This window comes from Lagopus leucura, unplaced genomic scaffold, assembly GCF_019238085.1.
Source record: "Lagopus leucura isolate 7727_CA_CO unplaced genomic scaffold, USGS_WTPT01 Super-Scaffold_100017, whole genome shotgun sequence".
NCBI lineage: Eukaryota > Metazoa > Chordata > Aves > Galliformes > Phasianidae > Lagopus > Lagopus leucura.
Window position 1 is genome coordinate 10,181,271 of NW_024962271.1, and position 58,745 is coordinate 10,240,015.

Sequence of the window (58,745 nt, forward strand, 5' to 3'; positions counted from 1 at the left end):
AAAACTCCCTAGCATTTACAGGATCCCAGGGTCTGTCCCGGCACGAAGGGAAAGCTGAGGCTGGAGCTGGCAGCACGTCCCGTGGACGCTGCTCGCCCGCCTTGGGCCGGCTCGGGGCGGGCTGCTGCCCCGGGGAGCGCAGCGCGGCACTGCACGTGCTCGCCTGCCATCTGCTGGTAGCGGCAGCCGCGGTACGGAGCTGTGCCCGCGCCGTCACCCACGGGATTTTAAAATCGGCCGTAGGGGCGGCTGTAGGCGCTGCGCCCGGCAGGGTCCCGCTGTGGGCGGGAATCCCCGCCCCGTGCCCGGCGGCGAGCGGCTCGCTGAGCCCAGCCCGAGCCCCAGCCCCAGCCCCAGCCTGAGCCTGCCGGGCGCCCGTAGCGGGGCGTGGCTCTGCGGAGCGGAGAGGCGGCCATGGCGGCGGGGAGCGCCATCCAGATCCCCAGCCGGCTGCCGCTGCTGCTCACCCATGAAGGCGTCCTGCTGCCCGGCTCGACCATGCGGACGAGCGTGGACTCGCCGCGCAACATGCAGCTGGTGCGCAGCCGGCTGCTGAAGGGCACCTCGCTGCGCAGCACCATCATTGGCGTCATCCCCAACACCAGCGACCCCACGTCCGACAGTGACGACCTGCCCTCGCTGCACAGGTGCCGCCGCCGCGCCCTGCCCTCGCGGCCCTCGGCCACGCTGCTCTCGCCTGGGCCGCGGTGGTGCCTCCGGGCCGGGGTCGCGCTGAGGGGAGCGGAGCTCTGCTCCCGGCCGGGGGAGTTCCTGTGCGTGGGACGGGGGCGGCGCCGTGCGGGTCTGCTGCTGGGCGAGTCCGAGAATGGGAGCCGGCTGGGACGGAGACGATCCGAGAAAGCGGTTCGGGGTCATTAGGGCTGTACCACTTATTAGTGATAGAAAGTCAGTTACTTTATTCAGTGAGAGTAGTGTGGAAGATACAGTTCATGTGAAGTGAAAGCCAGTTTCTGAGGGATCAACTGTGCATAAAATTAACGTGCTGTATTCCTTGTGAAACTTATATCCATCAGTAGATTTAGTAAGGTTTTGCAGTATGTTTCAATTCTGCTTAAACAGGCAGTTTGGCCAGATAAATGTGATCTAAAGCATTAGTTTTGCACGAGACAGGCAGTTTTGATAGAAAACTGTAAATTATAAAGGATCATTTTTCTATTGTGTACAGTTTGAGCAGAAATGTAGGTGTTCTGTTCCTGTTGCCTAGTAATTTATTTAGGAGAAAATCACGTTTCTCCACACATGTATGTGTTACATTACCATCATCCATTTTTCAGTTGTCTTGTTTTTTTAAAATTCAAGGTGTGGTTTCATTGATCTCTGTCACGAAGGAAGTTCTCTAAGGTTGCTGATGAGGAACAGTGATGGCCTATGAGGCTCTGTAGCTCAGTTGCTTTGTGTGAGGGGCACATGAAATGTTCTGTGGAAGGTGACAAATAATAGAAAGATTTGATCTGTTTCCAGGATTGGCACTGCTGCTTTGGCAGTTCAGGTGGTTGGTAGCAACTGGCCCAAGCCACATTATACACTGCTGGTTACGGGCCTCTGCCGGTTCCAGATCCTGCAGCTGCTGAAGGAGAAGCCGTACCCTATTGCAGAAGTTGAGCAATTGGATCGACTCGAGCAGTTTACAAATCAGCATAAGTCTGAGGAGGAACTTGGAGAGTTGTCAGAACAGTTCTACAAATATGCTGTGCAGGTAAATTGGTTTAATTCTATTCACTTTAAGTCAGTGCACTGACACATGCGCTTTGTTGCTCTTTTTTTCCTTTTTTTTTTTTTTTTCTTTTTCATTTGTTTGCTCTCCTCTCTTTGTACCTCTTACATTTTTTTTAGTGAAAGTAGGATTTCTGCTAGAAAGGTATTGTCTTTGGTATGGCTTGAGATTTCCATGTTGAGTTTGAGAATCTATGCAGTGCATTTCAGGATGAGTCTAACAGTACATGTAAATGTTACAATAACTTTATAGTAGTTCTGATGTACTGGTACCGTAAGTACATTATAGCAAAAAACAAAAGAAAGCATATTTATGTATATATACGTATATTGCTTTTGAAAAAGTATTTTTTCTGAAATTCCTGGTACATATAATGGATTTTTAAAGCTGTATACTATTAAATGGGAAAAAAGCACACCTGTATAGAATCCTTTTACAAACACATGTCCTCAGGTATAATAAATTAAGTGTTTAAAGAGGTACAGAGGAAAGAACTGGGGTGGTTTTTAATCAGGGTATTTGAAAAGTAATAGAAGATGTTGGCATTGAAAAAAGCGCTAGGAGCAGTGATGATAATTATGATCTTCTTGAGCTAGTATGAAGTCCAGAGTCTTGGTTGCCTATTCTTCTTCTATGTGCAAATATTTTTTTTTCAGAACATTTTTGGCAAAGCACGTTTAAAGATGCAGTGCTCTTAAAATCAGATACTTGATTAAATGAATTAAAAAAGAAACATCCAACAACTATGAATATTGTTCGTTGTGTGTTCCTTACAGTTGGTTGAGATGCTGGATATGTCTGTTCCTGCAGTTGCAAAGCTGAGACGTCTTCTGGACAATCTGCCTAGAGAAGCTTTGCCAGATATACTGACTTCAATCATTCGTACGTCCAACCAAGAGAAGCTTCAGGTATTATGTCCTTAAACTATTTTAAGGTGAAATGTTTGCTGCTTTTCTATAGTTATAATCACTTTTAGGGTAATTTTGACAGGTGGTGATAATATTATGCCAGAAAATATTTCTGTTACAACCAAGCAGAAATACTTAAATGTTTTCATGCTCTTGCTTCATATATCTTTCTATATGCCTTTACATGAGAATTCACTTAAAAGCTAAATGAATGTAGATGGTGTGGGGAACTGTTCATTTCATTGAGTGACAAGAGATACAGCCTGGATTTCATAGAATTGGAGAATGTTTTGGGTTGGAAGAGACCTTTAAGGTCATTTAGTTCCAGTGCCCCTACTTGTAGGAAGGTACATCTCCCACTGGACCATGTTGCTCAGAATCCTCTGCAGCCTGGCTTTGAACACCTCTAGGGTAAGGACAACCACAACTTCTCTGGGCAACCTGTTCCAGTGTCTCACACAACCCTCACAGTATAGAATTTCTTCTGGTATAAATTTAAATTAAAAAAAATATAAATTTTATGAAATATAAATTTTAATGTATAAAATATAAAATAAATACAAGTTTGGGTTGGATGTCAGGAAAAACTTCTTTACAGAAAGGGCTGTTGAACGCTGGAACAGGCTCCCCAGGGAAGTGGTTCAGTCACCATCCCTGGATGTGTTTAAAAACCGTATGGCTGTGGTGCTCAGGGACATGATTTAGCAAAGGGTTGTTAGAGTTAGGGTAGTATGGTTTGGTCATGGTTGGACTCGATGATCTTTATGGTCTTTTCCAACCTGAGTTGGGATTCTATGATTCTATGATCCTGTTGCTACCTCCCCTTACAAAAAGTCCCTCCCCAGCTTTTCTGTAGGTCTCCTTCAGGTACTAGAAGGCCATTAGAAGGTCCTCCAGGCGCCTTCTCTTCTTCAGCCTGATGAGCCCCAGCTTTCTCAGCCTGTCCTTGTAGGGAAGCTTCTCCAGCCCTCTGATCATCTTCATGGCCCTCCTCTGGGTCCACTCCATGTCCTTCTTGCACTGGGGTCTCCAGAGCTGGACATAATGCTCCAGATGGAGTCTCATGAGAACAGAGTGGAGGGCATTTCCCATTGCCATGGTAAAGATGATAAGTCTTTCTTCGAATTGTGTTGAAATCTTGCTTATTTAATGAAGCTGACAGATCATTATATTAATTTTGCTTGCTTTCGCACACTGACTTAAACAAACGTGAAAATGAAATAAAGTATAAAATACATGTTTTGTTTTCAAAAGGAAACAAGGAAAATAAGGAAAACATGCCTTATGGCATAAGGTGATGTTTTTCCGGGGGGTGTTTTCATGGAAGGAGCTCTTTTCTGAGGCTCAGTAATTGAGAAGTAAACTGCTGGTAGATGTTTTCTAGATAAAATGTAACCAAAATAATAAGACAATTGAAAGCAGAATAAAAAATTATATATTTTTTGGTACTTTTGAATTACTTTGTAGTTTTGCTGTCCAGACCTTGAAGCTAGGTTTTGTGTGCTGTATTCTTTTATTTTCTTGCTACCTCTTTTTTCCCAAACCATTTAATTTACAACTATGATCAAAAGACTGCAATGACATCCTATGTGTTCCCCTTCTCCTCAGTGATGACCTATTAATGTGAGTTTGTTGGCTTCTCATAACTCCTTGCTCTTAGATCCTAGATGCTGTTAGGCTGGAGGAAAGGTTCAAGATGACTATACCATTGCTTGTTAGACAAATTGAAGGACTGAAGCTTCTTCAGAAAACAAGAAAGCACAAACAGGATGATGATAAAAGGGTATGGACCTTTAAATCTGGGATTCTTAAGCATCATTCATAAATGTAACGATGCACTTTTAAGCAGGCTAGTGAAGGTGTGCAATTGTAATCTGTTCAAGGTTTTAACCTGTGGCCATAGGATTTAATGCTTAGGCTGTATCAGTGGAGAACCCCCAGCTTGCAACTTCAGCTGTTCAGACATCTGAAAAAGAAAACATTTTTTTTGAAGCAGCCTGGGCATCATTTATTTCATCTGAGCACTTTATGATTTCACATAAGGTTCCATTAAATAGTAATTTGATAGCCAGTTAACTTGCATGATATGTGCACACTGCAGTGAAAAGCGTGCAGTTTACTAATAACATTGAAGATGAATCATGGCTTTTGAAATACAGATAATTGATATGTGTTGTGAAATGTAGTTTGCTTAACTGTGGCAGGCTGCATCTAATTGTACATGTACAGTTTAGCAAACAAGAAATAACTGACAAATGAAAAAGAGTAAGAGAGATTACACCTCTCTGTATTTACCACCTGTAAATATTTTGCTTATCCTGCCTAATAAGATGGGCTGCAGTGCCAGCTTTTCAAAATATTGGAAGAACTTTTTCAATTTTGTTTTTGTCTTCTGTTATCTACTAGATTATGGTGGATGACAAATGTACTTAGTAAATACATACAGTAAAGTACAAATGGTAACTTTTTAAAGTAGTACCAATAACACTTTAACTATTTACTGGATTAAAATTTTCAGACTTATTCTGTTAAGTAGTTTCTCCCAAATCCTTGTATGTTTTTGTCACAGTTTCCATTAAAAGTCAAAGTATTCACTTTATTTAAAAAAAAAAAACAAACAACAAACTGGTGCTACTTACTCTCTGCCTGTTATCTGTTTCACAGGTTGTAGCTATTCGTCCGAATAGAAGAATCAATCATATTCCAAGCACTGCAGAAGATGAGGAGGAGGAGGAAGATCACGATGATGTTGTCATCCTTGAAAAAAAGATTAGAACTTCCAGTATGTCAGAACAAGCTCTTAAAGTTTGTCTTAAGGAAATAAAGAGGTAGGAGAAGTGGAAATGGTGGTTTCTTTCTTAATTTATTTTTCGGAACAAATGTTGTGTTAATGTTTTACATAATGATATATTTGTGTTGGTTGTGTTTGGAAATAATTTTTAGAATTTTATTTATGTGCTGCTATTTTGCTTTTTCTTACTTGTTGTTTTGGAACATCAGAGAGGATGACAATTTAGTCTTTTACATTTGGCTTATGAATTAATACAGCTTTAAACTGCAAGCTCTAGATCTCTATGTTATGAAGTGAATGCCTCAAAAGAAAAACAGAGGGGACAGATAACACCACAGTTGTTAATAATTAATGAGAAAAGTGGTCTGCATATTGATTCTTTTTTCCTTTCTCTGTCTTTGTGAGCGTATAACTGCTATTGGGGATGATATGATCATTAACAACCTCATCAGTGATACCATGTATTTGTGCATATGTACACGTCTATGTATTTTATATGTTTAGTGTGGTGCATGCATCTTGTATGCTGTGTGAGCTTAGAAGTGTGATGCTTGTTTTTTTTCTGCCAATGTCATACAAATAAGCTATCATTATGCAAAGACAAATCTTGTCATTGATGTAACAGTGACTTACTTTTTTAGTAATACAGATGTTGGAAAGTAAAAGGGTTTGCTAAGTATAGCTTTTTTTAGTGCAAGAGAGTGTCTTAGTTTGCTGTTAGTTCCCCACTAGCCTTATTACTTCTATGCATTTACTTCCAGATTAAAGAAGATGCCTCAGTCGATGCCAGAATATGCTTTAACACGAAATTACTTGGAGCTTATGGTAGAATTGCCATGGAACAAGAGTACGAAAGGTAGACCCTTCTATAATCGTTGTCTGTCTCTTGCGCAGGCATGTTAGGACGAGTAGCTGCGATGTAAAGACAGAAGAATGTACTTAGTTCTCTCTCCCAGTTTTTTTTGCATTGTCTCATAGTAAAATGCTATTAGTGGTATCAAGTAATGCAGTTTATCATGTTTAAATAAAGATCTGTGTACTGAATAGCCCATGTAGCTCGGTTGCACAGCCAGAAACACGAGTTAAACAAGCAATATCTACACAATAAAATGGTGGTGTTGTTACTTGCAATCCTGTGCTGTTGCATACTTTGTTATTCTAAAAACTGGAATATGGTTACATCACAGTGCAACAGGTATGTTTTTGAAGAGGTTATGTTGTATTTGCTAGTCTTTATGGCAGTCAAGACCTCTGTATATTTACAGCTTTTTTGTTTTTGCTAACTGCATTTCATGTATGATTAATTGCATCATGTCGTATTGCTATGGCAATACAGTGAAACCATGGTTAAAAAAAGATCCATACTGTGCTTCTCAAAATGTTTTTTTACTGTCCTGAAACACTGGAATTGTTTTCCCATAAATTTTTTTTTATTAGTCTCAAACACGACTATTTTATAATCACAGTCTGTTAAAACTGTGGATGCAATAGGAAAAAAGAAGTATCATCTCAAGTTTTTACCATTGTTTTCAAAAACTTTGAGCAGAAATTGATATAAATGTAGGAGTGAGATACAAAAATGGAGATCAGGAAATTATAGACCAACACGAATTGATTCAATGGGCAGAAATGCTTCCCAGGAGTGTTCTGAAGAATGAAGCTTTTGGATGGCATTTAAAACAATCTGCTTTATAAAGAATATGCACCAGCAGAAACATCTGTCTGTTTTTTGCTTTCTTAGTGTGCACGGTGACAAATGTTGACCTTTTTGAATTAGAGCCTAGCATGTTCACCAGTCTACTTACAGATATTTTCTTTAATGACTGAATGGTAAAAAGATCTGCCTACGTGTGTCAGTATTACTCAAAAAAACACAGAATGGGTAAAGTGTTTGTTGACTCTCGTGTCCTCTCACAGGAGTTTGCTCTTCAGTCTTGCAGAATTATGCAAAGTTGTGGTTTGAAGGTTTTTTCTGGAAACAAAGTTGGAAAAATTATATTCATATACAAGAGTGATGCTTTGGGCTCCATGGGAAGAGAGAATAAAAATGTACATGAATGGAAAAAGGAGAAATACAATTAAAAAGACCTGGAAAATTATTATCATTAATTAGTTTTTTATTCAGTGATTCATTGCAAAGAATGACATAGTTGATGATGGGAATTTCATAGCAGCTGTCCATAAATGAAATATGCACAGTTACTGGGATGAAGGGTTTGTATCTGCAGTGAAGCTGAAGGGTAGGTCTGTGCAGAGTTGATTGACTTCATTGTTTTCTGCTTTCTCTTCTATGTCATAGAGCAGAGACAGCTGCTTTGTGCCAGAAATTTGTGCTCTGTCTAATGCACTAGTTAAAGTCCTTTTATTATGCATGACAATTTATCTCCAATTATGGCAATTGTAAAAACCGAATTTTTCCAGTCCTAGTATCAACTGGGTATTTTGCACAGTGCAGTCACTTCAAGTGTATAGCTAGCAAAGCCCGCCATTCAAGCCTTGTGAGGTAGTAACACACTATAGCGTAAATAAGGGAGATGAAGACATAGGTTGAATTTATCTTCTGAAAAGACCTTATGGCTTCAGGTTCAGTTCTGTGAGATGACAAATGCTGGAAAATGTGCGTGTTGTTCAGCTGCTGTTCCAGGACAGATATTAAGTTCATTTGATCCAGATTTTAAATCTGTGACACAGTAAAAAGATGTTTCCATTTTTGTTGTTAATTCTCTTATCCATAGAGTGATCTCTCCAGTTTGTGTTTAGTTTTCTTCTTAAAAAAATAAGGCTTATAATTACCTTAGCAAAATGTTGTGTGGAATATAAATGTGAGCATTGGGTGAATTATGTTGATGAACACGTGAAAATGTATGAATTTCTGTTGCGCAGTAGGATTGTTTCCATTTCTGAAGATAAATGCGCTGATATTCTTTCTGTTGTTAATGATTGATAGATCGCCTTGAAATTCGTGCAGCTCGAATTCTTCTGGATAATGATCATTATGCTATGGAAAAGTTGAAGAAAAGAGTTTTGGAGTACTTAGCTGTCAGGCAGCTAAAAAACAACCTCAAGGGACCCATTCTTTGTTTTGTGGGACCCCCAGGAGTTGGCAAAACCAGTGTGGGAAGATCAATTGCAAAGACTTTGGGTCGAGAATTCCACAGAATTGCTTTAGGAGGTGTCTGTGATCAATCTGATATCCGAGGCCATAGGTATGTATTTCCCTTTTTATTACGTGTAATTTATTATTTTATTACAGAACACACTGATTATTTTTGTTGTTCACATGATGCGGAGGAGTTCTACTTATTTTGAATACTGTTATCACTCACTGTTTCTCTTTGGTATTCAGTGGTATTATTCAGGAGAGAATTTTAATAATGAGAGCGGGCATTCACTGTTGACACTTGTTCTTTGTTCTTTTCTGCTACTGCCTTTTTATTCTAAGTGGAGTATGGAATAATCATACCTGGATCTCGAACTGTGGCAAGATCCATGACCCGTGAACTTCATATGCTTGGGATAATTAAAGCTGCCTTTATATTTCTAAGTTATTTATAATCTTCAGGTTCCTTAGGCCCTTTTTTTTTTTTTTTTACTTGCATCTCTTTATACATCTACTTCTCAGTTTTCTAGATGATTTTCTTAAATCAACCAGTTTCCCATACTCTGCTGGAAGAATAATGAATAGATAATGTTGGTAAGTAACTGCTAAACATCAGTGCAGCATTTTTTGGTTCCATTAAGTACATCTAATGATCTGTAGAACCATGTGATTTCTCCTTACAACAGCTGGTAAATTACTGCAAATTAAAACTATTAGTTTTTTGATGCTATGTAAGCAGTTAATTTTGCCCAATGGCTGTGCTAGTGGCCTGAACTGTCAGAATGCACTACCAGTGTTGTTCCAGTTCCAAATTCACTCCTTTTTATTTTCATGACATAAAATACACCTTGGAATTTTTACCACTTCACTATTAATTTAAATGAAAAGTTAAATGTCTAACAAAAATTCATTTTGTGGTGTCAGATTTTCCAGTGTGTAAGCTAGTTTAGCATGTGAGTATATTAGAGTACTGCAAATTCACAGTCTCTACTAACAGGAATGCAGATGACTTAGTGGGAAATGTACTGAAATTCTTGTGTGTGAACTTGTAACAGTCTAGAGTTTAATATACTGTTGGTATACTATCGATCACTTTTTAGACCAGAATGGAGAGAAGAAACATTGGAACTGCAATGTTGTATTTGATACACCTAGCTACACCTGGTGTTTGTGGCATGAATGGTATTTGTGAGGTTTTCTTAGGGTAGGTTTGATCAGCATTCACAGAAGACACTGTGGGATTAAATATTGAGTATAGTTGTACATTTGTTTGATTAAATACATCAGTTTTTTGTGTATAGCAGCACTCTGTGTGGTTGATTAGACACTAATGGAAAAAGAAGCAGAACTGTCCTTCACAGGGTTTTATTCCTTGTATTTCATAAACTGGCACTGTTTACTAAGTAAGAATTCTGGTGTTTCAAATTATTTATTGTATGAATCCTAAAAAGCAAGCATAGTGCAGCTACTACAAGTTGCTGTTTGATATTGGAACCACTAGAGGTTGTTGAATATTAAGCATTTACAGACATTAAGGAACTTTTTCCAGGGCTGAGTAAAGCTTGAGCTTTTCTAGAAGACCAATGTGTACAAAGCAGATGTTATGGAAAGAAAGTAGGACTGTCAACAGCTGTTACTCAATTGCCAGTAATTTCTTATGGTTTTTTGTTTGTTTGTTTATTTTTGGCTTTGTATCTTGTGTTTGTTTCTGTTATGGAGAGCTGCAGTCATAGGATAATGGCTTCAAAAACAGAAATTCAGGTACTTGTGGCTGCCATTACAATATTTTCGCATGTTATAAATTAATCTTTAGTATTAAAATAAATACTTAAAATTAGAAAGTATTTGACAAGACAGGAAGAGAAAAATACTATCTAGAATTAACAGGAGTTCTGGATGGTTACTTTTCAGCCATGTAGCTGAAGACCAAAACTTAGTGGTGGTTAGTAAGGGTCCCTTGTAATCACCTGCTTTGCATGTTTCATGTTAAGTAAAATCTAGCAGTTGAATGCAGTTTTTTTTTCTGTGTTTCTGTTTCATTGTTTTGTTTCTTCTCAGCTTTTCTATAGTCTTCCCTCCATAATGTTGTTTTCATGAGTAGATCCTCAAGTTAATCCCAGTCAAGAGAATCCATATTATGCTTCCAGTGGCAATCATGGAAGAGAATTTCAGAAGCAATCTAAAAGTGAAGAAGACATAAGCTCTTCTTCTCCAAGTTTGACTTTCAAGTGGGCCTATTTTCTAATGCTGCGTGTTAGGAGCCCTCCTTTTTCTCCTTAAGGCTCCTTTTCAGGCTTTAAGGCTTAAGTTAAGCATTCCTATTAATGTTACAGAAAAATGATAGTAAATGCACCTACTAATGTACTAAACATTTACAAAATGTATCAAATGCACTAAAGCATTGAAGAAGAAACTGTGGATGATTTTCACTTGCAAGCAGGTTATTGCCTGAAATAGCACTCACTTTGGCAGCTTGTAACTGTTACAGGTGAAAGGAGCAAACCAGTAGATTTAGCAAGCAAAACAAAATATCTTGCATTGCAGTGTGGAGGGCAGTGATGTTTCAGTATGTGTGCTGCTCTGGTTGAGGTGTAGCCTGGGCAGTCTGCAGGCACTTTTGTGCACCACTTATGTGTGGGTTTGTGCACCACATCGTGTGGGATTCTGTAGGTCTTTTTTTGACTGGGTGAAGATACTACAGGGCCGCATTCTCAAAAATGAAGTCATCATCTTGGTACAAAAACAGAACTGCTTTATCAGACATGCCCCAGCTGTCGTTAGCATTTACCACTCATCTATTCCATATGTAAATGCTTGCTGTTCCATTTACTGGTAACTTGTATTTATAAAAGCAAAAGAAAACAGTCTGAAATACTTGTTTTTATCTAAAAATTTCCCCGAGTTTAAAATGTCCTCAGTACTGATACTTCGTTGTATTTAAGAACTGTATGATCTCTATTGCATGTGAGCAAGTTTCTATTTTCAAAAAGGAAAGATGTTGCACTATTTATAATGGTGCTAGTGAGATTTGTTTTTTCCTTCTCTCACCTCTGTGTGAGGCTCTCTGTTTTTTTATATCAGGCACTTTCCATTTTCTGCAAGTTTGGATAGCTTACTTCTGGTTTAGTCCTGTGCTGAATATTTGCTCAGGTGCATCTGTGCATGAAAAGGTGAGGTTGCACAGGCCTCCTTGCACTAGAAAAAAGCAAACTGGTAATAGGAATGGGAGGGTGGTTGGACCAGATGATCTTGCAGGTAGTTTCCAACCTTGTGATTCTGTGATTCTGAGTTTTCACCTGGACAAAGTAACTTTGTTGCACAACTGCAGAGTAAAGATAGGCATGTAAAGTAAGTGCAACCTCTGTCCTTGCAAAAAACAAAACAAGACAAAAAACCTCTGACCTAATGCAAGTAAGTTCATAAACAGCTTCTTCAGTAGTGTGAACTTTTTTCTTTTCCTAATTTTGTGATTTGAAAACCACTGTAGTTTAAAACAACTTAAAACTTTCAGTCTTTAGAAAAATATGAAGAAATTAGGTCTTGTTTTTACCAGTAATAGCAGTACTGCTTTAGGGGTTCTGATTCATAAACATTCCCAGTTTACACTGGGAGAGCTGTTAAGTTTCCCAGCTGCCTTTTTTGTGATACGTACCCCCCAATGACAACTTCAGTGTTTTTAAGGGGTGACTTTTCACTGATCTAAAAATAAGTAGAAAGTTTACTGAGGTGCAGACCTTATCTGGCATGATCTGTTGGGGTGTTTTTTGTTGCTGCGTAGGAGAGTGCCAGCAAGATTGTTCTCAACTTCCTGTTTCAGATGGGAAGCAGCTGATTTCTCTTGGTAGGCTGAATGGATGGAGAGAAACTGTGTGTCAAAATAATGAGCAAAGCCACATTTGTATCAAAATGCTAAGATTAGAATGCTGTTTTTCTGCCTTGTAGCTGTAGCTACGAGAATGGAAATAATGACTAAACATCCTTACAGACAGAGGCTGCTGTTCACAAACAACAGTATTCAGTTTCCCAAGTTACGAGGCAAAGGTTAATGTCCAGACAGATAAATAGCCATATCTGCTTGTAATTTTAATATGTCATAATGGTTTTATACATAAATTTCTGCAGAATCTATCTTGCAGAGGACTCTTGAGTTGTGTTCCCTAGTAATTCCTAAGATAGGAATAAAAAGGGTATATCTAGGTTTGTATTTTTAATGTAAAGTACTAGGTTATTGTCTGTTGTCACTCTATGTGTGACATTCTTTATTCAGCTTGGAGATCTTGAGTCTGATTAGTAGCATATAATAGATACCGGTCCATCTTTAATAAATGCAAATGTATCGAAAGCTTAGGTTGTTAGACATGGGAAGAGTAAATTGATACTTAAGCATTTTTAATTCTAAAATTCATAGCCCAAGTTTCTGTTACGCATTGTGTAGCATATAAAGTTATTTACTAGTGTAGTAAGCACCTTGTGTAAAAACAGAAAATTGCTGCAGTGATCAGTTTGGTTAAACTGCTGAAAGATTCATTTCTGTGAGCTTCAATTCTGCTTCGGTCTCATAATTTTTTGATTGCATTTTATAGGATCTTTTCATGCTTTTGGCAGTGTTGACTGTGTGCAGATGGAGAATTAAGTGACATGCTAAAATAATAGCTCCCCCGTGCAGGTTCTGGGTGGGTAATAAATGTTATGTAGCGTACTTCTCAGTGGATAGGAGTGTACTCACTCACTGCAGAATGAGGCTCTGCACAAATGCAGTGAGGTGACAAACTAGTGCATGCTGGCTGCTCCAGTCTCTAGCAGCTGTCTCGTGAAGGTGGTAATAGGCAAGTTGAAATTCTATTGCATTTCTGGCTGCTTAAAAGATGTCACTAACCTTTATCTTTGCTCAGATCCATAATTAAATACTGTATCTTCATTATTTTTTTTTCAGTCAATTGCTAAATATTACCTGGGTCTGACATTTTTTCCTCTGTTTTCTCTGTGTTTGGAGGCTGTGTTGTTTCTCTTTTAAATTTTTTTAAAAATATATTTAAGGGTTTTGTTTTGTTTTGAAATTACCCCCGTGGTATTTATTTCATCATTTTAAATTTCATCCTGTTTGTTTTGGACTGTACGAAAGCAGAACCTGTGATAAAGCCTGTTCTGCGTATGTGCTTTGGGAGGATCGTGAGATAGGCCTTCAGCACTTCACGTATCCCTTTCTTCTGAGTGACTAGCGTTTTATACTATTAATTACTGTATTTTGTTTAGTTGGGCTCAGGCAGAAGAAACTGTGATAAATGCAGCACAGAATGTCTCTATACGGATGTGAAATGGGATTGCTGTATGTGTTGCGAAGTTTTACCAGCATTGCTGAATAAATTCAGATGCCTTTTTGTACTCATCCAGTTCACATTTCATAATGTTTCAACATATTGGGACATATTACCTAAGTTGTAACATGCTTGTGTGAGCTCTGTTGTGGTGACAAAAACCCATTATTATTATTTATTATTAAGCTGTTAGTATTAATAAAATTCCCAAATCTGCTTCTGCTTGTTCATACAATACAAACATACTTGTACTGGTTCGTGTGAAATGCCTGTAAGCCATTAAATTTCCATATATTTAGATGCATATGTAGTTTGTCTTCCCAGACCAACTAATGCACCGTGGAACTTGAGTTTACACCTGCTGATACAATTGCTAGTCTTAGTTAGATGCATATTCCATATTTTTTGTCTGTTAGATGTAGAAAGTTGTTCAGAAGTGGAAGAATCGTTAGAAGATTTCCTATTCTTGTATTTTCCCTTGAGAGGTTGTCTTTTGAATGCTTCTACTGTTTTTTCATGCATCTGACCCATATTTTCCCATCATATATTTATTGCTCACAGGCGCACCTACGTTGGCAGCATGCCTGGCAGAATAATCAATGGACTGAAGACTGTTGGGGTTAATAATCCGGTGTTCCTTTTAGATGAGGTTGATAAGCTGGGGAAGAGCTTGCAGGGAGATCCTGCAGCAGCCTTACTAGAGGTAAGAGCTATCAAACTACTAACATTTTTTAATTTGTAACTAAAAAGAGTTAAAGTACTGTATATTATATACTGAAGATCATTCACATCTTACTGTCCTGTCACTGCTGAAGAGGAAAGGGAGGCACGAGAGAGGTAGTAGTGTAGCAATGGTCTGCTAAAGTGAAAAACTTAAGGCTTTCCAGAGGAGACATAGCACTAGTGCACTTAATGATTTTGGTATTGTGTACATTTAGAATTTCATTGTTCTGATTTATTGTCTAAAACTTTTGTGTGTTCTCTCTAACTATAGAGGCTACCATCCCACCACTGAAAAACTTGAGCTGCTTCTGTAGTTCTTTACCTGTTCCGGTCAAAATCAGTTGGATTAGTGAAATACATACCTAAATTTTTAGGGCTCATTTTGGCTGAAATGATTTTGGGAGTAGTCCTGGAAGGATCTCAGTTTTCAGTAGCTGGGAGGTTGTGGGAGGGGATGAAAGTAAGTAGTTCTAGTGATATTTGTGCACAGTGACATTTTAATGACTTTTTTACAGATAGTGCTTAATGTAGTGCTCTGAGGGTGAAAAACACTACTTGCAGTTATGTTTAGGTGTCATGTGCTCATCTGTGTGCTATATGGCTTTCTACGAATAAAACGTCATTCTATGGATGTCATTGTTCACTTCCTGCTAGATAGTATAAAATTACTATTTTGGCAAAGCCAATTTAAATTCAGTGTCTGAACGGGTTAGGTGTGAGAGCTCTGCTTTTATCTTGGCATGTTAACGTGATCTAGCACTGCTAGAAAATAATGTGGCTTTCCTTATTCAGCTTTAAAAATGACAGTTATGGTACTTTACCTGTCCGTTTCTCAGGTGTGTGGCATGCATTCCTAGAATGCAAAGAAAATAACCAAAGGAGTCTAACAAATATTTAAATTTTCTTTGTATTTTTCTCTTATGAGATTTTATTTAATCTTTGATGTTAATGATAATGAAATCTATTTCTTTATTTACTGTTTTTTTTTGTTTGTTTGTTTGTTTTTTGTTTTTGTCATTTCTTCTATGGTCATTAAACTAAACTGACCTTACTCTGGTCAACACACGGATAAAATTATACCTGAAAGTCAAATTCCTTTAGCTTGCTGAATGCGGTTTCCTAGGCAGTCAGTCACTAATAAAGCAATGATTTGTATTTCCTGGAAAAGAGAATAATTTTTTTTTGAAAGTGTTCTGCTTACAAATCTTGAACATTAACATTAATCTGTTAACATTGTTATTTCTATTCAAACTTTGTGTTGCTTTTCAAATTATATTTCTTTCTCTGTCCTGCAGCAGATAAATGATCATTTCTGTTCTTTTCTTGTCCTGTCAAACATGTGAAAGCAAATTAAATGAATTTGTTTTTGAATTATTTGTATTTGAATATTTTATTTTATTTTATTTTATTTTTTTCTTCAACTGCTGTGGGAATACAATGTTTTCAACCTTTAAAGCCTTAATCTTAGTGCAGGTACACAACCCACCTGCTGTGAATTATTCTAGCTGAGGCCCATCAGGTTAGCTTTCATCCGTCTGCTTGGGCTGCAGTCTTTATGTAGGTTATTGCTAATGGACCAAAGGTTGCATGTGGAGAAGTAATTGCTCTATTAACCATGTCTGGGTTGCTCCCATGTGAGTTCTGTATACTGTTCTCTACTGTTGTCTGAACATGCTGAGACAGGTGCTTACCTCCAAAAATGGAGAACATGCTTGAACATAACAGCTTAATTTTCATCTGCTTTTGGTCTTATATGTTGTTGGAAAGTGTGTCTGCAGTGCACAAAGATAACTGTTATGTAGGAAAGCTAACAATAGTAAGTGATCACCTAGATGACACTCTTGTTTTTCAGATTTCTGTTTCTTGCTTGATAAGTGCTGTCATTATGTATAAGTGGTAGTCCTTTTTTCTTTATTGTGCAGGTGTGTTTGACACTGTCTGCAGCACAGTGTAGAGTGGAGGGAGACTGTCATACTTTGTGAGCTTGGAAGCAAAGCTCAGTGTTCCATAATTGCTGAATATGTGTTAAGGTGCTGCTGCAGAGTTGGTGCTTGAGCAAAGCAAAATGTCGTCTTATCCCTGATTGCTGTTCATCAACAAGGGAATGCTTTGGTCTAAATTTAGGTGACCTCAGTTTAAAATAGAAGAAAATAGAAATGGATTCAAGTACTTGATAGTGAGTATTTGTATGCAGGAAATCAGACCAGGAACATAGCCAGGCAATTAAATGTTCATGGAACTTCTGGATTTTGGGGTAATAAAATGCTGATATAGAGAAGTCTTTGTATATATGTGAGCTGTCAACCATAAATTAATCAAGATGTTTTGTCCACTGAATGCTCTTTTTGTACTTAATATTTTTCAATTGGTTGAGTATCTGAAAACTTTTGAACTTGAACTTTGGCACAGATACCTAGCTAAAGAACAGCTCTGTTTGGTTTGGAAAATCTATGCTAAATATATGGGTATGGTCCTGTTTTATGTCTTACTCTAAGAAATGATTACTGTAGCAATTAATTATTAGTGTATAGAAACTAAAGCCCATATATGAAATACCAGATAATTCACATACATTCAGCTTGCTTTACCTTTATCGGCTAGCATTATTTGTGCATGAGTAGAATAGCATCACTATTCTATATATAGTATAATGTTCTAATGAGCAGTCTAACACTTAGGTAGAAGTTGTAAGAATTCCTAGTTACAGACTACCAGGAGAAAGAGAGAAATGTATTTATAACCATTAATGTAACAAAAAAGCACTCAAATGCTTGAGTTAATAGACTGGAATTTTGTGGAAATACTGTGTTGCCTGTGCAAGCTAGATTAGGATTTGCTGTTCAGATCAGTTTTGAAATTTTTTTAAGAGTACACTTTGAATGGAAGATTAATGTTTGATATAGATCAGCTTTAAAGAAAGTTGCAGATATTCTGCTTGGATGCACTGTATGTAATTGTGTCCCCCTGCCTTTTAGGACTAGATCTTAGGACCAGTGGAGGTAAAAGGCAACTTCCTAAGCTCTATTAACACTACCGGTGGAATCATCCATCTGTGCACTTGACTAGTCAGGAAACTTCATGCCTGTGCTTTTGTCAGTAAAGAAGGGAAAAAAGGATAGTAGCTGTCTGCGGGAGAGGGTAAGAAAAGAAGCTTTTCAGTGGCTTGTAGCCAGTGAACAATAATCCTCACAGAGTTACAGCCTTAGTGAGTTAGAATTTAGGTATATGCTTCTGTATGTTTAAATTTTTCAATATCAAGGAGGAAGTATGATTTGTATTTACTGTAGCCACAGTACATTTCCATATATTCATCTAAAATATTTGTAGTATTTCAAAATGAAAGCAGAAATTGTTCTACTTAAAAGAAGTTCTGCTTTGTTTTCAGTATGCTAGGAAAAAAAGATATTCAGAATTACTTTTATCTAACCTAGCTAAGAAGTGTTCAGATTCAGTTTTTTATAATTAACACTGTTCTTGGCTATGATTCAAATTACTAAGACATGTGCATTCATTTTGGTATAGGCAGATACATTATTTTGACAGCAGTGTGCTAATTCTCTAGAGATGCTAAGGTCCTATTATTTGTAAAGTGAGAATTATTCATGTCAGTGTAACACTGATAATTCAGTATGTGGGAAGAAAAAGCATGGTAATGCTTTAAGGGGGGAATAGAAAGAAGTTGGTACATAAATGGTAGTGAAGAACAATTTCTGGTTGCATGAGTGGGAGCGCAGTGAGTGAGAACAGTCAGTGTGGATTTATACCAGGGCAACTGATTCCTGACTGACCAGATTGCTGCTTACAATGGAGAGATTACTGAATTTGTGGACAGAGGGAGAACAGCGAATGTAACTTACCTTGATGTTAGCAGTACTTCCAGCAGTTTTGCCCCCAACGTCCTTCTGTGTAAATTGTAATGGTACAGAGTGTTTGGGTGACAACTGATGGCATGCATAATTAGGCTCAGACTGCAGTGGTTAATGGGTCCTACTCTGTCAGCATGCCTGTAATATATTGAGTGCCAGCGTACCACAGGCTGCACAGGAAGCTGTCCTGTTGCTGTTATTAACAGTAACCTCAAGGAGATGAGGGCATGCACTTGCATCACATTAGCAGATGATGCCAAATTAAGGAGGAGCAGTCAGTAGGCTTGAGGGTAGGGCTGCCATCCAGAGGGACCTAGACAGGCATGAAGCAGTGGCCAGCAGGAACCTGAAAAATTCAGCAAGGACAAGTGCAAAGCCCTGAGCTTGGAGAGGAGCAACTTTATGCAAGGATGCAAGCTGAGGACTAGCTGGCTCTGGGCAACTCTGTTGTAAAGCTGGAGTCCTTGTTAACACCACAGTGAACGTGAGCCAACAGTATACTCCAGCAGTTAAGATGGCAAACAGCTTCAGGAGTTGTGTTAACAGGAGCATAGCCCATAAATCAAGGGATGAGATTATCCTCTTTACTTGGCAGTTGCTAGGCTGCAGCTAGAATAGTGCAACACACTTTGGGTTTCCCAAAGCAAACAAGATATCAAGAGAATATGTGTAAGATTAGTTTGGAAGCCTTTTGTTAATACATTAAATTATATCAGTTGTGAACAATATTAGTATAAGATGGTCCTTTGGAAAAGAAATAAGAAGAAAACACTTTACATTGAGAATACTTACTCAGATATACTTGCACTCAAATTCCTCTTTACCTCTGTATAAATTGGCTAGAAATGTTTGTCTCTGACAACATGAACTGAACACGGTGCATATTAAGTTTCTCTTTTGTGACCTAGCTAAAATAGAAACTGATAATTTCATGTATGGAGGGAAACAGCTGAGAGAATTTTATTTTGTCCATTCAGTGAAGAAAAGCAAAGACTTCTTTTTTTTTAATAATTGTGCTAATCATGTAAGTACACTGATAATGAAAGGAAATGTTACCTTCCAGAAGTATAGAGAGTGAAGATAGGTTGAACCTCGGATGTAGAGTTAAGTTGCTCACAGTGACCTCAGTCTCCTAAAGAAGTCCTGCACGGGGCCTCTTCAGCCTTTGGAGTTAGCTCATCTAAAGTTAGGCTGTCTGCAGTGGCTGGAGATATTGCTGGCATTGTGTATTAGAAAACTTGGAAAGTTGTTAGGAAATTAAAAAAAAAAAAAAAAAAAAAGATGAAAATAATTAAAAAAAAAAACCAAACCTGTTTGGTATGTGATATGAAATCTAGTTCAAAGTAATCTGAGTTTGGCAGGATATAACGAAACTTCAGTAATATTCATAGTGTATTTTGTAAATGTAAAGTGAGGTTGACAGATGCAAGTAGAGTAGTGACAAAATGCTTAAACTTCATTTACTTCGAAGTGAACAACTGCATTGATTTTGTTAACTCTTTTTAAGGTCCTGGATCCCGAGCAAAACCACAGTTTCACTGATCACTACTTAAATGTAGCCTTTGATCTGTCCCAAGTCCTTTTCATAGCTACAGCCAATACTACAGCAACTATCCCACCTGCTCTGCTCGACAGGATGGAAGTCATTCAGGTTCCAGGTAATGCTGAAGTGTTGTCATTAAAGTGGCTATTGCAAGTCCTTAAACAATGTTTTACCTGGAATAAAAAGCATTTCCTCAGGCTTCCTAGGAAACTGGACTGATAGCTAAAATCATCAAAAGAGACTATTTGCAGTGCTTCCTTTACAGTCTCTGTCACTTAAGAAGTAATAGTATGAGAAGACAACTTACTGAACTAAACTGTTTTGTGGAATTATGATTTCTAATTGGTGTGAAGTAATGTAGTAAACTAAGGACAGCATCTTTAGAGGAATACAGGAGGTACAAGTTTGTGGCCTTACCTTTACAACCTGAACTGGGAGCCTGCCTTCTATACACAGTAGCTAGTTTTGTTTCTGTAGCGCTCACCAAGCCGTGGGAAAACTGTGTTCCACTTTTTGTGCTGAAGACTATTTGTCCTGGTATATAAAATAATGATTTGATAATATACTGCACCTATCCCTTCCCTTTTCTTTTAGACTGCCTAATGACTAAGATATAACTATCCAGGGTGGCTGCCACCACACGAGGCATCAAAACAACTTTTAGGATCACTGAAATAGTGACCAATGCTGTCTTTTCTTCATGTGCATGCATACATATGATGCCCAGTTTTCTAGACATGTGCAAAATATGTTTAATGATTACCCTATCAAATTAAGCTCTGTTTAGAGTTGTAGAAAACTTGTGCATCCTGATGCCATGTACCTGAACTGAGAATTTCTTTAACAGGAGGAGTTATTTCTTGGTATGTGTGCCCAGCAGCTTAGTAAGCTAGAACTACTGTGAAAGTAAATGAGAATGTTTTTCTGATTCTTCTGAAGTCTTTCTTTAGGGCCCCATGTCATTTTTGTTTTTAAGGTAATTTTAAGGTAACCTTTTAAATTCAGTCAGGTATGAAGTTGTAATAAGTTTGACATTACAGTGTATAAGCAAACAGATTAGTAAAAATATTCTTTTTTCTAGGATATACACAAGAAGAAAAAATTGAAATTGCTCATAGACACTTGATTCCTAAACAGCTTGAACAACATGGCCTTACTCCGCAGCAGATACAGATTCCACAAGTAACCACTTTAGACATAATTACAAGGTAAACCTGTTACTCATCACTTGAAGTTTTCAGTAACTTGTTTTTCTGGTAACTAGCAAATTTTGAAGTGATAATACAAAGCATTTTGTAGGATCTGTTGTCCTTAACAGGCTTGGAATTCCAAAAAATACTAATTTTTGGAATTGCTTTTTCTGTGCTCGTTTGGGTTCTGCTTTCTAAACTGAACCTTTCTTCCTCTCCCTTCCCTTGTTTTTGGTTCTCAATCAGTGGCTCCCAATCAGCTGTGTTGGCACCATTGATAAGGCTGTATAAATAAATAGAAACACTTGATGCTAATATTGCTGCAGTGTTCAGTATGTGCATCCATGGTTTTGGCAACAGGCAACTTTTTTTTCTTAAAGAATGAAGTTTTATTTCTGTCATCTTCATAAAAAAAAAAAAAAGGAATTATCATTTTGTTTCTTGTGAATGATGGACCACATTTGTCTAAAATTGGAATTAGTTAAAATTAAAAATGCATTTTTGAAATAGCTTGTATTAATTAGAACTACTGTGTTCGTTGAACACATTAATCAGAACATTTTTTTGAACTTGGAAGTGACTTGGTCACAATGAGATAAGTGTATTGGTAATGAATGAAGTATTTTATGACCAAGAACAGAATTCTGGGCATTTAGTAAGTGCTTCTGCCTGGCATTTCTTTTTAATTCATAGGTTAAAAGAAAATATTCTTTTTCAGTCAGTTCATGTAATTTCAGTGATCAATGTTTTGAATTTAAAAATGGGTCGGTTTCTCTGAAAGTAATGCCTCCTATTTATTTCCATGGAAACTACAACTGATACAAAGAGCACAATAGCACTGTTTGATAGGGCAAATTCTCATCTACAGAACACTATTTTTCAACATAATCACACTGTGCTTTTTTGACAGCAATTGGACAAGGGCCTGCATGCCATGCTCATAACAGTCTGTATCAGTGGACATGACACGCTGTCGCCACTGTTGAAACCTACCATTCACCACCGTGCTGTGCTCACATCCACTGTTTGGTCTCCATAAACGCTCAGCAAGTAGCTGTGAACATCAGTGGCTGCTATTTCTTCTGCATGGAGGAATTCAATGACACACCTTTGTTTCATCCACACCTCCATGTCAGATGCAGTTTTGTCAGGCTGCCATCTGTTGCACAGCAACCAAATATAATGGAATTGGTGGGAAGGTTCAACCTCTGCTGCTGTACCACCACCATCCACCTCTGACATCATGGGGCAACATAATAAAATAGAAGGCATTATTTTTGGAGCAGCCATTTTAATATCCCGTTGCAGTATTTTATGATTTGAGAAGAGCTCATTGTTTTTGGAGCATTGTATTGCATTTCATTAAGGCTTGACTCCAAGTGTTGCTTATGTTTCCTTCCAACTGAGTAGTTTGTCTTTCTCAATTTTATCAGCAAATTATTTGTGTTATTAATGTTATTTGTGTATGATAGCCCAAGATCTTACTGCCTTCTACATTTCATTTGGATGTGTTTTTAAAAAGAAAATGTGTTTAAATACAAACGAAATGTCGCTTACAACTGTGTCTACACCAGGTACACTAGAGAGGCAGGAGTCCGCTCTCTGGATCGAAAGCTGGGGGCTATTTGCAGAGCAGTGGCAGTGAAAGTGGCAGAAGGGCAGCACAAAGAAACGAAGCCTGATCGTTCTGAACTGGGTGAAGGAGAAGGTGTGTATCTTTTCTGTGTTTTACTAAAGAGGGCTCCTCCAACATTGCAGGCTCTAGTTCGCTGATTTATCAACATTTTAGCCTTTTCTATGCTTCTTCAAAGGCTTTATTTTCAAAAGCTTTGCAAATAGACTAACATTCTTAGTGTGCACATTCAAGTAGTACTGAATTATGGCTTGGGACAAAAATGGAATAATTTCAGCCTGCCAGAGAGTGGTAACTGAGAAGGATAGTGGATCTGTTTGTTATCTTAGGTAGGCAGTTCTGATTTGTGTATTTTGTTATGCTTTTTAATGCAAATCTTATACTTTAATTTTTCTTCAATAAAAGGCTTAGCAGTGTAAAGTAAGTGACTCTAAAGTAAGTGACTGCTTGGAGATCTTTTGGAATTAGAAAGGTTTGGAGGCGTTTTTAATGTGTCTTTGCAGTGTATCCATCACTTGAGGTCAATTCATTTAACTTACTAGTTAGAACAGAATCCTAAGAAATGATGCTTCAGGGATCTTCAGTGATTAGAGTTTTAGTGCTTTCTGTTTATTTGTTTATTCACTGTCTTGAAGAATAGGAAGCTTTGACTTTTCACTTAGCTTTAGAACAGTAGAATTGTTAATTTTGCATTTTAAAAGTAGTACAATTTGTATTTGATCCAAATGTGTAGTAACTCTTAGTCTCCCGGATTTTGTGATCTTCAGTAAATCTGTTGTTGTTCTCCAAATATACAGAAGACAGTGATGTATTATTCCCAGTGATCCAAAAATCTGTAAGCTTTGTTAGCAATTGAATTGCAGTTCAAGGAAGACGTTTGAATTGCAGTTCAAGGTAGATGAGAAGTGTGAAAGGACTGAATCTGTAACTGAACTTATAAAACGTGGCTATTTTTAAGAATTAGAATAGGCTGGGATGGAGAAGACCTTGAGGATCATCAAGGCCAACCATTAACCTGACCTGCTGAGTGCTGTTGGTAAACAATCTCCCTTAGTGCCACAGTAGTCACAATAAAACCTAGCAAGCAAGGTGTTGGGTGATTTGTTCATTTTCTAAATATTGCTGTGAATCTGGTTGACTCTTTTGGACTGGAAGTAACTGCAAGTCTTTGTGCCAGAAGATACTAGAAAGCAAAAACTGCTGAATGGCTGCTTACTTTTGCTTGAGACATGAAATACTAACAAGACCTATTGGCTTGATGTTGCAAAAGATTCTACAAGTAAGCCAATGTCAAAAAGCTTATGGTTTTTCCCGCAGCAAGAATAGTTCTCTGCTTGTTTACAGGAGAACAATTAAGGGGACTTGTAAGCTGCCTTATTTTATTGGAGAAGATAATAAGTCTGAATGGTTACCCCTTACGCTTCAGAGTAAAATCAAGGGCAGGAAATAGAACTGTACAACAGTATCGTTAATTACAAGAGCATTTGAAGAAGAGTCTGACTCTAGAACTAATCTATTTATTTACAGTCTTTCAGCTTTTTCTTGCCTTTTTCTCCTAACTTGGTATTTCATTTCTGAAAATCACGTCTTCTTTTATGTTGTTGAGTTTTCTGTGATGATCAGAATGTCTATGAAAAGTACCTGTAATAACACAAGTTTGCATTTGGTCCACAAATCAATGGTTGCTTAAGTAGATACAACTCAGTTTTCTCTGAAGGCTTCAGGAAGGTAATCTTTCACATTAACAGTGGCTATGCATGAGTGAATGACTGTGCAGTTTAAATTGTCCCATCTGTGTGCATATTTATCAATGCTTTCTGTTTCTATCTATATGCACTTCTTTTTGCTGAATTTTTCTGAAATCAGATTCTGAGTTTGTTGACACTTCCATGATGATTGTAGTGCCTCCTGAACCAGGCTGCTGAGGCTTTAGGCTGTGGTAGCAATGCTCATTGGCAGCAGGCAAAATCAGTTAACCGCTGCCACTGCTGTGATTTTGACCTGAGTTACATTTCTGAAGTATTTATTTGCACTGAAAGATAGCAAAATATGTTTAAAAGATCTAATATGATTGCTGAATAGAAGACCTATTATCATCCTGCTCTTCAAGTCTTTCAGTAAAATAGAGCAAAGTAGCTTCAGAGCACAACTGATCATGTAAGAGGAAGCGTTTTACTATTAAAGCACAGAATGAAAAGGAGCTGCAGTAGATATTTTGATCCAGTGAGAGAGGCATTTGCAGTGTTAAAATTAGCACTGTGCTTGCAACTTAGGAGAGGTATTTACACTGTTAAATTTAGTATGGGACTTGGAACTTAACAAAGTTAAGCAAAACCAGCAATCTCAGTGCTCCAAAAGAGGGCAAAATGTGAACACTTCTGGTTGACACATGATTTGGAACAATTTCAAAAGAAATGGTCTGTAGTTATCTTTGTGCTTCTGGAATTGAAATTGTCCATAAGAAAAAGCTGCATCAATAAAACAAAGTCCGAAGGAGAAGTGGACCTATAGTTAAACTGGAGTATTATGAAGACACGTAGAGAATGGTGTGGTCAACGAAATGCTTCTTATTTTCTGCTAATGATGTGCTCATACCCAATTGTAATTTTAGCAAAATATGTCACTTACTGAGAGTGTACGAGAATGGGACACTCATTTAAAAACAAAACAACAAGAGCAACAACAGAACTCTTGTTTGACTTTCATTCAGTCTGGAAACAGCCAAGTATTTAAAACAAAACTTGGGAATAATCCCCAAACTCTCTATACTTGCAAGTTGATGCAAACAATGGGATTTATAACCTAAATTTCTTAATTTCTTTCTTTGATTGTATTGGATCTTTTTTTTTTCCTGTTCTAGAGTGGACATTTTTGCTGTTGTGCACAGAGACGGTGAATTTTGATTTCATGTAGTTAAAGACTGGAAGAACCATTGGTCAGGTTGTTGTGTAAACATCATTGCGAAAATTAATAGTTTAATTTTAAACTATTTCCTCATTCATTCATTTATTTTTATTTATCTGTAGCAAACATCGTAATTCATTTTTGTTTTAAACATTTGTTAGTGGCTGATGTGGGACTGAGACTGCAGTTTATGCATTTGCATGTCATGGGTTTGAATATCAGCGAGTACCCTACAAGCTCACCTTTGCTAAAGCATATTTTGTGTGTGATTTGTAGGATATCAGAACAGTGATGTGCGTATGGAGTTTATTCAGTTGAGAGCCTTGTGGCTTGTGGTATTATAATAAAAGGTGAAAGTAACGAGATGCTAGAATCACAGAATTTCCATCATATTATATTGATTAAATCAGATCGTTAACTTAAGTGGAGCAAGTGTTTCCAAGTCTTTGTAGACACTGTTTAGTAATAGGTTCTAGGAGTGCAGGGTGCCTGCTGTGGCAGACTTAATGCAAGGAGGGACACTGTCCCTTTCACAAGCAGTGTGTCTGAGATACACTGGCAGCTTTGTATTGCCTTTCTCACTCCTTTGACTCCTGGTCTTCATGACGAAGTTGGCAAGTGGAAGGCTGTTAGTTTGCGTCAGTCATTGGATTTGTATGGTGAGCTTCAGCAAAAGCAAATGGAGTCATCTTTCTGACCTCTGCAGAGAGGTCTTGTGTACAGTAACATCATCCTTGTATGCAGTGACACACACTACCTGCTATTTTACTGAAACTCTATCTCAGGTTTATGAGATGCTGCTTTAGACTTTGACGCTAGAAGAAATTCTAAGAGTGACAAAAACATGTGAGACTTTCCTGTTTTAGAGCAGCGGCCTCGAGAGTACAATGCAGCAGCTGAGTCCTAAGGCGTCTTATTGTGGTACAGTGGTTGAAATGCAGGATGAAAATGTGTCTTTTAACTTCTACTGTGATACATGGTTGTTCCTCTGTGATCAGTGGGAACGTGTGTATGTCATCAGTAGTGAAAATCTTAATGCGTATGCATGCATAGAACTAAGTGGAAAAAAAACAAGCAGAAATAGGAAATGGTGTTGGTTAGATAGTAAAGCCTTCTAAGTTCACTTTTGTTTTATAACATGAATTGCAGTATCAAATGGCTTGGGTTTTGGAGTAGTACAGTTGAAATCTGAGTTGCAGGAATAGCAACTCAGTTGCAGGGTTATGTTTCCTAGACTTGCTAGTATTTATGTATTTAAATTTATTGTGTACAGAAATAGTAGCTCAACAAAAATACAGAGACAAGCTGGAACAACAGGAGGGCCTTCTGACTAAGGCAGTGTTTACAGTAAAGGAATAGGACTTATGCATTGAGAAATGAATTGTTGTACAGTGGAAGATACAGTTGTACTGTTGAATAATAACTACTAGATTTTAATGCTGCGTGAAAGCTGTTAATATTTTAGTAGTGATATTGATGTAGAATGTTTTCCTTGGTATTGTATGGATGCACTAGTGAGAATTGCACTGTAGCAAAATTAGCAGTAAGAAAGCTTTTCTTATACGTCAGGGTTAATGAAAGTGTGGTTTGTATCTCATGAAGTGAGACATTTTCTCTTATACTGAATGTGGCACAGAGCACCTCTTAATGTTATGTTAAATAGATCAGATCATCGATTGGTTTCCACAGCTGTTTGAAGTTCTGTAACTTCAGTTATTGTATGTGCATTAATATGCAAAGGAAGACAGTTTCTTCATTGAATGGGAAAAAAATTCTAAGAAAGGAAACAACTGTAGACAATTTTCCAAAATGTGCTGCAGAAGGCTTTGGAGCTCAGTGCCTGGTAATGAAGGCTGTTGCTTAAAATGTGCCTTGATTTTGTATGTTTGGGATGGGATGAAGCATCTTCAGTACATGTATTTGCACAATGCTTGAATGACAGCCTCAGGGAAGGGAGGCATTGCTGTAGAACTCTGCTACAAAACCTTAGAAACATCTGGACTGTTGAACTATTTTTCATTTCTCTGATAAATGTTTCACTAAAATATTGCTTGAGGCTCTCAAGAAAATAGCAGTGAGTCCCTTGCATTTGGCTCACATTCGATGGAAAGTCACTCCCTGCTTGCATTCTCCTTCTGTGTGCAGTAATTTAAGTATATGTCAGTGTAGGCCTAATACAAATGAAGTTTAAAACAATTTTGATGCTTTGATGCTTATGTGGTCTTCATTACAGTCCATTTTTGTGCAGAAAACAAACGCTATAGAAAGCCAAAATTTTACCAGTAAGGAAACAATTGTATAATCAAGAACACAATCATACTTAAAATGGAGGCAGAAAAGAATATGCTTTTGAATCTGTAACTGTTGCTGCAATTGTCTGGTCCTTTCTTGTTGACCCTTGAGTATGTTGTATTCAAAAGGGTCAGGCCAGTTGGGTTTTATAGCCCTGCCAGGAGCGTGCATCGCACCTACAGATATATCTGAAAACAATGAATAATCTGATATTTGGAGTTTGTTTTGCTGCTAGTGTCTTTTATTCAAAACACATTAGAAATACCTCCTTCAACAAAATAGCAGAGCCATGTTAAAGGATAATATTTCAAGATAAATGGAAGCCACAGATGAAGGTAATTATAGTGAAATTGTTTGCAGATTTTCACTGAACTGGGGCAGTACGTGCTGCGTGGTCAACTGGGTGTTGAAAACTGATTTTGCGAATTAAGATTTTACATAATGAAGCCATAGTAGTCACAGAGACAAAAATTGAAGTGGAAAGCATCATGTGAGAATATTGCTACCTATTGCTGCTATTTGACCTACTTAAAAACATACTTGAGCACGTGAGTCGTACATCTGTCAATGGTCTAGATTAAATATTATCCTCATAGAACTGTTAGGACAGGTTTAGCATAAGTAATTAAAATTTGATACTGTATTACCTTTAACTTGTCAAGAATTTTGTGAAAGATAACTTTAAGCTTTTTTTCATGAGCTTTTTAGGTAATACCTCTTGAGTGTTTTCCTGTCGTAATTTCTTTAATTCCTCTGTCAAAGACTGTTACAAATCCTAAATTAGATTTTCTTCTCTTAGACTGCAAAGAACATGTCACAGAAGACGCAAAATCAGAATCCATCAGTGACACGGCTGACCTGGCTCTGCCACCTGAAATGCCAATTTTAATTGATTTCCATGCTTTAAAAGACATCCTGGGGCCACCCATGTACGAAATGGAGGTAACATCTTCATTCGTTTCTGTTCAACTCTTGTTCTGTCTGTTTTCACTGGTTGTCTATCTTATTGCTGTTGGCTGAATTTATACATTGACTTACTAATATGTGCATCAGAAATAGGACTGTGTTTCTTTGTGTTCCACCAAGCATTTTTTCACCTCAAGAATATATGTATATTCAACTGAGCACATAAATAACAAAATGCCAGGACTTCCTGTTAACAAAGATGCCTCACTGCGGCACTGCTTAAGAATGTGGTGGCATTTTTTCAGTTCATAACAACTTTGCTTTTGTTTGAGGAACGTTTTGTGGTCTTGGGAAATAAGCCAAAATGTAACTCAGGATTCCTGTCTCTGTAACAGCTATGTTAAGGACTGTCCAACATACCTCCGTAATGCCTATCAGTGTTCTTGGTTATTAAAAGCACTTCACTTTAGGCTGGATATTTTCAAACATTCTTCTTGTTAATGAAACTCTTACCTATTACAAATAATTTTAGGATCAGTCAGTCACCTCCAGCTTGCTAGAGTCTGCATTGTTCCTCAGCTGGTGTATTACAGAATTCCTCCCCAGCCATAGTTTGCTGTATTTTATGGAAAAGGCCATTCACGAAATTATTTAGTTACTTAAGCATTCTCCTTTCACTATTTACATTTCAATTATTCTCTGCTTTACTTTAGGCCCACGTGAACTTACAGGTGTGAGTAGTATATATAATACTGATGGCAGGCAGTTGTCTGATGGAAAACCATTTTTTTTCCTTTTGTTCTCCTGGAGAAAAGATTGGTAAACCAGTAATTTATGGGGAAAATAGCAGTGAAAGAAAAACTTTAACAAACGTCCAACTTCTGAGGACTTGGGTGGTGATTCATCCCTCTCTCCTAAATGAGAGGACCAGATTCCAGCGGGATGCGGAGGACAAAGAGGGGGCAAGGTGGTAGCAGTAGTAGCAGAAGATGACTGATTGCTGAGGAATGCGCCAGTTTTTTAGTTCTGAAGTTTTCAGACATAAAGATTTTCTGTTCTTGTTGAAAAGATTCTTAATGAAGAGGCAGAGTTGAGGAAACAAGTTAGAAAGTTGCTACTGAGAGTGTTAGAGGATGATGATGGTAGAAGTGGAAGTTGGGAGGAATTGGGGGCTAGGAAGATCAGGTCCTCAAGAAACCATTGCTTTATGACTCCCTTGTTTGAGATTTTTCATGTTGGCTGTTTGTGTTCTGATTTTATTTTTTTTAAGAGATTGCTTTTGAGGCAGATGACCTCATAAGCAAATTTGTTTAATTCTTTTCAACTCACAGAAGCTGCTGTGCCCAATAAAATCACATAGGGCAGTGTGATTTTAGCTGAGATGATAGTGTGGATATACCTCAGCTTCATTTGGAATGGCTGTAACCATCAAATTCTTTGTAAGACTCCTATGGACATTTTTAATGCACTGCATTACCACCTGTCTTCTAGAAACTGTTACTGAAAAAAGCATGGGTTTTATTTTGTTCTGTTTTTTTGTTTGTTGTACAGAGAAGTAACTTTCTATCTGAATTTTCACTTTTGAAGGATGTTACATACTTCAGACACCTGGTCTTTAGAGCTAAAATAGTGCAGGATTACTTGCTTTTTTTAATGCTCAAAATACAGATGCACATAAAGCTGCTAGAATAAGTTGCTCTTAATATTCAAGTCCACATTATGCACTCCACTGATTCCAAAGTGCTTATTAGTTTTGTAAAGGTGCTAAAAACTAAATGTTGTTCATCTGTGCAAAAGTTCTGGTCACTCGCAATTCTATTCCCAGTCAAAAGTAGAATTAATTCAAATAAATACGAACTTAACACACTTCTTAAAAAATGAGTTGGTAGGCCCAGAAGTATGTGTGACTTTCTTTCAATGTGCTGACTGGTTTTGAACTTGCCCTGAGCCAATTACTTGTTTCTATGTGATAGTGAGCTGAGTTGGCAAACTTCTGCGTTTTGTTCTCTTTCTGCAGGAATAAGACGTGCAAGTAGCATTTCTAAAGCGTGCTTCTTACCTCTGAATACGCAAATGTGGGAGTGCTGGAGTTTCTTTTTGCATGCACAGTTGCCATGAACATGCTTATAAGCATTTCATGCCAGCCTGTTTAAGCTGAAGTAAGACCCGACTGAAGGTTTTGACTTTGATATCAGAAATTCTTTAAATGATTCCATATTTAGTAGGCAAATTAAGTAGTGCTTAAGTAGAATTGGGCGAATCCACACAGCATCAATTCCCTGAGCAGTTCAGGATTAATTTTCATGTACTGTTTACTGTATGCAATAATGAGGATGTCTTTTTCCATACACATGCCTTTGCTCAGTGTAAACTGTTTGGATAGCCACATAATTCCAGTGTTAATGGATTTTCCCAACTAATCCATAATTCCTTCGAATTTCACGTGGCCTTAGGATTCTTTCAGGTCAGTGTAGCTCCCATGTTGGTGGTGCATCTTAGATTGACTGCTGTTGTTTTTTCAGGTGCACTGTCTGCAGCCCACCTTCCTTTCTTCACAGAGCTTTTAAAGCTTCTTGTTTGACCCTGTTTTGCCATTTATGATTAGGTGAAATAAAGTGGAGGCAGTGCTCGTGTCAGTACTTGGATGAGACTGAGCAAACAGAACAGAAAACACGGTGTGACGTAATTGATCTGTGGTCCTTCAGGGGATACTGGAAAATGAATGACTTGTCTTTTACCTTTTCAGAATTTTGTGTATTTTCTGCAGAGGTCTCCCAGCAGAAAGGCATGAGAGATTACTTAGCTCATACTTGCAGAATTGGTTCATTTATCACAAATGAAGAATTGTATGTGTCACCCTACAGAACAAATGTCGAAGTAAATCACATGCTAAGGCTCTGGAAAAATAATTTTGACAACAAATGAAAGTGTAAGAGACTTAATGAAACATCTCAGCACAGCATGTGTTTGGACGAAGGGACTTGTGACATATTCAGCGTTTTTATAGTGCAGTTTCTCTTTTGCCTTGGAATTTAGGTTTTTTGGTTTTGGTTTTTGTTTTTTTTGTTCTGTCATCTTCTGAGCACAACTGTGAGCCTTTTTTTAACAATCATCTTTTTTTGGCTGACAACCAGAGGTACCAGCTATAGGGTGAAGTTGTTCACTCTTGCTGTGCAAAGGAAGCCACTTTCTAATTGTGAAAAAAGAAACTGATCATTAAGAATTTTGTAGCTATTGTGATTATATTTTGTGATTGTAATTTTACAATGGGACATGTTTCAGACGTACTGAAATGTTAATATCTGGCTTCTGTTAGAAGGAATGTTCTCATTCTGATAATCACATGGAAAGCTATATTGTTTGTTTAGGTAAGCTGGTGCTGTTGTTGGTCTTGAAACCAAACAAAATGCACAGCAACTTCAGGCCTGGGTACTACTTTGTGACTTTGTTTCTGCTGGGCCTGCAGGAAGATGTTTTAATAGGAGACTACAATGGTTAATACTGTCCTAGAAGCTCATAAATCCAAGTATTTCTCACACAGACATTTCAGAGCAGAGCCATATGACTTTCTGCCTCCAGATGGTTAAGGTGCATTAAGGTGCATTTCAGAACAGGTACCTTTCACTGAGAGAACTCCCATAGCCAGGCAGCCTTTCCACAGCCATCATTGTCCTAAAGAGGCTTCTGTACAGATTTCTGTGATCTTGCAGTAGAGCTAATGGTTAAGAGAAGTCAGCACTGTGCATAATGAGTTTTGCATTTTTGGTGTCTGTGCAATGTCTGATTGGTTTACCCTCTACTGACTCTTGGAAGGAAGCAAACAATGAAAGTATTTAAATTGTGGGAAGTTGTACAGTGCAGAATGAATTGATGCTAGAGGGGAAAAAAACATTCTGTTGCTCTGGAGTATTATAAAATGGAATGTTAAATGTTCTTAGAAGGAACAAAGGTAGTTTGAGAAGTTCTAATGTGGACTTCAGAGTTGTCGTACTTTTATTATGGTTCTGCTGTGATGCTCCATTCACTTCTTCTCTATCCAATAAATGAAACAATTCTTGAAATTTTCTCAACAGCTTAATGAAGAATTCATCCATTTCAGAAATGAATCAAATTAACTTTCAATTCTGCGTTTTAGTCACAGACTAAAATATTTTAAAATGGGCCTATTGCTTTACTTTACAAAAGCATACTTGTCTTTTGCTATGCTCACAGCCTGACGTTAGAAATGTATCTGGTTTCTTTTCTGGCTTGTAAAGTAGCTCAGAACATGCAGAAGAGCTGTATAGTCTTTCATAGGCGCTTCTTCAACTTATTGTAGCACAGGAGAAGAACTTCAAATATTCTAGAAGTCTTTCACATAATGGAAAAAAAAAAACACCCACAAAACTAGAACACTCATGGAAAACATCCTGCCTCTCTTTCTTCTACTCAACACAAGAGACCAGGATTCAGACCCTCCTTGCTCTCATCAGTATCTGAACAGTTTTAGATAAGTAGATTATAGCCCTGCATGGAGCAGAGAGTTTGCTGACTACTAGTAATAACTAATGGAGGCAGTCAGGTTTCCCATCCTTCACATCTAACCTGAACACTCAAGTATTTCAGATTGCATGAATCACTGTGCTGTCTGACAGTACTTCAGGCAACGATGTCACCTTTGAAATGGCCCAAATGATAGGTAGTGCTTGGGCTCAAAACTGGCTCTTTTCACATAAGTAACAAGAGTCTGGATAAATACAATTTAATCCATCTGCTGGAGGTGTGTAGTGGTCAGTATTGACTAAAGAGTCCTGTGAAGTGAAAAAGAAAGATTCTCGTTGAACCATTGGGGTTCAGTGGGGAAGGTTTTGAGAGCAGTTTGCCATTGCCTGAAGGTAAGGAGCACGTGGATACAATTGCTGTAATTAGCGTTCACGTGTAGGCAGTATTACTGCTGTATTTAAAAAAAAAAAAATTCAGCCCTAACCTTTCTGTTATACTCAGTACAGTCGTTTTGAAGGCAACTATGAGACTGGTTTTGCTATAGTTTTGTTGCAGCTGTTTCTTACACTGTTTCCTGTGATTCTTTCAGGTATCAGAACGCTTAAGTCAACCCGGAGTTGCCATAGGCCTGGCCTGGACTCCGCTGGGAGGCGAGATCATGTTTGTGGAAGCCAGCCGAATGGATGGGGAAGGGCAGCTCACTTTGACTGGTCAGCTGGGAGATGTCATGAAGGAGTCAGCACATCTTGCAATCAGCTGGTTGCGCAGCAATGCAAAGAGATACCAGCTCACTAATGGTAGGTTGGGGAAAATGACAAAGACAGCATGAATGTATTGCATCACAGGTATTGACCTCTCACTGCATCGATGCACATTTAGGAAGCATTAATATTGCATAGAAATTAAATGTCCTATTGCTTGGTGTGTTCCAGTAATTAAATAAAAGGAAGCATTGCTAAATAACAGTGGAAGTTACCCTAGTTGTTACAGAAGTACTTTGTACTGCCTTCACAGAGAAAGAGTTTTCCAGCAATCAGTGCCATACAGAAGTTGAAATCAGCCCTAGAGGTCCCTGTTGGCTCTCTTTCTGATTTCTGCTCAGTTGCAGTTTTAATGGCCTTATGAGCAGGTGCAGCCTAGGCAGAGAGTGAGTTGTCATTGCAGATTCTCCCAGCCAGGTCAATCCTTTCCTGCACCAGTATGGATGGCTGTGGACTCTGTGCCAGTATCCTTCTGTGGGTTGTGATGAGCACTGCCTTTTATTCATTTTTACGTGCAGCCTTTCCCGCAGTAGTTTTGTAATGTGGATACAGGTACTCAGGGCTGTAGTTTTCCTCTAAATCTAGGCTAAGGTTTCTGTCCAAAGCAGTTTTATGTTGTCTGCTTTTATATTTCAAGAATATTGAACTGAAGTGAAATAGGACTTCATCCAAATAACTTGTTTCAACCTCCAAAGAGCGCTGTGTAGTTTGATCATCAGCTGATTAGCCAAATAATAGCTAAATAATTTTCTGACATCTGTCAGCCATCTGTCCTTATTTACAGAAGCTTAAATAGCTTTAAAAAAAACTAAATAGAATGGGTGTGTGAAATGCTGCTGGTGTAAACTTGAGAGGTAAACATAACATACAGTTAGGTCTTGTAGGTAAAGTAAGGTGAAAAGATGTAATGAGAAATCTACGTTATTATATTGATTAATACTGCTTTTTTTAAGAGTGATACTTCTGTGGTATTTTTACTGAAATCTGACTTTATAATTTAGGATCTAAAACTAAAAATTGTATGTAGGAATTCCTCGGTCTTTTACAGTAATCTCTACTCTGAATTTCAAAACACATGCAAACGCTGAGCTGATAAGTTACCTTGTTATGATTTGTATTTTGATGTACGAAAGCTTGTGGGATTTCCTCCTCCCTGTACCAAACCTAAGCAATACAGTGGTTTTACAACATACTTGGAAAAAAGAAATGAAAAATAATAATGCTAAGACTTGTAGTTCTCCAGTGGCCTTTGAGAAGAAAGACTGGGAACAAAATGGGTTTAGATTTTTCACATTCAAACCATTCTTTTTTTTCTTTAAGCTTCTGGAAGTTTTGATCTCCTTGACAACACTGACATCCATCTGCACTTCCCAGCTGGAGCTGTCACAAAAGACGGACCATCTGCTGGTGTTACCATAGTAACCTGCCTTGCTTCCCTCTTCAGTGGGCGGCTGGTGTGCTCAGATGTAGCCATGACAGGAGAAATTACACTAAGAGGCCTTGTTCTTCCAGTAAGTATTGTTAGGAAAAGAGCTGCGTTGCATTAATTCTCCATATCCTAGGTATAAAGTCTGTTTTTAGCCTTTTTAAGAAGCACAGTCTTACTGGATCATCCCTTAGCAGCGGTCTGGTCCCTTCTGGTGCAGCTGTGAGAGGCTGGTGGAAGGCAGCCTAGGTTAGTGCTGTACACTTGTGTGCCTGCTTTGCATTCAGTGTTACAAATGGCCTCGATGCAGTTTTCAGGAAGCACGCATTATTGATATGTCTAGTTAGAAAAGAACCTTAGAAATCCTAAAACTCAGGGTTGTTCCAAGATACATATGTTGCTGTTTCTAAATATGCTTCCTCAATACTATTATTACATGATTATCTTCAGTTGCACTGAAAAGCTGTTTCTTGGAGTTCTTCTCACAGTATTTTCATATGAATTATTATTGAAGTTTTCTCTATACACGTAGATATTTGGACACTTGCTAAATGTTGCTCCTTATATAGAATTCAGCTGAATTATTTTCCTATAAGCCTTCCTCAAAGCATGAGGGCAGAAGAGAAATTTTCAAGGACATACAGTATTAGTTTTACATATCACTTGGAGACTGGTATAATTAATTAAAGGAGGTAAGAGTTTTCATCTCATACCATATGCTGGACAAAGGAAGGATGAGGTTAGAAACAGTATTTTGTTTCATGCAGTAGAGAGCAAAGCATAGATAACATCATTAAAGTACGTTTCAGAGTTCTTAGGAGAGGATCACTGACACAGCATTCTGGCAGCAGTTAGATTGACAAAATTGCTGCTGTTCAGAGCTCTGGTGATAATTAAGCAACTGCATTAACTCCGCTACAGTGCTCGTTTGCTTAGCATTTCAAATAAATTGTTTTTATCACACCAGTGACTATATTTTGCCTGTCGTTTGAGGTACGTGAGGGAATATCTGTACTTAATTTTTTTTCTAAATGCCTTATTGTCTAAGGATTGTTTAGAATCATTAGTAATTTTAATATTACTTCATCTGCTACACCTACTGCCTGAAAGAGAGCAATGTGGTAAGAAATAAGTACCATTGCCCTGCCTAAACTGATTGCCGTGAGTATTTCTGGTTCTCGATTACCTTCTTTTATAGAAGCCTGCTGTGTTACAGTACAAGGCGTTCCTTTCTTCTAAAGCAACACAAAGCTGTGAGTTTCTTCTGTAAGATGGTCTTAAAATAGGATTTGAAAAAAGTGCAAGAGGAAGAAGCTAAAGCTGTGACTGAAAGAGAAGCTAATTTTAAAACTGTGTGTCATCACATAGATACAGGTAGCTTGCTGAAGTGATGCCTACTTTTCTAGAACAAAAACATCCTTGTAATTTTGGGGCATTTTCTTTTGTTCAAATGAATTTTGTGCAGGATTGGAAGACTTTCCTCCCTAAACCTAATGGTTTGAAATTCTTCTGTTGTAAGAAAAAATTGTTACGGGCAACTTTCTTTAGAAAAAGTACATCCATTCCTGGATTTGTTCATCTAGGGGTCTTTTCCTTCTGTTATTATCTGTAACAAAGCATGCTGTAGCATATTATATTTGGAACTAGGTCCCTTTCAACCTAAACCATCCCTTGGTAGGCATATAGCAAGCTAAAAATACTGTTGCATTCTTAATTACTTTACTAAATTACTGGGGGAGGGAGATGCTCATAAAAATTTAACTCCTGGTGTGATTTCCAGATTTGGCACAATTATTACTTTATGAGATCAGTGTCATAGTTTTTTCTTACAAATACATTTCTTTTCCTTATTAGGTTGGAGGAATTAAAGACAAAGTGCTGGCAGCGCACCGAGCTGGACTGAAGAGAATTATCATTCCTCAAAGAAACGAAAAAGATCTTGAAGAAATTGCACTGAATGTACGGCAAGATCTGACTTTTGTTATGGCAAGCTGTCTGGATGAAGTTCTTAATGCAGCTTTTGACGGAGGATTTTCAGTTAAGCCCAGAGTTGAGCGTTTGAATAGTAAACTTTAAGTTGACAGGCTGAGATTACTTCTATATCAAATTTTAATAGAGAATAGTAACTATCAACTAGATATGTATATCTAATATAAATATGAGCTAAGACTGATAGTTTAAAACTGAGTGTAAATGCAATCAAAATAAAAATAGTGCTTTAGCAGTTAACAACCCAGACCCATATTTGCTGGGTATGCTGCCTTTTACTACTGCCAGCAAAGAGTCTTAAAAAAAATACTTTTTTCCTGATAGTGAGATTCAAGCATGAGTAACCTAATGCTATTGAGAAACAATTCCTTACCTTATCTGGTATGTAGTTATATCAGTGTCAACAGCTGATGACATCCGCAAAGACTTCAGGCCCACAGACAGAGAATGGTACACAATTTGTGTGTTCAGAGAACACAAACTGCAGCAAACACAGCACAGAACAGCAAGAGGGGTAATTAATAATGGGGACGTTAATCAAAAGCAAACTGATTTGGTGCACAGGTGTTTTCTTTTTAGTAAGTAACATTGAGGCAATCTGTTAAGGAGGGGTGGCATCAGAAAAATCAAGATTTTGGAATTAGTAAGGAAATGCATAGAAGATTTAAGGATAACAGAAGCAATAGTTCTAGTTTGTAGCAGTGTTGATGTAGGCATCATTTTTTCAAACCTGAATTAATTACAGGAATACACTCATTTTTGCCTAGGAAGGGTAATAATGCATTAATGTTGATGTGTGCAAAGTTGTACTTACAGCCCTGGAAGTAGGTGGCACATACTCTGAAGACTCATAGAAAAGACTGAGCCTGGTAACACGTGGGAGGGGCAAAGTACTCCTTAATTCCTACGTGATACAAAAGTAGGAACACTGCTGATTCTAGGATACTTATGTTTAGTGTTTAGACTCCAAACGCTACATCCATTTAAACAATACCAATAAAACTACTGGATAATTAAATTTTATTAGGTAGTGCACACTAATAATGTAAGATTTGAGAAAGTGTTTATATCCCCTCTGAGTCAGTAGCTTTGTCTCTTCAGTGTTTAACACAGGAATTTAACTTTATGGAATCTGCAGTTCTGAGTTTTTCATTGTTTTGTATGAGGGTAAGCCACAAGAGAAAACCTACTCTCTAGTATTCTGTTCTTGTCTCTTGCTTCTGTTCTTGTTAATTCTGAAATGACTGAAGTATCCTTATGAAAACGCAAATTGTATCAGTGACAGAAGAATCCTTTGTTTGGCTTTAATTTCAATTGGTAAAAAGAAAGCTGATTTACGTGGAATATAACGGTAATTATATTAATAAATTCAATGGGTATTTTTTCACTAGGTTATAAAAACTTTCACAGAAGACTTAATCTAATAAAATGATTTTTAAAAAAAGCAACACTTTTTGCTTTACTATCTTAAGAATTACACACTTCAGTTATTCAGTACCTAAGTTCCACAGTTAAGAGACAACAGGCCCTATTTTTCTGCCTTAAAAATTACTTGAATGTAACAAGTGTGAAATAACTGGACAATCAGTAAAACAGCAGAAAGGAACGATAACTAATATGCTGCTTTGCCTCTAATGAGGACTAGTAAGGGGAAAATAATATTTTCTTTACTCAACTTGATGCAGATCAAATGAGTCCTGTACTACTTAGCACTAGTAAGAGAACAGACATGCATGGAAAGCAAATACTGTTGTTCTTTTTTTTTTTTAATAATAAGCTTCTACAGCAATTTCAGAAGAACAAGGAGTTGCTCTGAAGAAAGATAAGCAATAAGTTTCTGCCACATTGCTCCAACTCATGTCTTGTCCACATGGACTTTATCTGAAAGGTGAGAGCTTTAATGCCATTCTAGAATATCTTTAGTCTGAGTAGCTTTTCAATTTCCCACTTCAGAGCTGATGTGTATTACTTAAAAGATTTTTTTTTTTAATTCAAACAGAAGTATTATCCATTATAACAGATATTATAGTTTAAATGTTCTTGGCTTTTGCTGAGCGCTCTTGAGCATAGCCGTCTGTGCAGCAGCAAGCCAAAGTAATAAAGATCTTTAAAAGTAAAGTAATTTCAGTACACTAGAGGTTATCCTGCATTGCAACTGACAGTTAAACAGACGTGATAAAGATGAGGGTGTCTTGAGACTATACTGTAAAATAACTAGCTTTATCCAGAGCTAAAAAGCAGCACTGGTAGCTCCTTTCCTCTGTCCACAGTCCACACTGTAAACTGCTACAGATAAAACTGTCTCACTAATGCAATTCATGCTTTTAATCACAGTAGCTTTGAAAACATACTAGATAATACAATGGCATAGGTAGCAATACAAAACAGTCTGCTTAATCCATTTCAGTTTTAAAGCAATACTGCAAATGCGAACTAATGAGAAATACCAAATATTAACATCCATATTTGTCAGACATTTTACTTTTAAGGCTTTCTTTTTTTCCCCCCTGAAGGCAATGAAAAACAACAGAGGTAGTACTAGGGAAGAATGCAAGATCTACTGCATTTCATTTAATCAAGACAAATGTGAGTACTATTTCTCCATACAGAAAGTACTTTCTAAAATAAACAGCTAATGCTAAAACACTGCCAGGCTTTAATACACCATTTATTTTAGATTAGGTAGTAAACTGTACAGATTGTTACGATGTTTTCATTTTTCATATATGGACCATGGTTTTATTTACCAGATCCTCAAACTACTAAGAGGAGAGATCCACTGACTTACGCTTCCACTACTTTTGAACATCTAGGCCTAAGTGTAATTCGTTTAATCATTCCATCAGATGATGGACATCAAATTTTTATACAGGTTGTTTTTTGTGTTTTAAACCAAATGAACACTAGTTTAAAGGAAGTCAGTACACATTATTTATGCTAGAGCATTTGTCATTTGTAAAGCATGACTAAAAAAGTCTGTTACAAGCACAATTTTTAGTCCCCTTCAGAAGTATATTCTTGATTTCCAGCCTAATAAAAGTCACCATAGAACAGTGCAAGAAGGCTCAAAGTTCTTTTGGGCAACACAACACGAGTACAAGCAGCAGCAATCTCGCTAACTCATGCACTTACACAGCCCTGTGATGCTCAAGTTGCAAGTACCAGACTGCTCAGGGTGACCCGAGCAGGCTCTTAGCTAGATTTCCTTTCAAAACCTGAGCTCAAAAGCAGATAACATGAGCACATGACCTTCACTCCAAGCCAGCCAATGGGGGGAAGTGGGTCTATGCCTATAAAAATAATTTGCATATTTAGCCAAGTTTCTGTCAGTAGACCAAAAGACAAAACTCAGGTAAATGTAGGCACACTTAATCAGGTGAGTACTGAATTCTGAAGACTGCACTCAGTTTGTTGTGTACTTGTAAGGAAATGCTAGACTGAAGGATTAGCTCCTTCTGAAACATTTATGTATTGCCACAGGATACCCATACATCTCATACATTAAATCTGTGCACAGTTCCAACATATAAGTAATACTAATAAGTAAAACTTTCCTTCGTATTACGACACCGACTGCTTCTGTATTATTTGATGAATCCAACTTCCAACTTGGTAGGCTTTATGTTCCTTACCTGTAGAATTACTTACCTCATCATGCATCAAAATAATATGAACAAGAGTTGTCTTAATAGATCTATTTCTGATAAGAAAGTTAAAGACAGTGCACAGTAAATAAACCGTATTTTAATGTGTTACAAAAGGAATTAATAGTCAGGCTACCTCTCCCAACAGATGTCCAGTACTACTAGGTTTGACAAAGACTTCCTTTAAATAGCTTGAGATCAAACAGCTTTTCACGTTATCCTTTTTTCTTTCTTTGCATCTGTTTTGTAACACAAATACCATATACATTCATGGTTAATTTTTTTCACATAGAGGCAGTCTGCACAAAGCCCATATCTTACAAAAGCTGTTACGGCTGGTGAATCATATCTGTAAGAGATTACTTGCATTTGACTGTGTATCATATCGCCAAAATAATATACAAAAATCAGTTCAAGAAAATTACTTCAGTAACAACCGAGAGACAGGACAAGAAAGTGAGCAAGAGTAGTAGTGTGTCAAACTTTGAGCTAAAGCACAAAGCAAAAAAATTGTTTTTAAATTTGTCAGGTATTCTCTTAATGAGAAATGTAAAAAGACTGAAAACATCTCATTCTGTCTGCCCTTTCTTTGTTTTTTTGGTGTTTTTTGTTTGTTGTTAAACAAATGGCCTGTTGTATAGTTACAAACACTGTGAAAGACAACACCTTCTTTGTACCAACAAACCAACAAACAGAAGGATGCAAGGGATGCAAGAGAGTTTCTAAGCATCTCTAAATTTGAAACGTAGTTTTTTTTAAATGCGGAAAAATCCTTGTAATTCATTTTTGTTAGATCATAACTCAAAGTACAACAACATCTAGAGCTGTTTTTAAAGGAGCTTTCTTTCCTGATGCATCTTTGAACATAATTACTCCTTTCAAGTTCAGTACATTCACAAAATAGCTCAATTAAGAACAGTACCACCAATTAATTGACTACTGGAAAGAGACAAAATTTACCAAACATACAGAAATATTAATTTTACCATAGCAATTATGCATATCAAAAGATGACACCTGTATTTAACTTTTTAAAGATACAAAAAAAAAAAAAAAAAAAGAGAAAAACCTGAATTACAGAAAAGAAAGTCATATTTATTTAATGAAAAACTAGAAGTTAATAAAAATTAGCAAATACACAAAAAATATACACAAACAGCAGCAATACTATGTAGTGACTTACAAAGGAGGGGGGGAGGAGGGGCACGGGAAGCAGCGGCCAAAGCCCAAACCGCTCAACATGGCTTGTCAGTCAAAGGGGGAGGAAAAGAACACAAACAAAAACACGAAACAGTATCCTTTTCAACAGTACAATCAATCTACAAACAAGTTTTTAGAATTATTTTACAACATTTCCTGTAGAATCAATTCTTAATACAAAAGATGCCCATTTTGGGTGTATATATATTTTCAGTGGTTTACTGTTGACTTATTTTAAATATATTAGTGTTACTACATGCAACTGCTTCCTGTAATTTAACAGCCTTTCCTTTTATTTACCTTCATATATGTCTATCCTCCATCTACCAAATAATTTGTCTGACAGTCAACGATGGTTACCCTAGTTTCTGCTAAATTAAATGCAATGGTTTTAAACACTGGCCTGAAGAGGTTTGATTGCCATTTCAACACATCGATATAGTTACGTTGATGCCTAAATTGCCATTTTCTGCAAAGAGCTGTGCAATGCTGGTGTCAAAGACTAGACAGTCACTATTCATAATGGCTGTTGCAATTCCCTCATGGATAGATCGAGGAGTTGCTTCCCAAGTCAGTCGCCGCCTATGACCGTTTAACTCAAGTCGATAAGCAAAGTTTTCTGCTTGCTTGCGTGTTCCTATCAGCTGTACAATCGCAAAGAACTGCTGGTGACCATCATATTTTTCCTGTTTCTCCAATACTAACATGAAATGAAAGCCAAAACAAGACTGCATCATAACCCAGTCAACAGCACCAGGAAGATTAATGTCTGTAGCAAGAAACACTATATCTTCTCCCTGAAGTGTTGTAATTGACTTATGTTGATGCATCAGATGTGGCATTACAGCATCCAGAGAACCTTGCCATTTACATGAAGCACCAGGACATGGACAGGAATAAGGCCTAAACTCACATAGCTCCTCATGGTCTGCTTTTTCTGTGTGTGGCAGAGTTATCTCACATCCAGAAGAGGCATATTTACACGGGAATAGTACAGAATTGGCAACTTTCTCCATAGCCAGGTTACGAATGGAGCCCAGTGGGCCTCGGCAAGTTGGACAGCACGTAAGTTTGGGGCGACAGTTGCTACAAACAAGGTGGCCACTCTGACACTGAAGAATTGGTGGCAGCACATAGTCAAAACAGACAGGACACTCAAAGAGACTAGCCAAGTCATTATTGGAAGCTGTAGTGCCAGTCAGCGCAGGCACTCTCTGTGAAGGCGTACACTTTGAAGTACCTGTAGGTAGTGCTGTAGCAGTCTGACGGCTCATTTCTATAAGAGAAGAGAAAAAGAATGAGGATACTGCAGGGATTATATCTAAACACATTTTATTTTATTCTGCTTACTGTATTTCTTGATTATGAAAACAAATCAAAATAAATCAGACAAAAAGAAGTGAAACTCAAACATGCAATGCAGCTGTGCGTACTTTGCACGTAGATTTTCAGCTGTGTTGCAGAGAACAGACACTGGTATGACACCGATCTAAAAAGAAAAGATGTTCTGCTAACTGTTCTGAACTGGAATTTACCTATCGGAAGCTGCAGGGTAAATGTGTAAAGAAGTACTAAGCGTAGCTGAAATCTTCAAAGATTTTTGTTGTTGTCTGGTTGATGCTGTTGTTTTTGTCTTTGTTTTTTGCTGTTGTTTCTTTTAATATTGCACTTACAAAACATTCCATCTGGTCAGGTAGGTGTAACAACTGAGCATACTACATAATACAAATCTAAAGCTGAATTTTAAGCTTTACATAGAAGAAACCAGCCATATGAAATGAAAAAAAAAAAAAAAAAAAAATTAAAAAAAAAAAAAAAATTAATTTTAAAGTTTAAATAAAAAAAAAAAACAATATCAAATAAAAAAAAAAAAAAAAAAAAGCTTGAATATCATAATCCTATTTACTGTATCAGGATAATTAAAAAACAACAGCCACCAGTTACAAGGAAAAACATAGCTAAGATTATCCTACCCTGGGAAAGAGCCATGTAATACTGACTCTTCACTTCTATAGCTTTTGAAACATATCCATTGCTTTCACTTGCTGAACTAAACCATGTGTGAAGACATCAGGAAATAAACAGAAAACAGAAATTATTTTACTTAGCTTTCTAAGCAAGACAAGAAATGCAGAAGATGAAATTTGAGAATTAAGAATTAAGCACTGCTTATGAAGTTTTACATTCGGTAGTTTTCAGTTCTTTCCAATGTCTCTGAACCAGAGTGGCTGTCTGACTGCACAATGCTTTCAAGCATTCAACGAGCAATGGTAAAAGGCCTGTATGTCTTTTAACACGTACAGATGCCACGCTTTGTCCTGGCTCCCCTGACTCCCCTCCTACTTGCACAAAAGGAACCACTAGTATTGCCAGGAAAAATAAAAACTTAATATTGAGCAGATAACCCTTACCTCCATAGGTTAAAGTAAAATGCTATTCAAAACTGGAATCCATTATACAGAAACATTCTTAACCACCTTAAGTGTTTCTGTGCATCAGCCCTGTACCTCTTGTGTATGAAACCGAAAATAAACTTCATCTTTAATCTCCTTTATATTTGACATGGGAATATTAAGCAATAGGCAAGCTTCCCATATTTAGAATTATTTCAACCACAAACAAGCTTACTCATACTTGGACTAGATACCTCAAAGCAGCATACTGTGCGTGCTTTAGCAAGGCATGCGCTATTCAGGGCACGTGATGAACAAACTATGAGATTCCAAGAAGCAAAACAACTTTTCCCTTGACGTTCACAAAACAGCCACAGTGGTCAACATCACTCTTTTCAGCAAAAGCCCCTTTTCTCCAATCCAGAGCTCAAACACAGGTTTTTGGGAGCTGGCATTCAGTCTGAGTCTTCACTCTCACGTGCCCCATACCAGCATCATCTCACCCCTCCAAAGTCTTTTCTTCCACCTTGAGTGCCTTGCTCTCAAAATATCCAGATCTTATCTTTGGACATAAAACCACGCAGTAGTTTTCACTACTGGACCCTACATGGTCCAGATCCAAAAGGAATGGTAGTTTTTTGGCCTTGTTTTCCTACTTCAAGCATTTCCTCTAGATGGAAAGTTTAAGTGATCTATGACAAATCAAATCTATGCTCTGGGGAAGTGATGCCCCACCAGTTTGTTGCAGAGAGTTCAGACAGACAGCCCCAGTGATAACTGAGCACTACTGCTAGTTTTCTCCAAAATCTGCAGATGGGAGACTCGTGGTGTCATACTGTGGTCCAGGAAAACAAACTGCACACACAGAGTAATTGCACAGTACCACACTGCTTGGAACGAGCATAGAAATCACATACACATTCTTGTGTAAAATTCTGAAAACATCACCTTGCAGAAATTGTAAACACGTTTTGGAATAGTTTTTGTGTGCTTCATCTTACCTGCATCCACACCTCCTGATCCCCAGAACCCACAAACAACACTGGGAAAACCACTGTTCCCCAGGCAGTCTGACTGGCCGGGTGAGCTTTGCTCTGGCTGATAACACCTCCAGGAGCTGGTACCACAGGTAACCAACCTCCAAGCTTTGCACAAGACCTCGCACACAGATGCACTTCCACATCAGCTTTCAGTGCTTCAGAAGCACTGAAGAAGATACTGCACAGCCCTGGTTTGGCACCACTCCTGCCTGGCCTTCAAACACAACTGAGCACCATCCCACAAAGCATGGAGCCAAAATGCACAGGAATCTGTGAACTGAGCCACTGAAATGAACAAGCAAAGAAGAAGCTGGATAATGCAAGAAACTGCAGTTTACCAAGCCCAAAGCTGTCCAAAGCATAAGTTCCCGTTTTTCATAGATGTCTTAAAACCTACAAGGTAATGGCAAATCAAAGTGTTCATAGCATAATACAGTTAATCTGTATTTGCCTTTGTCAAACTTTCTCAGCAAATTACCAACCAAAACCAAACATCTAACTGGAAATAAGAGTTTAATGTTATTTTTAGTTACAAAACATTTTCTACAGGTCAAAAAAAACCCTCAAAAGAACCCAAGACAACACAACCCTATGTGCAAAGCTTGCCATTAGCTTTGTTCCACACACTGGGAGCAAGCGCATAAGCAATACCAACAAACCACAGGATGCTGGTTGTCATCTGCAGAAAGTAATTCCTACAACCCCTACTATTTGAAACATCAAACAAATCTGCCTAAGTTTAACCAGCAGAGTGAAAGAAGAGACGCACTTTAACACTCCCAACTCCAGCCCGAGAACAGCTCTGCTCTGGGTGAAACCAGCCCAGCCCGCTGATGGCCAGCAGTGCAGGAAGCGCATGGTAGCGTCACCTCCTGCGAGCCATGGGGCTGCACCAATGACAGATCCGACAGATCACACGAGGCACATTTCAGCGGAGGCAGCAGGGGAACACACTGCCAAGAGCTGTTCTGCTCAGAGACAAAGCAAGGCTGCAGCACCTGAGTCTTAAAAATGCTTTCCTACTACTTGAAATTCAGGTTCTGAAATTCAGGTAGACTGTGGAAGCTTTTACTGGATCCATAACACATGCAAGTTAGCACCACTGCCAAGGATTTGGTGCTCTTAACAGAAGACACTGACTAAATACACAGTATGTTTACAATTCATCACTGTATGTCCCACCAGGTGAGAGTCAAGGAAGTTTCCTAGGGACCGAGACGAAGAAAAGCAGCAGGAGCAACCTGTGGACTACGTGCCAAGAGCTCAGCAGTCAGTAAGCCATGCCCAATGCCCGGGGCTCCACTCCTGCCATGCATGGCTGTCCCAGCAGCCGCCAGCCCTGTACGGAGCCGTGCTGCAGCAAGCAACACCTGAACAGGCTGTGAAACCCCTGAGCTAAAGTCACTGTGAGAGCAGGAAGGTACAGCAAACTGAACAGCCCAGCTGACGTGCAGACACATGGAAAACACCTTCAAGAAAAGTTCAGAAAGGTAACATATCTCATGTGCCATGGAAGTAACACAGTACGTACGAATAAATTTGTGCCATCTCAGCTTCTCACCTCTCCAAGGCACTAGCTTCAGGCACCATCCTGGAATCCAAACTTAACCTATTTCACTGAAATAGAGGGTACTTTTAACACCCTCAGGCTAACACCATCAACTTTTCCGACACCTTTACTTGCTCTCAATAGATTACACTTGGGACTAATGCCTTAAATGCCTTTTGAGAAGGTAACAGAATTAGTGTTGGGGGGAAAAAAGAAACAAAACAAACCACCACCAAATATCTGCATAGTTACCTTAGTGTTTGAAACAAGAAAAAAAAATCTGTGTAGTGCCTAAGAATGGTGAAAGGACAGAAAAATGCCTTAGCAAAGGCTTCTATACGTGACGCAGTTATGTCAATCACATTTTAGAACTAAGTGAATTCAGAGAGTTGCATTCAAGAATCAGTAACTCTTAACACCTAACAGTTATGACCAAGGTAACACAAAATCTTTCATTTTTTCAGCTGCACAATTATATTTGAGAATGATACCTATATAAAGAAAAGCCCAGTTGTGGAGCACTGAGAATTGGATCCCTTCGTTACATAGCACTCAAATTTGTGGAGAACACTGACAGCTGGCTACTTTAAGATGCTGTAGAGTCCAAAGAATGCCAAAACCCCCAAACTAAGTCAACTGTTGAAAATACCAATTGCTTTGCAGGTCTAAATGATAACTAACAGTAAATACAGTTAGCCACTGCCATCAGAAATGCATGCAATTCAATATTCGTAACATTTATAACATAAAATAAACTGAAAGATTCGTGTCACCAGTACTTCATTGGCAGCAGAAGAAAGGTTTAGTGAATGCCTATGAATTATACAATCGTGGGACTGTTCATCCTCTGCGATTATCTGCAGTGAACCACCAGACCCCAACACTCAACACGTGTCTGATACTACCATGTATGTTCCCTTGTACAAATGCTATCACCAGCTGAGTCATTACTAGCGGGCAATCCAGATCTTTTCCAAACTCAGCATCTGTAGCAGATGCAAACAGCACTGTAAACACTAGCACTATGTTATTACACCCGTTTAACTGCAGTGACAAGTATCTCATCCAGTACAAAAACCTGAGTTGTGGCTAGTGTTATTTCATTTCAACCACTGTCATTAGCTCTTTCTCCTATCTCTGCCAGGACGTTGAACACCCACCCACATGCTGCCTGTTTCTAGCTGCCAAAGGTTTTCTTCCCAATAATTTTATGATGTAAAATTAGGAAGAGCAACCTAGACAAGGTATACAACAACCACATAAAACATAGCTTTTTTTTTTTTTTTTAAGAAACAAAGAACTTCATCAATTTCAGGTGAATAACCCATACTGTACCAATCCAGAACTTTGCAATTCAGTGCATAAATTCCAGAGAATCAAGATCAAAGTTAGCACTGAGTATCAGAGACTATATTGCTAGGAGACTAGTCCTGCAGAGAGATGAACTCTGAAACAAAGTACATAGGAGAAAAAATTCTAACCAATAAAGCCCCAGATTTCATTCTAGAATGACAACCAGAAATGTCTGATCAAAAGCAGTAATCCTGTGTCTGGCCCACTCAGTCTGCACTATATAATTAGAGAACATTCCATGTCTCACTCATATTTATGCTTAGAACTAAATAAGAAAACAGATTGATTTGTACACTCAGGCCATCAACAAAGTGTTATATAGCACTATATGACATCTCTCCCTTTTTTTTGAGCTTGAAAGGAGAGGAAGCAGAACAGAAATAAAAGAGAAACTATAAATGAAATTTCTGAAAATTCAAGCTGTACTAAAATCAACGCCACCGCTAGAAAAAGAAAATGCAGAGATACACTGTGTAAACTGGTATAAGCAAAAATCACTGATATTTGGTTGTCTCTTGTGATGAAAGACAGGCTAGTAAAACAATCTTTTCCATTACATATAGTTATAAATAGATAGAAAAAGAGCCACTCTTTAAATACAAATCAAAACCAAATGCTGGCATTAAAAGGTTGTGGATCATTTCCAAACAGGAGTTTAGTGTATTTTTTCCTTTTCAAAACCAAGTAAATAACTCAGCTTGCTGACACTGCAGGACCCCACCCACCACAGACGAGAATCACTGTTCAGAGATGCGCATTCTTGCACTGTACCTTTAGCGGTGCTCTGTGACCAAGGCCTCCTCTTTTCTCTGTTCACCAGCTCTGTCTTCAGTGTAACTATCAGCAGTCAGTCAGTACTCAGAGCATTCCCTGACAGAGGACGCCTGAACCTCCAGCATGCCCGCACCTGGAACCTACAGCATAACAAAGTGGTTTGAATGCAGAACAACAGCCGCCCGTCCCGTACCGCAGCCTCCTCTGGCTACCAAAGGAGTGCACCTTCCTGCAGTCTGCCACAGTTTGAGCGCAGCAAGGCTAAATGAGGTAAAGCAGAAGCACGGATTTCAAAATAAAGATCGTGGCAGAAACCAAAGAATCTGACAAAATAAAGACATGGTTCATGTGAAAACACACAGAACTCCACATGAACAATTAGCAACAGGGAAAACAGTTTTAATTCACTTATTTATATTTTAGCAGTATCTCATTTCCTTTCACCATGACTAGAGCAAACTAAACTGCACTACATCAGGATCATCCTGAAACAGTAATTCTGTCTATAAAAAACAAGTAAACAGACACCTTTTCAAAAGTTCCAGGCTTAGCAGGTTGCATTAAAAAGTAAGCAAGGCATACAAAGTGACCAGCTACTACGTAGATCAGTAAGTTGCAGGGGAAAACAAAAAGTTATTTTCCATGCTGTACCATCATAAGAATCTGATGCAGAAAGCACTGAATTCTGCTCTATGAAACATCATATCCATAGATGGACTCTAGACACAAGTTGAGGAAAAACACACAAGCACAGAACAACTCAGTGTTAACAGCAAATCCTACCAAGTGCGACAAATTGAGGGCTGCCTTTCTTTCCTCAGAGTGATTTTGCAAAAACTATATTCTTCACTGTATACTGTAATTGCCATGCAATATTGCATCACCACTGCTGTGTCTGTGGCAGACACAGGGAAGAGGGTGTGGCATAGAAGTGCCTACCTTAACTCAGTAAAGCTAAACTGAAAGAAATATCTATGCTTTGTTGTGCTTTCACATACAAAATCTTCCTGCAGTAACTATTCCAATTCCAGATCTATTTTGTACTCAGAAACTTTCCTGCATAACTAAATAGTACTAGAGAACAGACCATCAAAACAACGTGACCTGATTCCAGAAAGACGTGGCTCACAGGAGACCAATCACAACACAGAGCTGCTTTGTAGAAGGAAGAGTCAGAAAAGGATTAGGTATATAGACTACTTTAATACAGACCTCTCCATTTTGTGCATTGCTTAGGTTCATGTGTACTTCTGTCTTAAATATTAATTGGTTCTTGTGTTCTTTAATCCGTTCTGTATTTCTGTACACAGGGCTGAACAATGGAACCCAGTGGAGACGTGAAGAATGGCTCACCTGCCTGTGGAGGTGACCGCATACAGGAGGGCACGGAGACCTTTCTGCCATGAGGTACGTCACACACAGATGTACCACCATGTGTGGTTTCAAGTACAACCCCACAGCAGTAGCACTGAAAGCCTAACAGTGCAATTCACAGATCTGATTCCTCCCTATAAAATAGATATCCAGCTGTCCCTTTTCCAGTTCAGGTATTTAATCTTCTGATGTGAGCTGGAATGAGAATGTTTAGAAGAATAACAGAAAGACAATGTCCTCATTTTCTCTCTCACACCACTCACAAATGGGATAAAGTACACAGAACTTTAAATGTAAGGAAACAAGTCCATATTCTTAAAATGGGTATTCCTATATTTTTGAAACAAAATGTTCACACTATAGATGATTGTTTAAAGCTTTTCAGTACTTCGTTTCCTTAACTTCCCATTTTCTACATGCCCTGTGTTACTAGCATCCATTCTTTGAAGTACTTGTCTCCACTAAACCCAAAACTGTTTAGGTGACTCATTTGTTCTCTGCTCATTAGTTCTGAATCAACTGCTCCTGTTGTATTGTAGCATAAGGATTCAACTTTCACCATTTAAAATCTTGTTTTTAATTGTTATTACAATGCTACTTGCATTCTTAAACTCGGTTATTGGTAAGTTTACATGGTCCTACTTCTGCACAGAGCACCGACTCTACATTCCTTATTTCTTCAGAACACACTTTCCAGGAAACACTCATTTGAGAACATGGCTTTATCTCACAAACAAAAGCACTTTTCAGTCTTTCTTATCAACCTCAAGCACAGCACCCAGAAATGCTGTGCATTGCTGACTCCACAGACCACCACGTTCCACAAGAAGTTTCAGCATTCCTTGAGATGTGAAAAATAGAATTAGTGGTACAGGGCAGTCTGTGGCGTGGGATATTCGTGGCAGACCTGGGGTTACTTCCTGCTCCATCACAAGTGTCTGAGTCACCGCAGGCAACTACTTCCCTGCCTTTAGAGCACTGTGTGTAGCTGCAAGCCTCAGACAAAAATGCAAAAAGCGATGAATTAGCATGAGAAGGATACTAAATTAACTCTGTAGACCCTCTTCAAATTTACTTCCAGTCAGCAGCAACAAAATGTCACGACATGCTAAATGACATTATGTTAAACTATTTCAAGATCTCACTCCTTAATCCAGCAGTAGTCAGACTGCAATCACTGATTACTTTCCAAGGATGATCCAAGTCCTGCTCACATATGGATAACTGCCTTCTTCCAAGCCCAGCATGTTCTACATCAGAGACAAATTAGGGAGATGAGGCATTTGCAACATCCTTCTCACTGATTTTAAGTAATCTGAAGACCCTCTTCTTCCACCAACTCCACAATGACATTTTATGGAAAGCCAGTAATAGAAATCTCTCTTTGGAGGAATCCTTGGATTACCAAAAAAAGTTCTCCCAGCATTCCCTCTGAAGATCCAAGGTGAATAACCCAGGTTTTGAAGCTAGTGGTTCATATTCAGCAGAACAATAGCTCTCAGACCAGAGAACTGTATTTTCTTTTACCACTATTAATTTCTGTTCAGGTTTATCGAAAATATGAATGAAATGCGCAATTTCACTCACTTGTATCGCCTGGGAAATGCTTCATGGCATACAAAATTAAAATCCAGCCATAATCACTCTGAAGTTGGGCTGAGACTGTGCCAGAAAATAAAACACAGGCCATTACAAATGCTTGGGAAACGACAGGTGCAGGTACACCTTTCTGCCACTTTGTGCTCCCTCAGTACTTTCTAGATTCAAACATTACTACACCCTTTGCTGCAAAGTACTGTCCCCCCCTTCTGTCACATGGTTAGATCAAAACTTTACGTTGCAATGCTGAATCTGGAACATCAAACCCTAACAATGACTCACTACCTGAAATTTAACTGCAAATGTCAGTATTTTCAAACCTTTTTCTTTTATTGGAGTGTTACAAAGAAAAAAAAAAAAGGCTTTAGGTTGGATGATCAAGCACTCAAAATTAGAAAACAACGAAAGTTTGACACACAACTCTATTTCCTCCTATGCATATTAAGGAACAGCTCTCATGAAATACTCCCACTCACTCCTTTAGCAGAGCAGAATCTGTATGTACCTGGAAGAATTATATTTGCACAAAGAACAATACTCGTTCTTTAAACTGATCAGCTGGTTTAAAATAAAGCTGTTTAGGACAGCAGATATTTTAACACACACAGAAATGCTCTTAAAATTACTGCTTTACAGGTGCCGTTTAAATGAACATCCATCTCAACTTCTGTTATGAAGTGCCTGCTTTTATTTGTAAACTATCTATTTTACATGATTGCACTTGACCTAACACAAAGCCAAGCTAAAATTTTACAGTACACCATCAACATCTGCCAGCCAAATCTTCCCTCGTCACACCTGTGCAACCAGTCTTCAATTACACCCTGGGCACACTTGCATAATCACAGATATCAGCCATGTGGGGACGAGGCATACGCAGACGTCTCAGCTGTGTTAACTCCTCCGTGCTCCAAAAAGAGGGGAAAGAAAATTCTGCACATGGAACTCATAACCCTTATGATTTATACACATGTATGTGGGTTTATATATACTTCAAAATAAACAATTCAGTAATCAAGGGATCAGTTGAGAAGATTTTCATTGCTTTTACCAGAAGACAACTGCACATGCACAGAAGCAGAGGGCAAAGACCACGACTTCAGGCTTATCTCTATGCAAAACTGAACTACTTCACATCGATTTAAAAACTCCTTCAACTAGGAGTTTATCCTTAAAATGGGGTTATATATGCATCAATACACAAACGTATATAGAAATGTGTTTCAAATGTGATTTCCAGACCAACGCTAAGTAAATAAAGAAAAATCAAGATAATTAAGATATCTGATTCTAAGACAGAAATCTGAGGGGAGAAGAGCAGAGCAGAGTCCATTTTCACAGACTGGAGGAGAGTAAGTCCTGGTGCTAAACTGATACAATGAGCTATAGGTACTATTTTTCAAATAGAAAGTAGCAATATTACATGTTTTAAGGGCTCTTAAATATTTTAATAGCACTTCTAAGAACTGCTCACTTGCATATTCCTGAAGAGCCTTCAGATACCATTACAAACAACTAAAGAAAATGATTTATCTACAGTACAAAGAACAATCTGTCAGATCTGCGCTGCAGGACCCCAGGCACACAGTGTACATAGTGTGCCAGAGTGCAGTCCCACCATTCCTACAACAAACAAAAGCAAGCTGCCACCAAAAGGGATGGCTCTGCTGCCTTGTACCCATTCAGTTTCTCTCTGTTTAAAGTAATGCATTCAGCAAGATCAGCCTCACACAACTACACGAGTGCTTAGAGTGGCACAAGGAAGACATCAAAAACGAGCTGGCAGTGGGAGGGCAAGACTCTCAGCTGTAAGTCTGCACTTTCATTGATCCCAAGCTCTCCTACAAGGGGGGATGACTTCTCTTGCAGCAGCACTTGTTCTTATGTTACCAAGCAGGAGGCTATTCTGGGAAGTGAACCAGATAATAGTTGCCCGTTCCTCACAGGTGATTAGTTCTCTCCTGAACCTGGAACTGAAACAGCCCCACTGCATGTTCACACTGGTGCCAGCTTCACTGCAAGTGTCACATTGGTGTCACCACTGGTAGCCTGAGTAAAAGTTGTCTTCGGTAGCCCAGAATCCTATCCTCAGCATGCTACAACTTGCTCAAGCCTACATCTTCTGGTACTTCTTTTCTAAAACTGAGGTGTTAACAGCAACAAATCATGCGGTTTAGAAATAAAGCTCTCTATTAGAAAAATCACTTTTAAAATCCACTTCAGTGTATACAGCACATTTTGGCATAAAGAAACAGACTAAGATTTACAACATTTATAATCCTAGTATTTCAGTTATCAACCCCTTAGCAGGTATAGAAAACACAGAACTTTTTTTTCCTCTCATGGAAGTTCTGTAACAAACAAGAAATGACTCTATATACACCTACATTTCTAGGTTAAACATCAGCTCTAGCAATCTTTACATAAATGAATTTATTTTGAAGCTTTCTCTTCCCTAATTTAACACTAAGTTGTTTTGAAATACTCCTTCTCCACTTAAACCTTTTCAATCTTTTGACAATTTATGCATTAGTAAAATGTAACATACAATTTTCCTCCAACATTTCATCTGAACATGTGTTTGAGAACAACTCTTAAAGCTGTGGCACTCTACATTCTCCGCCTTGACAGCATTCAAACTACAAACACAAACACTGAAAAGCCACTGCTGTCTTTCATCAAAGACTAAATGAAATTTTGCTCTGTTTTGTACTACATGTGAGAAACGTAGGAATGAACATCAAAACATGAACTTAAAGGCTTCATAACACAGACACCAAAGTTCAAGAATTGCCGCTCCACTTTAAAGGAGCTGATGGCTACTTCGAACAACAGACATTATTACGCTCTGCTTTTCTTAGCATCTCAGCAAGGTCATCAACTGTTACAAGAAGAGATACACAACTGCTTCTACATAAGGCAAACAAAAAAGGAAGCAGTCAACAACTGTCTGCAGGTGGATTTCCTGTTCTTTTCTAAATCCATTTCCCTACAGGAAAATATTCATAGTAATTTTATAAACACATTTCCGGATGCAGAAGGACAAAGACAATTGTCACCATTCAAATGTTTTACTTCCTACTGAAAACAGACAATCTCAGCTTCCATACTCAATTCTCAGTGCTATGCTTCTACAAAGAAACAAGTCACAATCAGAAATGCACCATTTGGTTAATGGTAATCATCTAGCTCTTTATCTGATTAAAGCACTGGGGCATTAGTAACCAAATCTCTCATTATTCCTGTAATAACACAAAAAAATCACCATTTTGTAGATTAACTCAAGCAGGAATATATTTAAAATAGTTGTCCAGAACATTACAGAAGCATAGCATGTACTGTGGATTAGAACTAGAGTGTGGATGTGCTTATATTTTTCTCTTTTTTAGATGAAGCATGGCATAAAACTTAAGAGTATTAATGGAGCATTACTGCCAGGTTTTGTTTTCCTTTCCTAGCATAGCTAACATCTGAACACTCAATAGCATGGTAAAAAAAACCCAAACCAACAACTTCAAGTGAGCAACTTGGGAAGATTTGTTAAAAACAACTGAGAACTAACAGGAAAAACTCCATAAAACCTGCAACATGCAGTGAGCATGCAGTATTTATACGCATCTCTCCATTTGCTCTTATTTTACTGTTCACAATGCAATACCATAACAGAAAGCACAGACCAAAACTGCTTTTCTCCCGTGATGCTGTGCTGATGCTGCTTAAGATATTAACAGCACATACATTCTGAAACAGTGCAAACTGCCTCCAAGGATTCTTATTAATAAAACAAACAACAGAAAACATTTCACTGAGGAAAAGATGCCTCTACTTTCAGTGTATTTCTCCCCAAAAGGGAGATCTCCTACTATTCTTTTTTCCCCACATACCTAGTTTTCACTTTTCTTAAGGATAATTTTCCTTTAAAAAAAAAAAAAAACAAAAAAAGAAACCAGAAAAGCAATTAAAAAAGCACGATTAAATCAATTAAAAGCCATCTCTTAAACGTTCACCTCAGAGAAAAAAAGCTAAGCTTTGAGCCTTAAGCAATAGCTGAGATGGACTAGAGCTTGACAGCGTCTTTCCAGTGTACTTCACTGCAACTGGCTTCCTGTGCTTCCTGTTTCTATGAAGCACTACCTGTGCTGAGGTACAGCAGTGAGGGATTCGGGTAACTCTACAGACAACTGTGGGAAACACCCTGAGCACCCACAGACTGCAAAGGTGCAACACAGCTCAGTAAATGAGTTAGCTTCTTATGTGTGCCCAGAATTTCTTCCATAGATTCACCTTCATTACTTGGTTCAGCTTGCTTCCAAAAAATGAGACAACCGCTAAAGCAACATACACAGTGATATTCTACTTGGCAAAACTTTGCCCAACTTTTAAAGCTAACAGTTAAAAACTAGAAATGCTACTGCAAGCAGAAAAATCAAATAAAGCTCTTTTAACTTAAGAACATCATGTTTCTCATAAGAACTGAATATCCAGTTTTCCAGAATATTTTGTGTGAAGACCAGAGCTCTTAAAACTATTCTGCCTGATTTCTTCGAGCATTCAGACCAGCAGGATTTGCTCTGACATAAACTCCCTCATGCTCCCCCCCTCCCTTGCCTGGGAGCAAGTGTCCTTGACATCCAAGTAGACTCCTTTCTCAGTTCGCACTGAGCAGACAGCAGCAACAATACTCATGCCTAAGCACAGAAGATACTTCTGGTATTTAAAATATTTACTTTCCTTAGTTCACACCTACTTAGCTGGAGCCACTGGATTTCAGAGCTAACTAACTCACAGTATAGTCTAATAAGACTACAGCATTAGAACCTTACCAACGTAAATATGGATTACTTAACAAGATACTCTGTCATGACTGCTTTCAGGATAAAAATGCTCATTATTTCATCTTTTAGAATTTGTGGGTCACAACAGACTCCTAAAAGTATACAAGAGATTGTTCTTAACCTTGTGCTTTCCTGCATAACTTTTCCCTACCGTAAAAATGCTGGAGGTAATTAAGAACATCCGTTTCCATTGAACTTCATGCAATTATCATCTCTAGCACTCAATTTCAACATCAATATTACAGCATAGAGCAAATGCTAGAAATAGATACAATGCAGTCTATTCTTCAAGCAAGTGTACTCTTCTGCAGCAGCTAACCAGCCCAGAGATTGGAATTTTAAGTACCAGCCTCAGCATTAGTCTACCTGTACTGCAGTACCTCAAACGTTCTGGAAGACCAGCCAGAGGAACTCGGTTGAGAAGAGTCCCTTCTGTCTTCCTCCCCTTCTGGAATGTGCAGTGCTGGCCTCTGAGTTTAGGAGGAGATAAACAGAGAACTGAAACTACATCCTGTGCGTGGAACATCCCACGTCCTTCCTGACCTACTGCACTTTGCTATGAGCCTCCCTAAAAACCACTCACGTGCACCTCAAGAAAATTAAAGCCACTTTACCTATTTAACACTGAAGCAAATCACTCATTACAAAAAAGAGCTAGCGTTCACCAAGACCGGCTGAAATAAGAACCAAAGAGAGAATATTAAGAAATACATTTACAACTGTTACAAACCGTGAACTCAAACTATTAAAGGTGCCACCAGTTCATCACTGGAATAATCGCTCGCGTCTTCTCCTCAAGTAGCGCCTCCACAATACGTGCTACTGTTCCCCGTGTTTTAAGACTATGATAAGTAAGAGCAGAAAAGGGAAAGAACTGAAGGTCTCCGGCCTTTTAAACGTGTAGAGCTAAACAAGAATCTGCCCCACGCGCCGCGCAGAACCTGAACAGCAGGGGCACGCAGCCGCCCATGCCTCCCGCACAGCCTCCCCCCGGTCCCCACGCCGCTCCCGGGCTCCCCCCGCCGCCGCGGCCCAGCTGACCTTCGGCGCGCGTTGCCCCGCTCGCACAAAGCGCGGCGGCGGGGCCGGGCCCACAAAGGGGCAGGCGGCCCCGCGGCTGAGCGGCGCAGGCCTCGCGGCAGGCCCCGAGCCGGATCCGGGCCGGGCCCGCACCCGGCGCACGATAGCCCGGCGGCACCGCCCGGCCGCAGCTCCCCTTCCCCTCGGGGACCCGGCGGACCCGGCGGCGGAGGCCCCGCCGCGTCTCGGCGCCCGGGCCGAGCCCCTCTCAGCCCGGCCGCGAGCGGGAAGCCGGCCGCGCTCGGGCCGCGCCGGGGCCTCGTCCGAAGACTCGCCGGAGGCCGCCGCGCCGTCCCCGAGGCGGCGCCGGGGCCTTCCCCGGGCGGCGGCCCGCGGCCCC

At 38.6% G+C, this 58,745-nt stretch overlaps 2 protein-coding genes and 1 long non-coding RNA gene across 5 annotated transcripts; 2 read left to right on the forward strand and 1 right to left on the reverse strand.

Annotated features, from left to right (window-relative positions):
- Positions 1–375: 375 nt before the first annotated feature.
- Positions 376–41,780, forward strand: LONP2 (lon peptidase 2, peroxisomal). Of its 3 annotated transcripts, XR_006180245.1 has the most exons (16): positions 376–647; positions 1,483–1,717; positions 2,512–2,643; positions 4,304–4,426; positions 5,308–5,471; positions 6,196–6,290; positions 8,382–8,640; positions 14,411–14,552; positions 19,946–20,096; positions 21,063–21,189; positions 22,746–22,879; positions 28,800–28,942; positions 33,978–34,185; positions 35,470–35,660; positions 37,430–39,452; positions 40,078–41,780. XR_006180245.1 is itself a non-coding variant. In XM_042877247.1 (15 exons), exons 1-15 carry the CDS (start codon positions 415–417, stop codon positions 37,649–37,651), a joined length of 2,559 nt encoding a protein of 852 aa, XP_042733181.1. In that variant the 5' UTR covers positions 376–414; the 3' UTR covers positions 37,652–41,780. The 3 variants fall into 3 exon arrangements, 2 of the variants coding, with proteins under 2 accessions (XP_042733181.1, XP_042733183.1); XM_042877247.1 differs by having other exon boundaries at positions 37,430–41,780; XM_042877249.1 differs by lacking the exon at positions 376–647 and adding an exon at positions 812–864 and having other exon boundaries at positions 37,430–41,780.
- Positions 41,781–42,339: 559 nt separating this feature from the next.
- On the reverse strand, positions 42,340–49,853 carry SIAH1 (siah E3 ubiquitin protein ligase 1). Its single transcript, XM_042877250.1, has 2 exons — positions 49,515–49,853; positions 42,340–43,684 (listed from the first exon to the last, which is right to left on the reverse strand). Exon 2 carries the CDS (start codon positions 43,680–43,682, stop codon positions 42,834–42,836), a length of 849 nt encoding a protein of 282 aa, XP_042733184.1. The 5' UTR covers positions 43,683–43,684; positions 49,515–49,853; the 3' UTR covers positions 42,340–42,833.
- Positions 49,564–53,862, forward strand: LOC122183359. Its single transcript, XR_006180246.1, has 3 exons — positions 49,564–49,787; positions 50,828–50,924; positions 53,127–53,862. It is a non-coding gene; the product is annotated as an uncharacterized LOC122183359 (long non-coding RNA).
- The last annotated feature ends 4,883 nt before the right edge of the window (positions 53,863–58,745 follow it).

Excerpts from the sequence above, each read along its gene's own strand:
- LONP2 (XM_042877247.1), top strand. The coding sequence starts at position 415 with ATGGCGGCGGGGAGCGCCATCCAGATCCCCAGCCGGCTGCCGCTGCTG. Across the intron at positions 6,291-8,381 it reads ATGGAACAAGAGTACGAAAG|ATCGCCTTGAAATTCGTGCA; the intron begins GTAGACCCTTCT and ends AATGATTGATAG. Across the intron at positions 14,553-19,945 it reads CTGCAGCAGCCTTACTAGAG|GTCCTGGATCCCGAGCAAAA; the intron begins GTAAGAGCTATC and ends ACTCTTTTTAAG.
- SIAH1 (XM_042877250.1), bottom strand. The coding sequence starts at position 43,682 with ATGAGCCGTCAGACTGCTACAGCACTACCTACAGGTACTTCAAAGTGT.